The 71,404-nt window shown below is 48.0% G+C and overlaps 3 protein-coding genes across 4 annotated transcripts; 1 reads left to right on the forward strand and 2 right to left on the reverse strand.

Annotated features, from left to right (window-relative positions):
* Positions 1–33,192: 33,192 nt before the first annotated feature.
* Positions 33,193–38,947, forward strand: LOC125539008 (nuclear transport factor 2-like). 2 transcript variants are annotated; one of them, XM_048702365.1, is made up of 9 exons: positions 33,193–33,466; positions 33,583–33,723; positions 34,634–34,946; positions 35,322–35,614; positions 35,696–35,855; positions 37,189–37,307; positions 37,382–37,447; positions 37,947–38,028; positions 38,584–38,947. In XM_048702365.1, the coding sequence occupies exons 1-9, from the start codon at positions 33,410–33,412 to the stop codon at positions 38,697–38,699; spliced, it is 1,347 nt and encodes a 448-aa protein (XP_048558322.1). In that variant the 5' UTR covers positions 33,193–33,409; the 3' UTR covers positions 38,700–38,947. The 2 variants fall into 2 exon arrangements, with proteins under 2 accessions (XP_048558322.1, XP_048558321.1); XM_048702364.1 differs by having other exon boundaries at positions 33,194–33,466; positions 37,186–37,307.
* Positions 38,948–39,747: 800 nt separating this feature from the next.
* On the reverse strand, positions 39,748–41,526 carry LOC125539010. The gene is made up of 3 exons (XM_048702366.1): positions 40,947–41,526; positions 40,230–40,402; positions 39,748–40,137 (listed from the first exon to the last, which is right to left on the reverse strand). The coding sequence occupies exons 1-3, from the start codon at positions 41,439–41,441 to the stop codon at positions 39,993–39,995; spliced, it is 813 nt and encodes a 270-aa protein (XP_048558323.1). The 5' UTR covers positions 41,442–41,526; the 3' UTR covers positions 39,748–39,992.
* Positions 41,527–43,793: 2,267 nt separating this feature from the next.
* LOC125539011 lies at positions 43,794–46,839 on the reverse strand. The gene is made up of 4 exons (XM_048702367.1): positions 46,533–46,839; positions 45,442–45,670; positions 44,941–45,093; positions 43,794–44,550 (listed from the first exon to the last, which is right to left on the reverse strand). The coding sequence occupies exons 1-4, from the start codon at positions 46,773–46,775 to the stop codon at positions 43,877–43,879; spliced, it is 1,299 nt and encodes a 432-aa protein (XP_048558324.1). The 5' UTR covers positions 46,776–46,839; the 3' UTR covers positions 43,794–43,876.
* Between the last annotated feature and the right edge of the window lie 24,565 nt (positions 46,840–71,404).

Here is a 71,404-nt window from a genome sequence, read left to right on the forward strand (position 1 = left end):
GTCGTCAGAAACACCGGAATACGTGAGAGTGGAATCTCTCTCAAGGGAATGAGACTCTGGTTTCTGTCACCTGGGAGGTCGGGATTGAAGGAAATATGCTCTAGAGGCAATAATAAAGTTATTATTTATTTCCTTATTTCATGATGAAATGTTTATTATTCATGCTAGAATTGTATTAACCGGAAACATAATACATGTGTGAATACATAGACAACCAGAGTGTCACTAGTATGCCTCTACTTGACTAGCTCGTTAATCAAAGATGGTTATGTTTCCTAACCATGAACAAAGTGTTGTTATTTGATTAACGAGGTCACATCATTAGTTGAATGATCTGATTGACATGACCCATTCCATTAGCTTAGCACCCGATCGTTTAGTATGCTGCTATTGCTTTCTTCATGACTTATACATGTTCCTATGACTATGAGATTATGCAACTCCCGTTTGCCGGAGGAACACTTTGGGTGCTACCAAACGTCACAACGTAACTGGGTGATTATAAAGGAGCATTACAGGTGTCTCCAAAGGTAGATGTTGGGTTGGCGTATTTCGAGATTAGGATTTGTCACTCCAATTGTCGGAGAGGTATCTCTGGGCCCTCTCGGTAATACACATCACATAAGCCTTGCAAGCATTACAACTAATATGTTAGTTGTGAGATGATGTATTATGGAACGATTAAAGAGACTTGCCGGTAACAAGATTGAACTAGGTATTGGATACCGACGATCGAATCTCGGGCAAGTAATATACCGATGACAAAGGGAACAACGTATGTTGTTATGCGGTCTGACCGATAAAGATCTTCGTAGAATATGTAGGAGCCAATATGGGCATCCAGGTCCCGCTATTGGTTATTGACCGGAGACGTGTCTCGGTCATGTCTACATTGTTCTCGAACCCGTAGGGTCCGCACGCTTAAGGTTACGATGACAGTTATATTATGAGTTTATGCATTTTGATGTACCGAAGGTTGTTCGGAGTCCCGGATGTGATCACAGACATGACGAGGAGTCTCGAAATGGTCGATACGTAAAGATTGATATATTGGAAGCCTATGTTTGGATATCGGAAGTGTTCCGGGTGAAATCGGGATTTTACCGGGTTACCGGGAGGTTACCGGAACCCCCCGGGAGCCATATGGGCCTTCATGGGCCTTAGTGGAAAGGAGAAAGGGGCAGCCCAAGGTGGCTGCGCACCTCCCCCCTCCCCTAGTCCTATTAGGACTAGGAGAAGGTGGCCGGCCCCCCTCTCTCCCTTTCCCCCCTTGGGAATCCTAGTTGGAATAGGATTGGGGGGGGGGGAGTCCTACTCCCGGAAGGAGTAGGACTCCTCCCGCCCTCCTCCTGGCCGGCGCCCCCCTCCCCCTTGGCTCCTTTATATACTGAGGCAGAGGCACCCCAGAAACACACAAGTTGATCCACGTGATCTATTCCTTAGCCGTGTGCGGTGCCCCCTGCCACCATATTCCTCGATAATACTGTAGCGGAGTTTAGGCGAAGCCCTGCTGTTGTAGTACATCAAGATCGTCACCACCCGTCGTGCTGACGGAACTCTTCCCCGACACTTTGCTGGATCGGAGTCCGGGGATCGTCATCGAGCTGAACGTGTGCTCGAACTCGGAGGTGCCGTAGTTTCGGTGCTTGATCGGTTGGATCGTGAAGACGTACGACTACTTCCTCTATGTCGTGTCAGCGCTTCCGCAGTCGGTCTGCGTTGGGTACGTAGACAACACTCTCCCCTCTCGTTGCTATGCATCACATGATCTTGCGTGTGCGTAGGAAATTTTTTGAAATTACTACGAAACCCAACAGTGGCATCCGAGCCTAGGTTTTATGGTTTGATGTTATATGCACGAGTAGAACACAAGTGAGTTGTGGGCGATATAAGTCATACTGCCTACCAGCATGTCATACTTTGGTTCGGCGGTATTGTTGGACGAGACGACCCGTACCAACCTTACGCGTACGCTTACGCGAGACCGGTTCCCTCGACGTGCTTTGCACATAGATGGCTTACGGGCGACTGTCTCTCCAACTTTAGTTGAACCGAGTGTGGCTACGCCCGGTCCTTGCGAAGGTTAAAACGGAGTCTATTTGACAAACTATCGTTGTGTTTTTGATGCGTAGGTGAGATTGGTTCTTACTTAAGCCCGTAGCAGCCACGTAAAATTTGCAACAACAAAGTAGAGGACGTCTAACTTGTTTTTGCAGGGCATGTTGTGATGTGATATGGTCAAGGCATGATGCTGAATTTTATTGTATGAGATGATCATGTTTTGTAACCGAGTTATCGACAACTGGCAGGAGCCATATGGTTGTCGCTTTATTGTATGCAATGCAATCGCGATGTAATGCTTTACTTTATTACTAAACGGTAGTGATAGTCGTGGAAGCATAAGATTGGCGAGACGACAACGATGCTACGATGGAGATCAAGGTGTCGCGCCGGTGACGATGGTGATCATGACGGTGCTTCGGAGATGGAGATCACAAGCACAAGATGATGATGGCCATATCATATCACTTAAATTGATTGCATGTGATGTTTATCTTTTTATGCATCTTATCTTGCTTTGATTGACGGTAGCATTATAAGATGATCTCTCATTAAATTATCAAGAAGTGTTCTCCCTGAGTATGCACCGTTGCCAAAGTTCGTCGTGCCCAGACACCACGTGATGATCGGGTGTGATAAGCTCTACGTCCATCTACAACGGGTGCAAGCCAGTTTTGCACACGCGGAATACTCAGGTTAAACTTGACGAGCCTAGCATATGCAGATATGGCCTCGGAACACGGAGACCGAAAGGTCGAGCGTGAATCATATAGTAGATATGATCAACATAGTGATGTTCACCATTGAAAACTACTCCATCTCACGTGATGATCGGTTATGGTTTAGTTGATTTGGATCACGTGATCACTTAGAAGATTAGAGGGATGTCTATCTAAGTGGGAGTTCTTAAGTAATATGATTAATTGAACTTTAATTTATCATGAACTTAGTCTTGGTAGTATTAGCATATCTATGTTGTGGATCAATAGCTCGCATTGTTGCTTTCATATGTTTATTTTGATATGTTCCTAGAGAAAATTGTGTTGAAAGATGTTAGTAGCAATGATGCGGATTGGATCCGTGATCTGAGGTTTATCCTCATTGATGCACAGAAGAATTATGTCCTTGATGCACCGCTAGGTGACGGGCCTATTGCAGGAGCAGATGCAGACGTTATGAACGTTTGGCTAGCTCAATATGATGACTACTTGATATTTTAGTGCACCATGCTTAATGGCTTAGAATCGGGACTTCAAAGACGTTTTGAACGTCATGGACCATATGAGATGTTCCAGGAATTGAAGTTAATATTTCAAGCAAATACCCGAGTTGAGAGATATGAAGTCTCCAACAAGTTCTATAGCTAAAAGATGGAGGAGAATCGCTCAACTAGTGAGCATGTGCGCAGATTGTCTGAGTACTACAATCGCTTAAATCAAGTGGGAGTTAATCTTCCAGATAAGATAGTGATTGACATAATTCTCTAGTCACCATCACCAAGTTAGTAGAACTTCGTGATGAACTATGATATGCAAGGGATAACGGAAACGATTCCCAAGCTCTTCGTAATGCGGAAATTGACGAAGGTAGAAATCGAGAAAAACATCAAGTGTTGATGGTAGACAAGACCACTAGTTTCAAGAAAAGGGCAGAGGGAAGAAGGGGAACTTCAAGAAGAACAGCAAGCAAGTTGCTGCTCAAGTGAAGAAGCCCAAGTCTGGTCCTAAGCCTGAGACTAAGTGTTTCTACTGCAAAGGGACTGGTCACTGGAAGCGGAACTACCCCAAGTGATTGGCAGATAAGAAGGATGGCAAAGTGAACATAAGTATATTTGATATACATGTTATTGAAGTGTACTTTACTGGTGTTTATAGAAACCCTTCAGTATTTGATACTAGTTCAGTTGCTAAGATTAGTAACTCGAAATGGGAGTTGCAGAATAAACAGAGACTAGTTAAGGGTGAAGTGACGATGTGTGTTGGAAGTGGTTCCAAGATTGATATGATCATCATCGCACACTCCCTATACTTTCGGGATTAGTGTTGAACCTGAATAAGTGTTATTTGGTGTTTGCGTTGAGCATGAATATGATTTGATCATGTTTATTGTAATACGGTTATTCATTTAAGTAAGAGAATAAATTGTTGTTCTGTTTACATGAATAAAACCTTATATGGTTACACACCCAATGAAAATAGTTCGTTGGATCTCGATCGTGGTGATACACATAATCATAATATTGAAACCAAAAGATGCAAAGTTAATAATGATAGTGCAACTTATTTGTAGCACTGCCGTTTAGGTCATATTGGTGTAAAGCGCATGAAGAAACTCCATGCTGATGGGATTTTGAAATCACTTGATTATGAATCACTTGATGCTTGCGAACCATGCCTTTTGGGCAAGATGACTAAAATGCCGTTCTCCGGAACAATGAAGCAAGCAACAGATTTGTTGGAGATCATACATATTGATGTATGTGGTCCGATGAATATTAAGGCTTGCAGCAGGTATCATTATTTTCTGACTTTCACAGATGATTTGAGCAGATATGGGGATATCTACTTGATGAAACATAAGTCTGAAACATTTGAACAGTTCAAAGAATTTCAGAGTGAAGTGGAAAATCATCGTGACAAGAAAATAAAAGTTTCTACGATATGATCGCAGAGGTAAAATATTTGAGTTACGAGTTTGGTCTTCAATTAAAACAATGTGGAATAGTTTCACAAACTCATGCCACATGGAACACCATAGCATAATGGTGTGTCCGAACATCATAACCGTACTTTATTGGATATAGTGTGATCTATGATGTCTCTTACCGATCTACCACTATCGTTTTGGAGTTATGCATTAGAGACAGCTGCATTCATGTTAAATAGGGCACCATCTAAATCTGTTGAGACGACACCATATGAACTATGGTTTGGCAAGAAACCTAAGCTGTCGTTTCTTAAAGTTTGGGACTGCGATGCTTATGTGAAAAAGTTTCAACATGATAAGCTCGAACCCAAATCGGAGAAATATGTCTTCATAGGATACCCAAATGAGACTGTTGGGTACACCTTCTATCACAAATCCGAAGGCAAGACTTTTGTTGCTAAATTCGGAGTTTTTCTAGAGAAGGAGTTTCTCTCGAAAGAAGTGAGTGGGAAGAAAGTAGAACTTGACGAGGTAACTGTACCTGCTCCCTTACTGGAAAGTAGTACATCACAGAAAACTGTTTCAGTGACACCTACACCAGTTAGTGAGGAAGCTAATGATAATGATCATGAAACTTCAGATCAAGATACTACTGAATCTCGTAGATCAACCAGAGTAAGATCCGCACCAGAGTGGTACGGTAATCCTATTCTGGAAGTCATGCTACTAGATCATGATGAACCTACGAACTATGAAGAAGCGATGGCGAGCCCAAATTCCGCAAAGTGGCTTGAAGCCATGAAATCTGAGATGGGATCCATGTATGAAAACAAATATGGACTTTGGTTGACTTGCCCGATGATCAGCAAGCAATTGAGAATAAATGGATCTTCAAGAGGAAGATGGACGCTGATAGTGGTGTTACTATCTACAAAGCTAGAATTGTCGCAAAAGGTTTTCGACAAGTTCAAGGTTGACTACGATGAGAGTTTCTCACTCGTATCTATGCTTAAAGTCTGTCCGAATCATGTTAGCAATTGCCACGTTTTAAGAAATCTGGCAAATGGATAAACAAAACTGCATTCCTTAATGGATTTACTAAAGAAGAGTTGTATACGATGCAACCAGAAGGTTTTTGTCGATCCTAAAGGTGTTAACTAAATATGCAAGCTCCAGCGATCCATCTATGGACTGGTGCAAGAATCTCGGAGTTGGAATATACGCTTTGATAAGTTGATCAAAGCATATAGTTTTATACAGACTTGCGGTGAAGCCTGTATTTTACAAGAAAGTGAGTGGGAGCACTACAACATTTCTGATAAGTATATGTGAATGACATATTATTGATCGGAAATAATGTAGAATTATTCTGCAAAGCATAAAGGAGTGTTTGAAAGGAGTTTTTCAAAGAAAGACCTCGGTGAAGCTGCTTACATATTGAGTATCAAGATCTATAGAGATAGATCAAGACACTTGATAAGTTTTTTCAATGAGTACATACCTTGACAAGATTTTGAAGTAGTTCAAAATGGAACAGTCAAAGAAAAGGTTTCTTGCCTGTGTTACAAGGTGTGAAGTTGAGTAAGACTCAAAGCCCGACCACGGCAGAAGATAGAAAGAGAATGAAAGTTATTCCCTATGCCTCAGTCATAGGTTCTATAAAGTATGCCATGCTGTATACCAGATCTATTGTATGCCCTACCACTGAGTTTGGCAAGGGAGTACGATAGTGATCTAGGAGTAGATCACTGGACAACGGTCAAAATTATCCTTAGTGGAATAAGGATATGTTTCTTGATTATGGAAGTGAAAAAGGTTCGTCGTAAAGGGTTACGCCGATGCAAGTTTGACACTAATCTAGATGACTCTAAGTCTCGGTCTAGATACATATTGGAAGTGGGAGCAATTAGCTAGAGTAGCTCCATGCAGAGCATTGTTGACATAGAAATTTGCAAAATACATGCGGATCTGAATATGGCAGACCCGTTGACTAAGATAATCTCACAAGCAAAACATGATCACACCTTAGTACTCCTTGGGTGTTAATCACATAGCGATGTGAACTAGATTACTGAATCTAGTAAACCCTTTGGGTGTTGGTCACATGGCGATGTGAACTATGGGTGTTAATCACATGATGATGTGAACTATCGATGTTAATCACATGGTGATGTGATCTAGATTATTGACTCTAGTGCAAGTGGGAGACTGAAGGAAATATGCCCTAGAGGCAATAATAAAGTTATTATTTATTTCCTTATTTCATGATGAAATGTTTATTATTCATGCTAGAATTGTATTAACCGGAAACATAATACATGTGTGAATACATAGACAACCAGAGTGTCACTAGTATGCCTCTACTTGACTAGCTCGTTAATCAAAGATGGTTATGTTTCCTAACCATGAACAAAGTGTTGTTATTTGATTAACGAGGTCACATCATTAGTTGAATGATCTGATTGACATGACCCATTCCATTAGCTTAGCACCCGATCGTTTCGTATGTTGCTATTGCTTTCTTCATGACTTATACATGTTCCTATGACTATGAGATTATGCAACTCCCGTTTGCCGGAGGAACACTTTGGGTGCTACCAAACGTCACAACGTAACTGGGTGATTATAAAGGAGCATTACAGGTGTCTCCAAAGGTAGATGTTGGGTTGGCGTATTTCGAGATTAGGATTTGTCACTCCGATTGTCGGAGAGGTATCTCTGGGCCCTCTCGGTAATACACATCACATAAGCCTTGCAAGCATTACAACTAATATGTTAGTTGTGAGATGATGTATTACGGAACGAGTAAAGAGACTTGCCGGTAACATTTTTGAACTAGGTATTGGATACCGACGATCGAATCTCGGGCAAGTAACATACCGATGACAAAGGGAACAACGTATGTTGTTATGCGGTCTGACCGATAAAGATCTTCGTAGAATATGTAGGAGCCAATATGGGCATCCAGGTCCCGCTATTGGTTATTGACTGGAGACGTGTCTCGGTCATGTCTACATTGTTCTCGAACCCGTAGGGTCCGCATGCTTAAGGTTACGATGACAGTTATATTATGAGTTTATGCATTTTGATGTACCGAAGGTTGTTCGGAGTCCCGGATGTGATCACGGACATGACGAGGAGTCTCGAAATGGTCGAGACGTAAAGATTGATATATTGGAAGCCTATGTTTGGATATCAGAAGTGTTCCGGGTGAAATCGGGATTTTACCGGGCTACCGGGAGGTTACCGGAACCCCCCGGGAGCCATATGGGCCTTCATGGGCCTTAGTGGAAAGGAGAAAGGGGCAGCCCAAGGTGGCTGCGCACCTCCCCCCTCCCCTAGTCCTATTAGGACTAGGAGAAGGTGGCCGGCCCCCCTCTCTCCCTTTCCCCCCTTGGGAATCCTAGTTGGAATAGGATTGGGGGGGAGTCCTACTCCCGGAAGGAGTAGGACTCCTCCTGCGCCCTCCTCCTGGCCGGCGCCCCCCCTCCCCCTTGGCTCCTTTATATACTGATGCAGAGGCACCCCAGAAACACACAAGTTGATCCACGTGATCTATTCCTTAGCCGTGTGCGGTGCCCCTGCCACCATATTCCTCGATAATACTATAGCGGAGTTTAGGCGAAGCCCTGCTGCTGTAGTTCATCAAGATCGTCACCACGCCGTCGTGCTGACGGAACTCTTCCCCGACACTTTGCTGGATCGGAGTCCGGGGATCGTCATCGAGCTGAACGTGTGCTCGAACTCGGAGGTGCCGTAGTTTCGGTGCTTGATCGGTTGGATCGTGAAGACGTACGACTACTTCCTCTACGCCGTGTCAGCGCTTCCGCAGTCGGTTTGCATTGGGTACGTAGACAACACTCTCCCCTCTCGTTGCTATGCATCACATGATCTTGCGTGTGCGTAGGAAATTTTTTGAAATTACTACGAAACCCAACAGGGATTAACCCTGGGTAATCAGCCGTGATGGCTACCAAGGTATTGTCCTTGTTTAGCTGATGGAACACCCCGTCGATAAGCTCCACCGATATGTCCGGATCCTCTTCGTAGTCCGGATTGAGGGACCGTTCTGGGTCCTCGGGCTGTGGAGGGCAGTTGTTTATATCCTTTACCACCTGTCGCAGTTCCTGCATTGAAGTCGTTAGACTACATGTCTAACCGTGGGAGTATAAAACAAACGGGCAAGCGCAATTATTCACTTACCCAACTTGGAGGATCGTACATAGTAAATCCGGCCTGCGGATTGATGCGGAGGAATTCCTCCTTTTCTCCCTTGTACAAAGAGGATAATATCTTTACTAGGGCGGCAGCTGAGGCCGGCCCCTTACGACCGTAACGTGTGGCGTCATCCTCCCCGTTGAAATCCCACATGGGGTGGCCTCTATATTGAAGCGGCTGCACCCCTCGCATAATGCATGCGGCCATGACTCCAATCATGGTTAGTCCGGAATGAGCCAATAGTCTTATCCGGCCCATCAGGTAAAGGACGTCTCTGTCGCTTTCTCTCTGAGAGCTCCTCGGACGCCAGCTCAAGCGTTTCTTCAATGGAGCACTGTTGAACTCAGGGAGACCGACCCGGATAGGGTCCGGTAGCGGGACGTCATCTATATAAAACCATTCCGAAGGCCAGTCCTCGGACGCCTTCTTTGGGTTCCGGATAGGTATCCGGTCCCGGCGATGCGCCATACTTCGGCTCCGCCCACTTGGTATATAGACCCCTTTTGAGAACGGGGCACCAGGAAGAATAACCTCTTCCACAGCGCGAAATGAGCCTCAACGCCTAAAAATAGCTCGCAAAGGGCGACGAAACCCACAATATGCAATACGGAGGCGGGCGTGAGATTGTGCAACTGGAGGCCGTAGAACTCCAGAAGCCCACGGAGAAATGGATGAATTGGAAATCCCAGTCCCCTTATTAGATAGGGGACGAGGCACACCCGCTCTCCTTTAGAAGGATTGGGGGTGCTCTCCGCTTGTTTTCCGCCATTGTAGGTGGCGAGACCGGCTCGGACCGGGACCATGTATGCCCGAGGGAGAAATCCCTTGGCCTGAAGTGACGCTAACTCGCTATGCGGGATGGTGCAACTCTCCCAGTCCCCGGGTTTGAGACCGGAGGGGCGAGGGGAGGAGCTGCGGCGGCTGGTCATGTTGGAATGGACCTTAGCTGGAAGCGCTCTGATGATGACTCGCGGAAAGGAGAAGATGTGGTTTGGACCTAAATCCCCATCCCGTTAAATAGGCGGCTCGTTTATACGGCTAGGGGTGTGGATGAAAAAACACCCTGGCTTTTTGTATTCGTTTGAACACGTGGAAGACGGCCATTATTGGGCGTAGAAGCCGAGGAGCACTACATTACAAAAATCAGACATTATTCCTACAGGTACACAAGATTTGGAGAAGAACCCGCCTTGCAATGCCGAACAATCTGTGTGCCGGACTCATCGTCATTGAAGCCTGGTTCGGGGGCTACTGAGGGAGTCCTGGATTAGGGGGTGTTCGGATAGCCGGAGTATACCTTCAGCCGGACTCCTGGACTATGAAGATACAAGATTGAAGACTTCGTCCCGTGTCCGGATGGGACTTTCCTTGGCGTGGAAGGCAAGCTTGGCGATGCGGATATTCAAGATCTCTTACCATTGTAACCGACTTTATGTAACCCTAACCCTATCCGGTGTCTATATAAACCGGAGGGTTGTAGTCCGTAGGCAATCAACTCCATACACAACAATCATACCATAGGCTAGCTTCTAGGGTTTAGCCTCCTTGATCTCGTGGTAGATCTACTCTTGTACTACCCATATCATCAATATTAATCAAGCAGGAGTAGGGTATTACCTCCATCGAGAGGGCCCGAACCTGGGTAAAACAAAGTGTTCCCTGCTTCCTGTTACCATCCGGCCTAGACGCACAGTTCGGGACCCCCTACCCGAGATCCGCCGGTTTTGACACCGACAGACACCCCTCCCCCTCGTTCTTCAGAAGCCAATGCCGCCCTTCAGCAGCAGCTGGGCAAAGTCAACACCGCGCTGCGTGTCAAGGAGGAGGAGTGCGGCTGGCTGGCGGAGGAGCACGACCGGCTGGCTACGTAGCTGGCGGAGCAGAAGGAGCTGCTCCAAAGGGCCCAGAAGGAGGCGGAGGACAAGGAGACCGCCCTTCTCGCCGAATTTGCGTCCGAGCGCTCCTCCTGGACCGACAAGGAGGCGACGCTGGTCTCCGGCTTCCAAGCAATCGAAGATCTTGTCGATGGTGAGCTTCCCCTCGTTTCCTTTTCTGGGCTGCCGACTGCTAGTCGAGTCGGCCTTAAATTTTTAACCTTGTTTCTTCATTCTTCTTCCTTAGCAGACTTCTTCCCCGGCCATTCGGATGCCGCCAATCAAGCCATCGAGGCTCATCGTGAAGCACGGAGGGCGGACGGTGCACAGATCGCCGCCAACACCCCCGAACTCTTGGCGAGCAAATTCTTAGCATCGAGGCCCGCCTTCGGCCAGCCCACCGGATGTTGCGCCGGCTTCAACGTGTCGGCGCCCAGGCGATTGCCGCCCTATGGCCGGATATGCAGGCACCGCGCACCCCCAGTCGGACTGCCGACTGGCTGGAGGTCGCAGCCGGCCGTCTTGAGGCCTGGAAGGGTTCTTCGGCCCGGGCTGGAGCACGCCGGGCTTTAGAATTCGCCAAGGCGTGGTATCCTGGGCTGAGCTTAGCCCAGTTAGCCACGTTCCGGCTGGAGGCTCAGGCAGAGCTGGCAGCGGTGGAAGATGATCTTGTCAAGCGCGCCGCATCGATCACCGAGTACACCGACACCAGTGTCTTTGTCCCAGAGCGGGCTGAGAACGGCGAGGAGGCGCGCCGGAATGGTTCGGGCTGAACCCGGACGACGACGAGGACTCGGCGGAGGTGATCGACTCCAGTGGCGAAGAGGAAGGCGAGGAGGAGGAAGGAGACGAGGAGGAGGCGCCAGAGGTCGAGGCAGACGGCCAGCCCCAGCTCGACCGCGCCTCTAGCAACGAGCCGCGCCCAATTGAGCCAGCTATTGCCAGAGGTGATCAAGCGGAGACCAACCAGCCGGCCGCCCCGGCAACTGGCACCGCCGACCCCTCTGGTCCTCCGAGTCCGTCCACGGCTTCCTAGGCTGCCACTTTATCTTTATTTTACCTACTTAGCATTCTCAATGAACTTGTTATTTTGCACAACTCCACCCACTGGGAGTGGGTGTATCTTGAACTTCTGTTTGATGATTCAGCCAAGGGCCTTTCTATGTAAATATTTATCCACATTCTATCTCTTCTTGCTTATTGCTCTTTGACTTTTTCCTTTGCCGCCTTCCCTTGGTTGCCGTCTCGCCAGTCGGACAGCCGCTCTGCGGATTGCTGCTAGATCAAAAACTTGGCTTCTTTGGGAAGGCAAGTACTTAGCCTTTTAGAGTTTTTAGCAAGTTAATTTAGGAAACGGTAAGCTGGCTACTAAAGAGTCGGTTGTAAAAAGGCTGAAAACCGGCTTTAAACTATGAGCGAGCTTTGAGTCCTTAGCCATTTTTCATATGGACACACATTCTACCTTACTCCTGTTCGCCGGACAGTCGCTCTGCGATCTGCGGCTTCTAACAGGAGACGGCTTAAGTGCCACACATTACTTATCCGGCTGCAGGAAATCGTTTCATAGCTCAAGTCGGCAAGTCCCCGGGCCGACTAGTTGAACCCGGTGCCAAGTGGCATAACAAAGAATAACATATTCATAGGTCATAACTCTTTATCATATAGATAAAAGAAGGCAGTCCCCGAGCTCTTCTCGAGGGGCCCGAGGTCTTCGTACTTTAATACAAAAGGTAGCGTGATACATACTGCATTAACTGTAAAACCTTCAGAGGAGGTTTGCGTTCCATGGCCGCTCCGTCTCTTTGCCGGAGTCGTCCCTCTTGCATGCTCGGGGCTTCTGAGCATCGATCAGGTAGTACGAGTCATTGCCCAACACTTTGTTGATGATGAAAGGGCCTTCCCAAGGTGCTGAGAGCTTGTGCTGGCCGGCTGTTCGCTGAATCAGCCGGAGCACAAGGTCTCCTTCTTGGAAAGATCGTGGCTTGACCTTTCGGTTGTAGTATCGGCGTAGGCTCTGCTGGTAGATGTCGGACCGGCTGAGTGCCAACAACCGGCCCTCTTCCAGCAGATCGATGCCGTCTTGACGTGCTTCTTCTGCTTCCTCTTTGGTGTACATGGTGATTCGAGGGGAGTCGAACTCTATGTCCGTTGGGATGATGGCTTCAGCACCGTAGACGAGGAAGAAGGGCGTGAAGCCGGTTGACTTGTTTGGAGTCGTGCGTAGGCTCCAGAGGACGGCTGGCAGCTCATCAAGCCAGCAGCCTGCCGAGCGCTCCAGAGGTCGACCAGCTGAGGCTTGATGCCGGACAGGATTAGGCCGTTTGCTCGCTCTACCTGGTCGTTGGACTGCAGATGGGCAACGGACGCTAAGTCCAGTCGGATGCCCTGCGTCGCGCAGAAACGGGCCAAGGCACCTTTGGCAAAATTTGTGTCGTTGTCGGTGATGATGCTGTGTGGTATGCCGTACCGAGTTGTGATGTCGGAGATGAAGGTCACAGCGGTCGGACCATTTAAACTCTTGATTGGTTTTGCTTCTATCCACTTGGTGAACTTGTCCACTGCGAAAAGTAAGTGAGTCAAACCGCCTCGTGCCGTCTTGAATGGTCCGACCATGTCCAGGCCCCAAACAGCAAAGGGCCAGGCGATGGGAATAGTTTTAAGTGCCGAAGCCGGCTGATGAGGCTTAGAGCGGAACTTCTGGCACCCCTTGCATTTTTGGACCAAAGACTTGGCGTCTTCAAGAGCAGTCGTCCAGAAGAAGCCATGGTGGAAAGCTTCGGCGACGAGTGCTCTTGAAGCCGCATGGTGGCCACACTCGCCTTGATGGATGTCTTTGAGGATTGCTTGGCCTTGCTCTGGCTCCACACAGCGCTGGTAAACACCAGTGACACTGCGCCTTATGAGCTCTCTATTGACGATGGTGTATGCTGCTGCCCGGCGTTGTACTTGCCGAGCCGAGATCTCATCGGTTGGCAGCTTTTTGTTCACCATGAATTTGAGGATGGGCTGGGCCCATGAAGGTGCTGCAATTTCTGCAACAGCCAAGACTGCGACTTGGACGAGGGCGGCTGGGCCGGGAGGTGGCAGGTTGGAGTCGGCAGCCGCTTGTTGTGTCGATGAAGTCCCCGGGCGGATTGGCGCAGTCCCCGGGCCGGGCTCTGAAGTCTCCGGGCCGAGCTCTGAAGTCACCGGGCTGATTGCTGCGGTCCCCGAGCCGGGTGCGACTGCCACGATTCCCGTGCCGCCTGCCGGAATACTCGTGCCATCTGCGGGGGCTCGAGTCGGATCCGACTACTTCAGGAAGAGCCGGCACGAAGATGGAATCTGACTCTGGTGATGGCTTGACGGACGGCTTGAGGAGGCGCTGGAGAGCGACGCCGGACGGCATCGCCTGACCGGTGGAGCCGATTCGTGCCCGGGCGTCTGCTTGGTCGTTGCCGTTTCTTGGTACATGGAGAAACTCACACCCCTCAAAATATCCGCTGAGTTGCTGTACGAGGAAGCGGTAGCTTGCCATGTTTGCGTCCTTGGCGTCCCAATCTCCTGACGACTGCTGGACCACCAAGTCGGAGTCACCATAGCACAGGATCCGGCGAATGCCGAGCTCTTTGGCTAGCCGGAGCCCGTGAATGAGTGCCTCGTACTCGGCGACATTGTTGGAGGCAGCAAAATGGATTTGCAGCACATATTTGAGCTTGTCGCCCTTGGGAGAGGTGAGGACGATGATGGCTCCCAACCCGGTGCGTATCTTGGAACCGTCGAAATGCATTCGCCAATGGGTGGAGTCGGGCGCTGGCGGTAGATACTGGGTTTCAGCCCAGTCGACGAGGAAGTCAGCCAGCGCTTGTGACTTGATGGCAGTGCGAGGTTGGTAGTAGATGGTGTAGGGGGCCAAATCTATGGCCCACTTGGCCACTCGACCCGAAGCGTCTCGGCTGCCGATGATCTCGGCTAGAGGAGCCGTGCAGACCACAGTAATTGGATGTTTTTGGAAGTAAGGCTTCAATTTCTTGGCGGCAAAGTGCACACCATAGTACATCTTCTGGTAGTGGGGGTAGTTTTGCTTGGAGGTCGACAATACTTCACTCAAATAATATACCGGTCTCTGAACTGGTAGCGTTTTTCCTTCCTCCTTGCACTCTACCACAATGACTGTGCTGACCACTCGGCTGGTGGCAGCGATGTAGAGGAGCATGGGCTCCTTAGGAGTCGGAGCCGCCAGGACAGGTGGAGTAGTCAGCATCTTCTTTAGTTGGAAAAATGCTTCGTCCGCCTTGTGGTTCCACTCGAAAAAGTGGTCTTCTTCATGAGTTGGTACAGGGGAAGAGCCTTCTCACCCAGCCGATTGATGAATCGGCTGATGGACGCCAAACAGTCGGTGAACTTTTGTACGTCCAGCAGTCGGCTGGGTACCTCCATCCTTTCAATGGCCTTGATTTTCACAGGGTTGCATTCTATGCCGCGTTCGGAGACCAGGAAGCCAAGGAGCTGGCCGGCTGGTACTCCGAAGACGCACTTCTCCGGGTTGAGCTTGATCTGAAATCGGCACAAGCTCTCAAAGGTCTCCTTGAGGTCTTCCAGCAGTGTTCCACGCTTCTCCATTTTTACCACCACATCATCCACGTAAACATGAGCATTTCTGCCGAGCTGCTTGAGGAGGCACTTCTGCATGCATCGTTGGAAGGTGGCGCCGGCGTTCCTCAAGCCGAACGTCATGGTCAGGTAGCAGAAAGCTCCAAACGGCGTGATGAAGGCAGTCTTCAGCCTGTCGGCCGGGTTCAACTTGATCTGGTGATACCCTGAATATGCATCCAAGAAACTCAACAGCTCGCATCCGGCTGTGGAGTCTATCACTTGGTCGATCCTTGGCACATCGAACGGGTCCTTGAGGCATGCCTTGTTGAGGCTAGTGTAGTCAATACACATTCGCCATTGCTTGTTTTTCTTCAGTACCAGGACCGGGTTGGCCAGCCATTCTGGAAAGAATACTTCCATGATGAAGCCGGCCGCAAGCATCCGGGCTATTTCTTCTCCAACAACTCTCCTCTTCTCTTCTGACAAGCAGCGCAAAGGCTGCCTGACTGGCTTGGCATCAGATCGGACGTATAATTTATGCTCGGCGAATTCCGTCGGGACACCTGGCATGTCTTTGGGGGACCATGCGAAGATGTCTCGATTCTCACAGAGGAAATCGACGAGCTCGCCTTCCTATTTGCTGTCGAGGTTGGTGCCTACGACAGCGTACCTTTCTGGGTGCTCTGGGTCCAAAGGTATCTTCTTTGTTTCTTTGGCTGGCTTGAACGAGCCCTCAGCTTCCGACTCTCTGGGATCAGGCGACATCTCTGGCTGTTTGCTTGCCATCGCCACAACCCGATCTAGCAGTCGCTTCTCAGGTGCGATCACGAGGGACTCGGCCAGCCGACTGCTCTCTGATGCGCAGGCGGACGACTTCTTGTAGTCGCCATTTATGGCCAGGATCCCCTTGGAACTCGGCATCTTCATCTTGAGGTAGGCATAGTGGGGGACGACCATGAACTTGGCCAGGGCTGGCCGGCCAAGCAGCGCATGGTATGGGCTCTCCAGGTCCACCACCTCGAACCAAATTGACTCTCGGCGGAAATGATCTTTGTCTCCGCAGAGGACGTCGATCAAGATCTTGCCGATTGGAGAGCAGGAAAGGCCAGGAACTATGTCGTGGAACACCATCCGGCTGGACTGTAGTTGCGTCTGTCTGATCCCTAACTTCTCCATGGTGTCTTTGTACAGGATGTTGATGCTGCTGTCGCCGTCTATCAGGACTCTGGAGAAGCGAGCAGCTCGTTTGTCCGTGGCAAAGGTGGCGTCCAAAAGCAAGGCGTAGGAGCCGGGTTTGGGCATTACTTCTGGGTGGTCAGCTCTGCTCCAGCTGATGGGCTTCTCAGACCAGCGCATGAACTCTAAGGTGTCAGACGCTACTACATTCACCTCCTGCTGCTGCAGCCGCCTGCTGCATCGATCGTCGGCCACACTGGTGAACACGACATAAGCTCCCTGCTCTTCTGGTTACTCGTCTTGTACTGCACCGACTGGTCTGACCACCGGCTGCTGGGGCGGAGGAGGCGGCTGCCCCGCAGGTGGGGGAGGTAAAAGTCCGTCTCCCTTGGCTATCCTGGTGAGCCAGTGGCATTTCCGAGTGGTGTGGTTGGACGGTTTTGCGCCACTGTGGAACTTGCAGGGTCCATCCAAGGCCTGCTCATATGAGAAAGTCGGCTGCCAGTTGGGCTTGCCGCCCTTCTGGCGTTTGGGCGGGGGCTGCCCTTCCGGCTGCTGGTTTTCGACTGTCACCACCTGCCGACTGGTGGAAGTCGGTGGTGGGGCTTTGCGCTTGTGGTCGTTCTGCTGTTGACGCTGACTGGTGTCTCCGGCCGGAGTTCGAGGAGCCTAAGGAGCCACTTTGCCGGTCGCACTAACTTGAATCTCCGTCTTCATGGAGGAGTCGGCCGTGGCGTACTTGTCCGCTATGATCAACAGCTCGTCGAGGGTTTCCGGCTCGTCGCAGAGAAGCTTTGTGCTTGAGGAGGGTGCCCTGCGGTGAAGTACTCAATGGCCTGCACCTCCTGCACGCCTTCGTAGGAGTTGCGAAGCTCGGCCCAGCGCGTGAGGTAGTCGCGGGTTGACTCGCTGGGGCCCTGTAGACATAAGGAGAGTTGGCGAGGCTTGGGAGGCCGCTTGTACGTGTTGGTGAAGTTGCGGACGAAGGCATCAGTGAAGTCGACCCAACTGTTGATGCTGCGGGGCCTTAAGCTATTCAGACAAGTCCGGGCCGTGCCTTGGAGCATGAGCGGAACGTACTTCACAGCAACACGCTTGTTGCCGTTTGCTATGCTGACGTCCGTGGAGTAGTCGACCAACCAGTCTTCCGGCTTCATGGAGCCGGTGTATTTGGGTGTATCTCTGGGGAGCGTGAACCCTTTGGGGAAGGGCTCGTCTCGGATGCGGGGGCTGAAACACGATGGGCACAACTCATCTTCTTCTTCAAGCGCCAGGGATCGGTGGAGTCGGTCGATCCGGTGGCGGGCGTTATTCTCTCCGACTCCCTCTTGGCGGTGAATGCGGTCGCCGAGCATCGGGTGAACTGAAGGAAATATGCCCTAGAGGCAATAATAAGTTATTATTTATTTCCTTATAATCATGATAAATGTTTATTATTCATGCTAGAATTGTATTAACCGGAAACATAATACATGTGTGAATACATAGACAAACAAAGTGTCACTAGTATGCCTCTACTTGACTAGCTCGTTAATCAAAGATGGTTATGTTTCCTAACCATGAACAATGTGTTGTTATTTGATTAACGAGGTCACATCATTAGTTGAATGATCTGATTGACATGACCCATTCCATTAGCTTAGCACACGATCGTTTAGTATGTTGCTATTGCTTTCTTCATGACTTATACATGTTCCTATGACTATGAGATTATGCAACTCCCGTTTACCGGAGGAACACTTTGGGTGCTACCAAACGTCACAACGTAACTGGGTGATTATAAAGGAGCATTACAAGTGTCTCCAAAGGTAGATGTTGGGTTGGCGTATTTCGAGATTAGGATTTGTCACTCCGATTGTCGGAGAGGTATCTCTGGGCCCTCTCGGTAATGTACATCACATAAGCCTTGCAAGCATTACAACTAATATGTTAGTTGTGAGATGATGTATTACGGAACGAGTAAAGAGACTTGCCGATAACGAGATTGAACTAGGTATTGGATACCGACGATCGAATCTCGGGCAAGTAACATACCGATGACAAAGGGAACAACGTATGTTGTTATGCGGTATGACCGATAAAGATCTTCGTAGAATATGTAGGAGCCAATATGGGCATCCAGGTCCCGCTATTGGTTATTGACCGGAGACGTGTCTCGGTCATGTCTACATTGTTCTCGAACCCGTAGGGTCCGCACGCTTAAGGTTACGATGACAGTTATATTATGAGTTTATGCATTTTGATGTACCGAAGGTTGTTCGGAGTCACGGATGTGATCACGGACATGACGAGGAGTCTCGAAATGGTCGAGACATAAAGATTGATATATTGGAAGCCTATGTTTGGACATCGGAAGTGTTCCGGGTGAAATCGGGATTTTACCGAGTTACCGGGAGGTTACCGGAACCCCCCGGGAACCATATGGGCCTTCATGGGCCTTGGTGGAAAGGAGAAAGGGGCAGCCCAAGGGGGCTGCGCACCTCCCCCCTCCCCTAGTCCTATTAGGACTAGGAGAGGTGGCCGGCCACCCTTCTCCCTCTTTCCCCCTCGGGGAATCCTAATTAGAATAGGATTGGAGGGGAGTCCTACTCCCGGAAGGAGTAGGACTCCTCCTGCGCCTCCCTCCTTGGCCGGCCAGCCTCCCCCCTCTACTCCTTTATATACGGAGGCAGGGGGCACCTCTAGACACACAAGTTGATCCACGTGATCTATTCCTTAGCCGCGTGCGGTGCCCCCTGCCACCATATACCTCGATAATACTGTAGCGGAGTTTAGGCGAAGCCCTGCTGCTGTAGTACATCAAGATCGTCACCACGCCGTCGTGCTGACGGAACTCTTCCCCGACACTTTGCTGGATCGGAGTCCGGGGATCGTCATCGAGCTGAACGTGTGCTCGAACTCGGAGGTGCCGTAGTTTCGGTGCTTGATTGGTTGGATCGTGAAGACGTACGACTACTTCCTCTACGTCGTGTCATCGCTTCCGCAGTCGGTCTGCGTTGGGTACGTAGACAACACTCTCCCCCTCGTTGCTATGCATCACATGATCTTGCGTGTGCGTAGGAATTTTTTTGAAATTACTACGAAACCCAACATGATCAACAGGCGGCGGGGAGACTCGGCATTCCCTTCGAGGGGGAGGAGGCGGACAGTTGTCCCGTCGTTCCACTGTTCTCGGGCGGCCATCTCGGTCGTGCTCTATGGTGATGCGAGTCCGACTGTGGCTGGCAGCCGACTCCTTGTCTTTTCTTCCGCGGACGCCGCCAGTTGGCGTCCGGGACTCCGCGCCTTGGTCTTGGCACGGAAGCAGGTTGTCATTCTGTCGGCGCGGCGCATCAGTGTGGCAGCCAGCCTCGTTCTGCTCAGCAGCCGCGTCAAGGAGTCGCTGGACACGCTCCGTCATCAAGCGACGTTCTTTGCCCTCGAACTTATCCAGCTCGTCCGCCGCCGCCTGGGCGGCTCGAATGTTCTCCACAGGCGTGGCGTAGACGGGGCGATTCGCCCCGAACAGATCGGCGATAGCTGCGTCGCACTGCCGGACCGTGCCAAGGCGGCTGGGCCCAGCCGCAGCTGGCGAGCCACCCACAGCGCGGTCCATCTCGCGCTGGTAGGCTTCTGACAGGCGTCTCATGCTGGCCAGCTTTTTGGTGCCTTCGACTAACTGAAGGCGGTGTGCCTCCAGCGTCTCGGCGTCGGCGTCTTCGGGAATGGGTGCCGCCAGGTCTTGTAGCGCCGCGTTGAGCGGGTCATAATCACCCCGGCCAGAGTGCTCGTCATGATCAATGACAAGCACTTCCGTGACAGTACTTCCGCCGCTCTTCGCGCGAGGAAACGGTTCGTGTAGACCACCACGTTTATGGGGAACGTGTCGAGCGACACGGTGTAAGAGTCGACCAGCATCGGATCGGTGGAGCCTACGGACTCCAAGTCCCCAACTGGCTCACTGGCGACGTGGAGTTGATCGAGGAGGCCCGCAAGGAGGCTCTCGGGGCCGCCCGTGCCTGCGTCGGATGCAGGCTCGTCGGAGAGGCGGACCTCGCCGACAAGATCGGCAAGGCAACTGGCTGCGCATACGATTTCAGCGCCATGCAGCGCGTCGGCGCAGACTCCATCTGGCGTGCCGGGTTGGCTGCGCTCGCCAGGGAGAAAAAGGGTTCCCGTCCAGAACAGGTCTCCGGACGACGGTGCACCAGGCCCCACGGTGGGCGCCAAATGTCGGGGGTTGGGTGCGACATATGCCAATGGATGGCTTATCATGGTGGGGGCGAGTAGAACGTCGCCGGTGCCTGAAAACGGGATGAGGCATAGACACGAACGCCAGCGTACCTTACCCAGGTTTGGGGCTCTCCTAGGAGATAACACCCCTAGTCATGCTCTGCGGGGTCTCCGCATGATCACTAAGGCAAAGTGAGTACAAAGGCGCTCCTCGAGCTGTATCTGTGGATAGGAGAAGGCAGGGCTAGCTCTCTCCTTTCTCTAAGGTCTGGTCTAGTTCTAATGAATCGGAACCCTTTGCATGAGTGTCCTAGGGGGGTTATATAAGCCTACCCCCAGGGGTACAATGGTAAATTGTATGGACGCAGGGCCCAGTTGTCAGTCTCTTCGCCCGCGGGCCCTCCTGCCGACTGCTGGGGCCCGCCGACTGGTGGGCCCAGCCGACTGGTCTGGTACGAGGCCAATAGGCCGCACCCACCGCTGGCGGGTCCTGCCGGCTGCTGATTACTGTAGTCGTGCTTCTGATGACGCAGGCTTGGTCATGGGGTCGTGGCTACAGTCCTGCCGCTTGGCAGGCGATTACTGTATCCACTCCCCGTCTCGTCTGGTTAATGGCGCGTGGGACCTATGGGAGGGGCAGGCCGACTTCCGCGGGCCGGCTCCCTACGGGTCTGACTGGTGGCGCCCTTGCCGTCTTCCGGACTCTCACTGACTGGTAGGGCCTGTCATCCGTGGATCGTACCGTCAGTCCATCGTGGGTACAGGACTCCGCCCACCGTTGCTGACGTCAGTGATGGCATGGCAACAGTGCAGTGCCAGACGGAAATCTCCGCTGGTACAGTGCACTGTGCCCCGGCCATCTCCTGAAAAAGGGGAGGGAGTGGGCTTTACTGTCGCCACTCCCTGTCCCATCCCCCTTGATGAGGGCATGGACTTTGCTGGTGTCGTGGGCCGACTCCCCGTGGCCGGCTTCTCTGGAAGCCGCCAGTCGGAGTCGGCCGGTCTTGATCTCTTCTCTAGGACTCGGACGCATATGGGCTGCCGGCTGTTCCTCCAGCCGCTCTTCTGAAGTCGGCTCTCCATCTGTTGTCTTGAGGGGCGCAGTCAGCCCCGACATCTTGAAAGGTTATGGGCCTCGGGTTAGCCTACCCGTGGCCCATTACTCCGACAATAACCCCGCGTATTGATGTGGGAATGTGTATAAAAAAAGGTTCGAAAACTTGCAAAATGCGCCTCATTGTTACTACTTATACTGGTCCCTAGCACTCCATGTGAACAATCATCCTCATCAATGTGTAAGTTCTCTGTTATCAATATAACTAACCACCATGATTAGTTTGGAACTGCATTAACGACGGAATGATCATATTTATGTTTGCATCTACAAAACTAACTGAATCGTGTTTCATTTGTGAATCACGGGTGCACGACTTATCCAAAAACATCGAGCGGCTGCATTGAACATCTAATCTGCAGACAACACCTCCAACATATTAGCGAAAAGAATTCTCACCTCAGTTATCAGGTCTGTCAAAGACATAATGAATGGGTCACCTTTGCCACATCAGGTATGATTAACAATCGTGGCCATCAAATAATGTGAACTGGAAGTCAGCGCCTTTCAAAATATCCCTCTTCTTCATGGTTGCAAACTAATCTTACGTGTAGTTTGGAAACCAATGGTGGGTCAACATATTGTAAGATGTGAACATTAAACCACCATACAATATGATTGTTTAAAAAAACAAAGCACTGGCCTCAGTTTGTCAAGTTGGTTCTTCTTGGATAAGCAACAAAACTGCATATCTATTGACATATGTTGCCACATTCTGCTGGGAATAAATAAGTTTAAGAAAGAGTACCTCCAAACGGGCAAGATGCATGAGCCAAGAAAAAATTGTGTCGGCGATTGCAAAATCAAGACAGTAGTACAGCTACCAGTAATATGTTGAACCATATATAACAAACAACAAGGAATCACATATATGTATTGTGCCAAATTAATTTATATGCCCACCTTAGTGAAATCATTTCATGAATCACTAAATACGAAAAGAAAAATAGCAAGTAGTTTTTAACATATTTAAGATGCGCATATATCAAATGCTTCTATTTATATCACTCTTCAAATACATATCAATTGATGGATTAAATATTCAGCTGTATATAATGACGTATTGAGAAGAGCACTCTTACAATAACCTACTGGATGTAGCAACTGCAATCTTTTAACTAATACTTTCTCCGTCTGAAAATACTTGTCATCAAAATGGACAAAAAAGGATGTATCTAGAACTAAAATACATCTAGATACATCCCCGTTTATTCATTTTGATGACAAGTATTTCCGGACGGAGGGAGTATGTGTCAGAAACATCATAGTTCCAAATTCAGAGGAAAATAACTGCACCTGAGTGTGTAACTGAGTATAACACAGCATAACCCGCAACAAATATAGTAAAAAAAGCATTAATCGGGGTGGAACAAATTTAGCATAACACCAAAAGAAATTCGATCCAGGTGCTAGAAATTATTCTGGTGCAACATGACCTAAATTATGTTGCCTATCCAGGACTGCGATGTCGTGACTAGAAGTGGGATGCTCAAAGGCATAATCCAAAGATCGGCCAGTGCTACAAATCAACCGGCTGATGCCAGGAAGATTTAAGCCGCCTCCCTGACCGTTCGATCAGCCCCATCACACCCATCGGATCCTTTCTCTCAGCTGGTCTGCATGGTCAACGCACGCACGATCTCTTCCTCACATCGTACAATAGGCCCCTCTCTTGCTTCGAGCTCGCAGCACCAGCAGCCGCCGCCGAGCGCTGCATCGGAGCCCAGGTAGCCGCCGCGATGCTTCACTGCAACGACAACATCGGCGAGGCGGCGCTTCACCGCAGCACTTGCCGCCGCCGGCGATGTTCCATTGAAACACATGCCGCTTCGATGATGCTTCATCCCAGCCCCGACGGCTACAGGCGAAGCTCCATTGCAGCACTGCTGGCCCGCCGGCGAAGCTCCATTGAAGCACTGGACGGCCTCGATGGAGCTTCATCGCAACACCGGCTCCCCCGGCGAAGCTCCATCGACGGCGACGAGTGCTGCGATGCAGCATGGCGGCCATGGCGGAAGTTGCAGCGCAGCAGGCAGCGACGACGGCGGAAACTGAGATGCAGCGCTGGCGCCAATGGCAGAAGCTGCAACGGAGCAGGCAGCGACGATGGCGGAAATTGAGATGCAGCGTTGGCGGCCATGGTGGATGCTGCGATGCAGCGTTGCTCGGCGACGTATCAGGGCGGCCATGGTGGAAGTTTGCGACGCAGCGCGAGGCGACAACGGCGAAAGCTGCGATGCAGCGCCGGCGGCCATGGCGGATGCTGCGTTGCCGGCGACGGGTGCTGCGACGCAGCGCAGTGGCCATGGCAGAAAGTTGCGACTCCGATGATGGAAGATACGATGCAGAGCGGGGATACTGCGGTGCAGCGCCGTCGGCTACGGGAGTGCTGCGACGCGACAACGGATTATGACTGCGCAAGAGCTGTAGGCTACGGATGATTGCGGCGGCGCTAGCGGATGCTTCTAGCGGTGGAGGAGACTGAGATACAGGAAAGAGAGCGCCCGTGGTCGTGCGGCTGTGAAGAGATAAGGGCATGTACAATGGTGCTATCTTAGGAGTGCCACGTAGGATAAATGGTGAGGTGGAGGAGAGAGAACTCATAAGAAAAGGTTTGTCTTCTCTTATTTAAGATAAGACAAAAGATGATCTCTTAGCACAATTTGTCTCACCATATTTTAAGGAATAACTAGTTATTGAAGATAAGGCTAAGATATAACCCATTGTAGACATATTTTTTGTTATCTTTAAATTACATGCAAGACTTAAGATAAGACTGTCCTATCAACCATTGTACATGCCCTAAGGTGGGACGAGAGAGACGATATGTCGGTCCACACAGGGACACGTGGTTGGCGAGCGACGAGGTTTACGCGAGTGAAAAATCAGCCGGATGTTTTTAATCGTTTTCCTAATCCAAATGACCGGACAACAGAAAGGCATGTCTAACAATGGTATTCGGTGTCTCGCTGGTGAAAGTAACTGCAACTGTGTGCTCACCGATAAGCTGACGTGCCCGCCCGAAGTGGAGCACCTTGGGAAGTCGTCTTTGCTAGCCAAGGCGGACTCCTCAACGCTCCTCACAACCAACGACGGCAGTGGGGCAGAGCAATGATGCGCAGCCGATTCGGCGGTGCCGTCCTCGATGATCTGGAATCCTGGATAGTCGGTAATAGAACTGCAGCCTGCGGTCAGGCCGCGTAGAGAGGAGTCGGAGGGGACGGTCGCCGGACTCTATGAAAGGTTGATTTTTTTTGAGAGAGAGACAGGCTGGCCATTCACGGATGTCTTTGTAGGTAGGGGAAAACTAACTTTTTTATGTGGGAGATAGAGAGAGATTGTTCAACTATCAATGCTGGGAACGGAACCGCTAGCGGGGAATGATAGTGGGAACCCGTTCGTTTCTCTGAACCGACTTGCTTATGCGTTTCAGGGTAGTTGCTGACGTGCTATGTGTGTACGCTGGCCAACTTGTGCGATGGGTCCTTCATGTAAGCCGCTAAAAAAAGCTGATGTGGTGGGATTGCTGATGTGGATAGGCCGCATGTTAAAATAAATAATATTGTGGAGATGAACTATTTAGGTATTGTAGATAAAATGTTCCAATTTTCTTTTGAATAAGGTGTATATAGACATGTTTTAGTGTGTTTGTTCATTCATTCCAGTCTGTATGTAGTTCATAATAATGAATCTGAAAGTAATCTATCTCGAAGACGATGGGGCAGCATTAACCACGTAGATGTCTTTTTCCCCCTACGCCGCGGCTAGGGTTTTTTTTCCTCTTCGGTGATCGCATCGCCAGCGAGTCCTCCGCTTCGATTCAAGAGCCTCTCCCCTCGCGTGGGGTTCCCTAGTTCGCTACCCGTGCCCTAACCCCGGGGAGCGATGGAAGCTGCATCGGACGCCCAGTCAGGGACCAGCGGTGGTGGCGGCGCCGCCGGTAGGCCGGATCTCGGAGATTTCCTAGAGCAACTCAATCTGGACGACGCGGACTTTGATGATCTGGTAATTGAGGAGGACGATCCTGTGATCAACGAGAGCGTGAGATGGTTGGCCCTCATTAGGGTTCATACGAAGAAAAGCTTCAGCCAGGCATCCTTCTACAAGGACATGCGGGCGGCGTGGAATACGGCGCAGCAGGTCAGGTTTCGGCCGGTCGGGCCGAATCTGTTTGTGGTGCAAGCATCGTACCTAGGCGATTGGGAGCGCATAATCGAGCAAGGCCCATGGCTTTTCAGGAACTGGATTGTCTTGATGTGCCAATACGATGGGTTTACAAAGGCAGAGGAGGTGTCGATGGTGTATATGCCAATTTGGCTGCAGATCCATAAACTCCCAGATGGATTCTGCAAGAGAGGTATAGTAGAATCGTTACTCAAGAATTCTGGGGAGATCATGGAGATGAGATTGAACGGAAATACCCGTGGCGATTATGTCAGAATTAGGGTTCGTCATGATATCCGCGAGCCCCTCACAAAATACGTCAGTATTGTTAGAGGTCAAAAGCGACAGGTGTTTTTGGTGCGCTATGAGAAGCTGGCTCGATTCTGTAGCGTGTGTGGAATAGTTGGACATGACTTCAAGGAATGCGGCACTGGTGTGCATGAGGAGAAAGAAAAGAAATTTGGAGCTTGGCTCTATGCAGATGGTATAAACAAATCACGGTCGGAGGATGTGTTTGGTCGAGGTGGTGATCCTAAGTCTAATGAGTTTTCCCAGCAGAAACAAAGGACCGGGAAAGCAAGTGTGGATCCAGAAGTACAGGATACGGCATCCGGCCCATTGAAGAAAGGCCATGGGAATATGCAGGTGGATCCAAAAGGCTGGCTTTGGAGCTGGAAATTTCAGAGAAAGGCAATAAGAACAACCCAAACTCTGTGGGAGTGTTAGCTCTAACCCAAGGTTTGGGCAAGGAGGGAGACGAGGATAAGTCTCCTACAAGCAGCTCAAATAGTAAAAGGGCTCGTGTGGATTCTGAAGGTGTTTCTGGTGATAGATCGGCGGCCTCCCTCGAGGAGGACCACCGGACACAATGAGTCTGTTAATCTAGAACTGCCGGGGGGGGACCGCCGGACAGTTCATGAGGTTTTGGCCCTCTAAAAAGCCAATTCCCCGGGGCTGATTTTTCTGTCGGAAACATGCCAAGCCTCAAGTAAGATGGAGAGATTAAAGTGGAGATTGCAAATGAAGGGTTTTGTGGGTGTATCTAGTGATGGCCGCAGTGGGGGGCTTGCTCTCTACTGGGATGAGAAGCTTCAGGTGACAGTTTTGGAAGCGTGTACACGGTATATTGATGTGCAAATCGTAGATACTGCTAATGACAAATCTTGGAGGACCACCTTTGTATATGGAGAGCCACGGGTGGAGAACCGTCATCGTATGTGGACGTCTTTGACTACACTCCGGGCGGTTTCGGCTGAACCGTGGCTAGTGTGCGGGGACTTTAATGAAGCATTGTGGCAGCATGAACACTTCTCGCGTGCTCAACGATCGGAAAGTCAGATGATCTTGTTTAGGGACTGCCTGATGGCCTGCGAACTTATGGATCTGGGGTTCTCTGGAATTCCATTCACCTACGACAATGGTCAACATGGGGATGGTAATGTCAAGGTCAGGCTGGATAGAGCATGTGCCAATGAGGCTTGGAGGGATCTGTTCCCTTTCACGCAAGTGAGGCACCTCGCATCGTCATGCTCGGATCATGTCCCGATTGTGGTTCAGTTTGGACTCAGTGAGCCGGTGCGGACTAGAGCTTCGCCGAAGTATGAAATAATGTGGGAACGACACCCCGCTTTGGGTGCCGTGGTGGCTGAGAGTTGGGGGAAAAGCAAGCCGGCGGGCAACCTGGGGGCAGTCCACGATGCATTAAAGGAAATGATGAACAGGCTGCGGGCGTGGAGTAAGGAAAAACTTTGGGCATGTCACCTCTGAAGTGGAAAAGTTACGTCAGGAGCTTACAAACTTGCAACTGCAGGATGCGGATAAGGCTGTCACACGTACGTCATGCTGACGTCATTTTCCATTTCTGTTAATTTAAATAAATCCAGAAAATGGTTTAATCTTTGAAAATTCATAGAAAATAAACCGTAACTCGGATGAAAATGTTTTCTATATGAAAGTTGCTCAGAAAAATCCAACGAACCCGAATACGCGGTCCATTCATCTGTCACATGCCCCTAGCATGCTGAACATGAAACATTCCCCCTCCGGTCATCTGTCTAACACAGGTCCGGAACCGGGAATACATTCCCGATTGATTTCCCCCCTTCACCTATATCGTGTAGCCTTACGTTAGGTCACACCCGGCGCAGCATATTGCCATGTTATGCTTTGTAATGCTATGCTTGCGTTATATTTATTGTTTCTTCCCCCTCTTCTCTCCGGTAGACCCCGAGACCAATGCCGCCCCTGTGATCGACTACGTCACCGACGACCCCTCCTTGCCAGAGCAACCAGGCAAGCAAACCCCCCCTTGAGCATTCCGATATTGCCCATTTCTTTGCCTCTCATGCTTGCATTAGAACTGCTACTGCTTTCTGTATGATCCTACTCTGATGCATAGCCTGTTGTTGTTACTTGCTTTCATACCTTACCTGCTTATCCTAAACTACTTAGTATAGGATGGTTAGTGATCCATCAGTGACCCCACCTTGTCCCAGTTGCACCGCTTTATATTCGATGACTCGGTCAACGTGATCGACGTCCAGGCCCCGACACCGCACATCACCCCCCTAGTTGTACGACTCTGCAGAGTTAACATCGAGTGCCGAGGGTGGAACCTCTTACATCACTCCCGATGAGATATCCGTAGTGTAGCTATACGGTCGAGGTCATCGAGGGTGATTTCCTCCTTAACCACTTCCGTTACCACTGTGTCGTGCAACCCCTCAAGTGTGAACCTCAAAGGTGGATCCTCTTACGTTCACCTTGATGATAACATCGAGTGGGATTCACCGGGGGTGATTCCTCGGGTTTTCCCCTTGGTGTTAGACACACAGTTACTATGGTTACTATGACTTCACACTGAGCCATGTTACTAAAGACGGGTCGACCCTGAGGGGTACCCGCGCGAGCTTAATTAGCGAGTGATGTGGAGTCGGGTTGACCTGGAAGGTGCCCGCGAGATACTTACGAGGCGTGGCCGGGCATTCTTATCCCATGCCGCAAGTACTCGAGACGGGGCGACGGGGTCACATCGATCGTGAGTCTCTGCTCGTTACCGCGCGTTCCTAATCCACTACGATTTGGATATTTGATCCGAGGGGCCTCTGGCCTGATAGCACTAACCATGACGTGGGCATAGTATGGGCGTTCTGCGTCGTATACATCAGCCGAAGCTTAATAGACGTCAGCGACTGAGCGGCGCGCGCCGGGTTGGACTGGAAAGCACCTACCTTGTTGAAGGAGGTAGCTAGGTCTGCTCACCGGCCGCGTACGCAACGTGCAGGAGTTCCCGGGGAGATGGCCCATGACCCCTGGGGGCATAGGTTTAGACCGGCGTGCTGGCCTCTCTATTAAGCCTAGGTAGGGTTGCGGCGTATTGTTTGGCTGAGGCCGGGCATGACCCAGGAAAGTGTGTCCGGCCGGAGTTAATCGAGCGTGGTGGGTAAGTTGGTGCACCCCTGCAGGGAAGAAAACATCTATCGATAGCCTGTCCTACGGTAACGGACACTTGGAGTTGTATCTCGATCGATACAACTAGAACTGGATACTTGAGATGAGACATGGTGATGAGAATTGGATTGTGATGATAACTGGATAGTATGGCTCTGGGATTACTTTCTCGCAGGGAGTCGAGAAAGGATCTCTGGCCGAGCTTGATAACTTTACTACTACTTTACTTTTTGCTACTCTACTCCCTCGTGTTGCTGCAAGATGGTGGTTTCCAGAAGATGCTAGTCTTCGATAGGCTAGGCTTTCCCCTTCCCTTCTGGCATTCTGCAGTTTAGTCCACAGATACAACCCATTCCTTTGATACAGATGCATACTTAGTTTAGATCTGATGTAAGTCTTGCGAGTACTTTGGATGAGTACTCACGGTTGCTTTGCTACTTCTTTTTCCCCATACCCGATTGTTGTGACCAGATGACGGATCACAGGAGTCAGACGACGCCACTGATGAGTACTACTACCCGGAGGATGCCTACTACTACGTGAAGATTGCAGACGACTAGGAGTAGTTAGGAGGCTCCCAGGCAGGAGGCCTTGCCTTTTTGATCGTTGATGCTTTTGTGCTAGCCTTCTTAAGGAAAACTTGTCTAACTCATGTCTGTACTCAGATATTGTCGCTTCCGCTGACTCTTGTGTATTCGAGCTTATGTATTCGAGCCCTCGAGGCCCCTGACTTGTAATATAAAGCTTGTATTATTTTAATTTGTGTCTAGAGTTGTGTTGTGATATCTTCCCATGAGTCCTTGATCTGGATCGTACACAGTTGCGTGTATGATTAGTGTACAATTGAATCGAGGGCATCACATTCTCCATCCCTCTTTGAGCATTCTGATATCGCCCATTTCTTTGCCTCTCATGCTTGCATTAGAACTGCTACTGCTTTCTGTATGATCCTACTCTGATGCATAGCCTGTTGTTGTTACTTGCTTTCATACCTTACCTGCTTATCCTAAACTGCTTAGTATAGGATGGTTAGTGATCCATCAGTGACCCCACCTTGTCCCAGTTGCACCGCTTTATATCTGATGACTCGATCAACGTGATCAACGTCCAGGCCCCGACACCGCACATCACCCCCCTAGTTGTACGACTCTACAGAGTTAACATCGAGTGCCGAGGGTGGAACCTCTTACATCACTCCCGATGAGATATCCGTAGTGTAGCTATACGATCGAGGTCATCGAGGGTGATTTCCTCCTTAAGTGTGAACCTCGAGGGTGGATCCTCTTACGTTCACCTTGATGATAACATCGAGTGGGATTCACCGGGGGTGATTCCTCGGGTTTTCCCCTTGGTGTTAGACACACAGTTACTATGGTTACTATGACTTCACACTGAGCCATGTTACTAAAGACGGGTCGACCCTGAGGGGTACCCGCGCGAGCTTAATTAGCGAGTGATGTGGAGTCGGGTTGACCTGGAAGGTGCCCGCGAGATACTTACGAGGCATGGCCGGGCATTCTTATCCCATGCCGCAAGTACTCGAGACGGGGCGACGGGGTCACATCGATCGTGAGTCTCTGCTCGTTACCGCGCGTTCCTAATCCACTACGATTTGGATATTTGATCCGAGGGCCCTCTGGCCTGATAGCACTAACCATGACGTGGGCATAGTATGGGCGTTCTGCGTCGTATACATCAGCCGAAGCTTAATAGACGTCAGCGACTAAGCGGCGCGCGCCGGGTTGGACTGGAAAGCACCTACCTTGTTGAAGGAGGTAGCTAGGTCTGCTCACCGGCCGCGTACGCAACGTGCAGGAGTTCCCGGGGAGATGGCCCATGACCCCTAGGGGCATAGGTTTAGACCGGCGTGCTGGCCTCTCTATTAAGCCTAGGTAGGGTTGCGGCGTATTGTTTGGCTGAGGCCGGGCATGACCCAGGAAAGTGTGTCCGGCCGGAGTTAATCGAGCGTGGTGGGTAAGTTGGTGCACCCCTGCAGGGAAGAAAACATCTATCGATAGCCTGTCCTACGGTAACGGACACTTGGAGTTGTATCTCGATCGATACAACTAGAACTGGATACTTGAGATGAGACATGGTGATGAGAATTGGATTGTGATGATAACTGGATAGTATGGCTCTGGGATTACTTTCTCGCAGGGAGTCGAGAAAGGATCTCTGGCCGAGCTTGATAACTTTACTACTACTTTACTTTTTGCTACTCTACTCCCTCATGTTGCTGCAAGATGGTGGTTTCCAGAAGATGCTAGTCTTCGATAGGCTAGGCTTTCCCCTTCCCTTCTGGCATTCTGCAGTTTAGTCCACAGATACAACCCATTCCTTTGATACAGATGCATACTTAGTTTAGATCTGATGTAAGTCTTGCGAGTACTTTGGATGAGTACTCACGGTTGCTTTGCTACTTCTTTTTCCCCATACCCGATTGTTGCGACCAGATGACGGATCCCAGGAGTCAGACAACGCCACTGATGAGTACTACTACCCGGAGGATGCCTACTACTACGTGAAGATTGCAGACGACTAGGAGTAGTTAGGAGGCTCCCAGGCAGGAGGCCTTGCCTTTTTGATCGTTGATGCTTTTGTGCTAACCTTCTTAAGGCAAACTTGTCTAACTCATGTCTGTACTCAGATATTGTCGCTTCCGCTGACTCTTGTGTATTCGAGCTTATGTATTCGAGCCTTCGAGGCCCCTGACTTGTAATATAAAGCCTGTATTATTTTAATTTGTGTCTAGAGTTGTGTTGTGATATCTTCACGTGAGTCCTTGATCTTGATCGTATACAGTTGCATGTATAATTAGTGTACAATTAAATCGAGGGCGTCACATTCCCCCCCCCCCCCCAAAGTATGTAGTTCATAATAAGTACCCAGAATATCTTACATTTGTGAACGGAAAACATATTTTTTTCTATCCAATTTGAATTTGATGTTTATTTGCTATTCCTTTAAGCGTAACATCACACCGAAAATAAACATGTTAATAGTAAATCCAAGAAAAAAATACTATACATAAGAAACCAGAAATATATGAAATTTCAGGGCATCAACCTTGCTCGGCCATTATACTCATGTATGAAGTTCCGTGAAGGAATGACACTCGGGGTATTTCGTAGAAGAAAATACAGTTCATTCTTACTATTCCTTCGAACAATGTTTTTGAATATAACTTTTTTTTTCATTTTTGCCCCGAATACCATGAACGTCATTTCTTCATGAAACTCCATGCGTGAGTATACCGGTCGATCATGTGTACAATTAAAAAAACATTTTTTTTGTATTTTCCTTAATATTGTTTCTTTCCAAATTTACTATTCCATTCCAAGGGGTTCTCGTGGAACTATGTTCCACAAACCCGCGTCCAATATCACACCCAAATTTTTGTGAGTGAACCCAATTATTTGTTTTCCCAAAAAAAAAACAATGTTCGTGTGCTATAGCACGGTGGGGTCCCCACAGGCTCAGCCCCGCCTGCCGAGCCACTTTTCCCGGGACCCACCCGCAATGGGCACCGCCGGACCCTGGAGACCGGACCGCAACCACCGGCGTCTCGCGCGACTTGACCAACGGAATCAGAGACGACCGGGACGGCTCCCGGAAAGGAAACGGGATAGCGAAAGGAGGAAGGCAGTAAACAGGCCAGCGAGGCAGCCAGGCGGCGACCAGTGAGCCCATTTTAAAACCTTCCCTTCCCTTCCCCTCCCTCCCCGTTTCGATCCCCCGTCTCCGACCCCCCATTCGCCTCCGTTCCCCGCACCCACAAGCCGACGCGACGCGACGAGCCCCGGACCCCCGCAAACCCTAGCCGTCGCCGCGCCCCGCCCGTCCCCTCGCCGCGCGCGCCTCGCGAGAGGGCGCGCCGTCCCCTAGCCGAGGCCCGCCCCCGCTAGGGTTTTCGCCGGCCATGGACGAACTGCGGCGGGAGCAGCACCGCATCGCCGGCCACCCCTACGCCTTCGAGGTGAGCGCCGAAACACGCCGAGTGGAGACCGCGCGCGGTGTTTTGGTTGGGGGAGGAGGAGCCTGGGGTTTTTGCCTGACGCGTAGGGTTTTTTGGTTGTGGTTGGTTGCCCGCAGGTGGGGTCCTACTTCCTCGCCGGCTACTACAGCGTCCTGGCCAGCACCCCGGAGCTGGCGCGGCAGTTCTACACCAACGGCAGCACCGTGGTGAGGGTCGACTGCCAGACCATGGAGTCCCAGTTCGGGGAGACGGCCGAGGTATGAACCCAATCTGGTCATGTTTCTGCAATTCTGCTGTATTTACTCCCTTTGTCGCCGATGCTCGTCGCCATGCTGTGTTGTGTCAAGTACAAGTGGGTCGTGTGTAATGCATGTTGATGCCAGGCCTGTTTGGTGGAATTTTGGTGATTATATGCATCCGACTGAATATGCCTTATGTCTTAGTACTTTTGGACGCCTTGGTTTATGTTGACATCTTCTGCTGGACCTTTTGGAACGCGTAGGCAGCAGTTGCAAAGTTCCGTAAGACGATCTATTAGGAGAAATGCTGATACCAAATTGAGAAGTTTTTATGATTCAGGATCTGGTGCTCCAATTGGTTCCTAATGGTGTTGGTATTTGTATCAGTTAACGTAGAACCTCTTGTGTTGTCTATTTGGTTTTAATGCATTTCCCAGTTTTGTTATGCAATTCCTAGAAGTAAACATATTAGTGTTCGAGGGTATACAGAGCAAAATATGTGGATTTTGGTTTGATCTTGTATGTTAAGTTTCTTTCTCATTTTGTGCAATTTAAATGCAGAAACATCATTTTATAACCTCATTTTTTTACCAGGCGATCTTTGTATTTTATTAGTCACGTTTTATGATGAATTAGCAATCACAGTTTATAAGGTTTCTTTGGATTACTGGTTATCTTTGTATTTTATAGTTATGTTTTAGTAACCACAGTTCATAAGGTCTCTGGTTAATGTTGATTCCCTGAGGATTATAATTCTTTGGTCTTGTTGTGCTTTCGGATGTTTCATAATTCAGTTTCCTGAAAATTGGGCATTGAAGTAATGGGATCTATAATTTATATTTTATATATCGTCTTGTGTCAATGGTTTCAGCTTGCAAACTGAAGGTTTCTGATTTCTCTCACCTTTTGTTCTTTCGAAAATATGCAGGAAATCAATGACATATTGATGTCCATGAATGTTCAAAAGGTCGAGATTAAAACGGCTAATTTCTTGGAATCATGGGCTGGAGCCATCACTCTGTTGGTTACTGGCCTAGTGCAATTGAAAGGCTACCCTTTACGCAAGAGATTCTCCCAGAGTATCATTCTTGCTCCTCAGGTCAAACCAGATGGATTTTTTGTAGACAGCGACATCTTTCAGCTCATCTGTGATGAGTATGATGATCATTACCAAGTTGCTGATTATGGTTATGCTAACCAATTTCCCCAGATGGTTGCTCATAATACCATGACCGAAACAGGTATTGCCTCCTGACACCTCTATAATTTGAGTTACATGATAACTGTTCTATGATATATTGTCAGTAAATCAACTTCATTTCGGTTCTTCTCTCTCTATCTAAAGTTCTTTCGGTGCTGGTTCTCTTTGACAAATATGTTTATTTTGGTCTGTTTTCCATTTACCTCCTCCTTTTCACTTAAGTGCTATTACTTTGGTCGTAATTTTGGTGGTAACCCTTTTTACATGGGCAGTACTCCTCCCTACATAATCCTACTTTATTCATTTATTTCCAGTTCATTGATGTATTCTTCTGCATTATTTATTGAGAAAAAGTTTGTTCCAACTGTAGCCATGGTCAAAATGATAACCATTTTTTTGTTGGTTGATTCCTCAGCATCTGATTATGTGGCTGAAGAACTTGAATTGAAGGGGTTTGCAGCTCCTGCTGATACCGACGAAAGGGCTAATGGTATTATATATGAGAATCATGAAATGCAGCAGCAAGATCCTTTGGAATTTGAGTCTGCAGTCAACGGAGAAACTCATTTTGAAGATCCTGCTCCCTCCCTCCCTAGTTCGACAGACGTTAAACAGGATGCATCTCTTGCTCCTCCCCACCCTCCTTCCCCACCTACACCTGAAGAAGAGCCTGTAGGAGAACCGCCTAAGCAAACATATGCTTCAGTGGTAAGCTAACATATGTTGTAACTTTATTCATTCTCAATCCTTAGTTTTAACTTGATGCCTAATCGGTTGCAAATTTGTCAGCTGCGAGCAAATGCTAGTCAGGTTATCCACTCCACTCCAGTTAACAGGGCTATGACAGGGACCGCAGAATCACAGCTGGTTGGACAAACTCAGCCTGTGCCAGTGCAAGAAAAATCGAACTTGGGCACTCGTCGGGATGTCAATGTTCCTGAGGATGAAGGTTTCTTTCTACTCTAACTTTTTTTACTCTCATGACTCCTTTGTTGGGACCTTCCCTATGTTTTTTTTGTTATTACTAAGTACTAACATTTGGCAAACCTTATCTACCCACTAACGATTAGCTGTTCTCTGTTGATACCCTCTGCCCTTTACCACTGGGAATGGGTTTCAACTTGTTTGTTATTCAAACTTTCCTGTCTTGGATTTAAACACAACTTCTTTGTTAGGTAGTTTGAAGCATAGTTAAAAAAGTGCTAGGCGTTAATTGTGCGTTTTGGCACCGCTTTGCGCTTTTCTGACCAAAGCGCACATTTATGCGCTAGGCATTTTGCTATCGCCTAGAGCCTAGGCGCACTTAAGTTCCTGCCTAGGCTGTTTGGCTGGGCTTATTCTTAGCTTTTGCACTCTTGCTTAAAAGCCTAAAAAACAAATATTTATGGGCCTTTTGCTTTGGCTTTTGTCTTATTCCATCATGTAACAATATTGAGTCATAAGCCAAAAGCCGAAACGAAAAGCCCATAAACAGTTGCCTTTTTGGCTTTTAAGCCTAGGTGCAAAAGCCAAGAATAAGCCCAACCATATACATATTGCATGAAAATTCTGGAACATTGCCAAAGCAGGCCCTTAATGCCCATTTTTTATCGAGCAGTTAGGTGAAATCCTAAGTGGGGAAGCTCTTGTTTGAATATGTTTACATGCTTTGTCTTCTGTTTGTTTTTCAATTCGTGTCACATTTTGTTTTGTGTGTGTGTTTTGTATAGCAGTAACTTATTTGTTATTGATATTTGAGAGTGGCTGTATAATCATGAATTATGGGGGTTAACGGTAGCGGCATCATATTGCTCGTTTGATGATTTTCCCCTCCACAATCATTGTTTACTCATGCTAGCTGTCCATCTGCTGCTGGTTAACTATATGTTTAAGAATTGGAAACCATGTAATGCTGTATTTTTCTTGCTGGAAGAGCTTATTGGAAACTTAAATCTGGCATGTTCTTTTAGATTCATTAATATGCTAATGATTTCTGTATGTGACCTTTTTCTTCACATGTGGGTTTTCTGACCTGGTAGTTAAGTGAAGTTTTTTTGGGCGTATGTAAAGCGCAGGAAACCGAGCAATATACCTTTGAACTTGCATGGCATTATGCATACTTTTGGTCTCTTGTCCAGAGCCATTCGAACCTGTTTTGTTATATAACTTTTATATTCCTTGCAAAAGAAAAACACCAATTTTCATCTGCAATGTCTGGTATTAGTGTCTGTCTGATAATTCCTGTGGACATAATCTTTTTGGTTGTGTATTGACTGATGATTGTTTTTCTTTTCTATCAGAAGAGTTCCTATCAGTATATGTCGGTAATCTTTCTCCAGCTACTTCAGTCTTCGATCTTGAGAAGGTCTTTCAGGCTTTTGGAAGAATTAAACCTGATGGAGTTGCTATACGTAGTCGCAAGGTATCTTGCCTTCTATCTAGGCTCTTCCTCTAATTCCTTCTGTTGGGTTTCCTAATTCGTGTACTAATATGCAGGAGGCTGGAGTTTTCTTTGGATTTGTTGAGTATGAAAACATGAGTGGCATCCAGAATGCGTTGGATGTGAGTTTCTCAGTTTCTCATGCTTCTGCATTATTATAGCACAACTTGTGCAGATGACCCTGGATTGAAAAAAAGGGAGGGTTATAAAGACCATGCCTTGAATCACTTCGTACAACTACATTGTGAATTAGTTTCTTGCAACCTGTCCTGAGTTTAGTGGCTGAAATGCCCAAGTGCCTAACATTTATGTTTTCACATTCTACATTAAGAAACATAACAAAAAATATATTTTGCTGAAAGGTCAAAATTACATAGAATAGCCATGGACTTCATTTGTTGCATAAGCAAAGCAACATAGTCAAGATCTTTTATCCTCCACTTCACCAGACAAGTTGCATGATTAGATCAAGAATCTTCATTATTTGTATTCTAGTTTGAGCCAGTGTTTGATGTCCATAAAATGTGTGAAACAGAGTGGTCTGTGAATGGCTGAATGCCATCTATATGATGTCATATTATACCTGAACATATCTTGTTATGGTGATCTTTTATACATCAGGCATCTCCAATAGAGTTGAATGGGCGTCTAGTACATGTTGAGGAGAGGAGGCCTGGCAGTGGAGTCTTTCGCGGCGGCGGAAGTAAGTATAAATTTTGATTTCCTCATGACCGTGGTTTGGCAGATATATTTTACCAACGATCTTTGTGCCAACTGCTGCTGTTCGTAGGGCATGTCTTGTTCTGTACTAACCTATGCTCGACACATTGAATGAGGTTTCTGTAACCTCATTATTTGGGGACAGTACTATGGTCTTTGATGTTATCCAGTGCAATTTAATTTCTCCATTGTCAAGTACCCTAAGAACATGACTACTCCCTCCGTTCCTAAATATTTGTCTTTTTAGAGATTTCAAATGGACTACACATACGGATGTATATAGACATATTTTAGACAGTATTATGGTCTTTCATGTTATACAGTGCAATTTAATTTCTCCACTGTCAAGTACCCTAAGAACATGACTACATGATAAAAATGCATCATAATCCTTAAACTGCCAAAACGTCTTACATTTGTTTACAGAGGGAGTACTTTCAAAGAAACGCGAAAACTACCTCTGTATTGTACAGTATTTGATCAAAATCGAGTTTAATAAACAAGCCTTGTTTATTTTTGTAACTTGCTCACTTTGCAGGGCGAGGGCGGGGAAGGGGTCAATATGGTGGGCGCTACGACGGGGATTACGCTGCACGGTCAAAGGGAAATGGTTACCAAAGGAGGGGCGGGCACCAATACGACGGCTACGACTAATCTCACATTTGATCTGCTGGCGAATGGTCGCATCCCATTTGGTGCTCTCGATCTGGTGCGGCCTGGCCATATTTTTGTCACAACAAAGCGCGATTACCTGGAGAACTTGCGTTTTGTGTAGCTGCTAACGAGCATGACTCGTTTCTAGATGGGACTCTTTTAGTGTTTTTGCTACATGATCGTGTCGCCTATCTGGTATGAACTAAAACATGGGGAAAAATGGATCAGTGTTAGTTGATCCTTGGCCATTTGAGAACACTGTCAAGAGTATTCCGATTGTCAGTCATCAGGTTTAATAATTTCCCAGCGTGTTGCCATGAGTCAGCAGTGGCGCCTAACATATATCTGGGATGGGACCGAACCATGCAGGGTTACTTGGATTGCTTTAGCTCAGCTGCATCATCCGGCAAAAGCTGTGGCTGGTGGCTGGTGTTGCTGTTCCTGGTCTACCATTAGCACGCCAGACTTCAGAACTTTTAATTTGTGGATATTGCTGTAGCTTACAAAAACCTGTAGTTTCTGTGAAGCACGATGCTGTAGGTGAAGGCTGGTTCACACAGGTCATCATGGCTTTGTACCGCATTGTGCGTTGCTGTTGAGCTCTGGCGCTGGGTTGCGACGGGTGGTAGACATACACACGGCTCAGATGGATGCGTGCGGGCGCCTTCACTTGAGGTAGAGTTTGCTAGTCTTTTAGTGCCAGCTTTGGTTAACAGCTGGGTGCTTAGCGCGTTTATGCAGAAAGTTGCGTTTTAGTGTCTGCTCGGCGACAGTCAGATCCGCCTCCTTGCCTCTCCACCGTCGGATCTTATGTTTCAATTGGCTTCCATTTTTTTTAAGGCACTAGTTTTAGGGCATTGCTGTTACAGCAAAAACTTTGTTCATGCCCAAAATACTTCTCTCCCCTAGTGTAAAATCCAATTTTAGGGCATGGTGGGAGTGGTGACGCAGCTAGCTATTGCAGTTGCAGCCTCCAAAGACCTGTGCCAGCCCATCAAGGCGCCACTCTCCAGCGTTATAAAATCCAGCATGGGACTCCACAAGCAGGTAAATACAGAGCCTGCAGGATCTTGCAATTAGCCAATAAACATAGTATAGCAACTTTGCATCGGCAGACGGAATCACCAATGTTTACAGGTACAGCCTTCCATCGCCTCAACAGTTACGTTCTTTATTCCGTAGCAGCACCTCGATCGTCCAAACATTTTGCAGATTATACAGAAACATCATACAAGCATGGTCATCACTCATCAGCACGCACATCGTTAAGCCCATCTTGGCCACCCCTGGTAGTCAAACGGCCGTGGAAGCCAGCTGCCTCGGCTGCGCAGCACGCCCGGGTGATCCCTGCTCGCCTCCCCCAACACCGCCGTCGTCATTGTCGTCCTCATCCTCGTTCTGCTCCCACAGGAAGCTGGCGTACGCCGCGAGGACGTGGCTGCCATGCACGTCGCCACAGCACCACCACGTCAGCCATACCGGCCAGCTCGAAGGAGCCTAGATTTATTACAGTATTTGTGTGGTGCGTACCTGTCCCGCGGGGCCGCCTGCACCGACTTCTGGAAGTAGGTGAGGGACCTCTCGTGGTCGCGGTGCACCGCCCACACCAGCTTGGCGTACTGCGACATGATCTCGCCGTCGGTCGGGTCCGCCAGCATCGCGCGCGAGTAGTACTCCTCCGCCCTTCTCGAGTCGCACTTCACCTGATTCATTCATCAGTTCGGTACAGGGCATCAAGTCAAGAGCAGTACTGGGCTACTGGTTAAATTTTGCACAGTGCTTTTGCTTTCTGCAGATTGGTATCAAAGCTTGAACTGCACTGCATCAGTTCAGAATCAGTTGTGCAACCTGAGCTCGATTTAAAAGTGCGAAACTTGGAGTACATTTTTGTTAAAGCCTAAAGTTGCACAAATGTTTTTCTACTGAAATTAAAGTTGCACAAATGCCTCCACTACGCTGCACCTTTCTTTCCGACGAGGTGGACGCACTTTCTTTGAGCACCCTTTCATGGAGAAAGAAAAAAGAGCCTAGCCGACATCTTTGAAACCCACTAACATGATTCAAAACTCACTTGCGTTGACTGTGATTACGGATGCCACCAACGTACTGAACTTTAGTTACATGCATTATGAACGCCAAGAACATCAATGAGGAGATATTACAACTCTTCAAGAAGGTGACATAGCTATGAGTGGCAAACTAACAGTAACTAACGGGAAGATAGTAGAGCCGCTGGATCGTACGTACCTCGTGCAGGAACTGCGCGTAGTTGCGCAGGAACAGGGCGTTGCCGGGCTGCTCGTCCACCATCTCCTTGTACTGGGCGTCCAGCGCCAGCACGGCCTTCTGGTCCACCCCGCTGGCCATCCTAGCCAGGGCAGCCTCGGAGCCCATGCCGGCGGTGAAGAGGCCGGAGGCGAGGCGGTCGATCCCCATGCCCCTCGCCAGGAACAGCGGCAGCTCCGGCTGCGCCGCCTGCTGCTCCTGCTCCTCCTCCATCTCCTGCTCCTGGTGGGGCTCCAGCTTGGCCTTGCTGAAGGTGTTGTAGATGGAGAAGGAGAGCTCGGTGTAGAGGCCGGTGGTCTTGCTGTCGTCGTCGCCGGAGGAGGAGGGGTTGAGCGAAGGGAGGTGGCCGTCGGAGAAGGCTCGCCGGAGCTGGAGGGAGGAGGGGGGCGTAGGGGAGGAGGAGGTGGTGGAGAGGAAGGCGTGCAGGAATGGCGTGGAGGAGCTCCTCAGCAGCATCCTCTCCTCTCCTCTGGGCGTCTTCTTGTGAGAGTTCCCAAGTCGAGATCTCACCTCTCGTCTCGTCGTGGCTGATCGATTTTATTAATAGCACAGGAACCGCGTTGCTTGGACTTGTATGGCGGTCGGCGCATGCACGTGAACCATTAATCGATCTTACAAGAAACAAGTTCTAGACCGAAAACACGTCTCTGCTCGATATATCGATCCAGGAAGAAAAAGGAAACGCTTCAACCGGGCCGATCTGCACGCATCTCGTGACTTCTGACCGCCGGCGACGACGGCTCATGCTTTAATTCCAAGCTTGTGCTTGTGGAATGCTACAATTCTACATGCGTGTAGTGTGTACATTTTTTTTAGAAACATAGTATAACGTAGAGGCTCAAAAAAAAAAAACGCACGCACATTTCCCTGTGAAAATGAACAAATCTGGCCTATATCTGAAACTTCAACACAAAATGATCCCAATCTAAAAATATTTCATGAAATGACCCTTTTTTGCATGACGCTCGGGGCTAAAGCGTCATGCTAGAGAGCATGACGCCCCGGGCTAGGATGCCATGGTAGCGACATGTAGCATGGCGCCTCGGCCTAAGGCACCATGCCAAATAGCATGACGCCCTAGCCTGAGGCGTCATGCTACCTAGCATGATGCCCTAGCCCCGGGCGTCATGTAAAAGGTGCCATTTCGTGAATTTTTTTCAGATTGAGGCTATTTTGTGTTGAAGTTTCAGATAAGGGTCAGTTTTGTCTATTTTCGCCATTTCCCTGCCCTAGCCGCCGTCACAACCAGACGACTAGGGAGCCGGATCTTCTTCCACCTATCTCCACCGCCAGTACGTTGCCCCCCTCTCCCTCCGGCTGCTGCTCTGGCAGCAGGAGGGAGGGGGGACCCCGTTTCTCTGCTTTGTAGTTAGGCTTTGGATTTGTAGGTCGTGGTGCGTCGTTGGGGTGGTGGGAGCGGTGCCCGGACGAATAAATCAGCCTCAACTTCACTCCCACATTGACGGTGCTCATCATGACGGTGTCTCGGTGTTGATGGCATCGTGTGTTTGTCGATCCTTCAGATCGGCGGCGTTAGGGTTCATGGATGGTGTCGGCGAGGCGGCGGCGGTGACTCCATCAGGTGTGTCTCTTTTTCTGCTCTGTCCCCGTTGCTACGGCGTTATATCCGACGTTATGGTGGAGCAGGGAGGTTTTGTCGTCCAGGAGTACGCGCAGATGGTTGTCTACGCATGTGACCACTGAAAGATGGTGCATCTTGTGCTGGGTTTATGGTTGAAGGCTGACAGTTCTGGTTTCCTCCTTCGGCGTCATAGTCGTGCGGGGGTATCAGTTCTGGAGTTCGATGGTGTGTCCGGGGACATGTTGCCCCGGTCTAATTCTTTCAACGGTAATGGTTTTGCTTCAAGCAAACTACTTTTGAGATCCGTAAAGCTGTTGATCAGCGATGAAGCCACGTCGAGCTCATGTGAAGAGATGATTTTTCTTCTTTTCCTTAGTGAAGAGGGACATGCGCTAGTTTTTTGCATATGATTATCCTATCTTTTCAGTCATGTAATGTCGATGTTTACATGGCTTGTAACCGAATTTTTCTTTATTTTATTAACGAGACACATATCATCATGCAAAAAAAAACAAAAAAACGCACACACATCCGTCCTATGAACGCATGTAAATACTCTATATCCCTATGAGCACCTTCGAGAGAGATTGAACCGGCATATCTTAAACGCCTCATAATTGACACACACATCATATGGTTGAAAGAATAGCGTCGGAGAAACGAAAATAAATTCAGAAAATATACGAGCATCCATGTCAAGTTTACAAATATGCGAACGGAACCCTCCAAGCTATGCTTAGTTCGCTATATACATTTGTTTTCAACTGCAAATGCAAGCCAAGAATAACTGAAAGTTCCAGTTCACCCTTTCACGGCAAGAGGATACTAGACTAAGCCATTTGTCAACCGGGCTTTGCTTGGAGATGATCGCGGGTCAATTTGCAAGCGCAGGAACCTCGTGGGCACGCATCCACCTGCCTGGCTAAAACTAAGCCATCGGCGTCCGGTTTGATGAATCTCACGTGCCCGCCCCAGACTTTGTGGCCAAACCTCCTCACAAGTCAAATCACACGCCGTGTAACCTGGACCGCCCGACCGTGTTGCTTAGGGCTACTGTTCGGGAACATATTTCAGTTTCGACAGCTAAAACTGAAGATGAATCTCGAAAAGAGAAGCAGCACACAACACATTCATCAACTTGATGTGCACTGCTCACCGGCAGGTCACAATAAAAACCCCGCACGAAGCTCAGGATTCAGGAACACCCAGCAATGTGGGAGAGCAAATGGTGAGCACAACAAGAGAGGGTTGTGCATAAAACATCAGATTATTCTCACGCCTTCCGTCCAAAACCAAACGAACACACACATTATTCAACCAGCGTGAAGCCATTCTTGACATACTGCAGACAGGGGAACGGCAGGTCCAGCGCCTGCTCGACCATGCTCGACCTCGACAGAAGCTTGCTGAGAACAAAATCCCTATGGCTACGCCCTACCGGCACGCCCTTCAGTATCGCCTTGTCGCGGCAGGCGACCAGCGTGATGTTGCAGAGCCAGGGGGAGGCCACCGTGAAGGCCAGCCCGAAGTGCCGCTTGTAGGCCCGGCAGACGTGGGAGACGTACCTGCCCATGGGGAGCACGTTCTCGAAGGGGGCCTCGTCGTCGACGTCGGGGGACGACGGCCTCGAGTCGGAGTGCAGGTTCACCACCACGGTGCCGTGGACCGGGTGGACCTTCTCCTCCAGGTTCCTCAGGAACGCCCCGTCGGCGTCCCAGAGCTTGCGGGGGAATATGTCGTTCCCGTCATACGCGTCGATGAAGACCAGGTCGTAGACATTGCTGTCGCCGGCGATGAAGTCTTCCGCGTCCTCTACGTGGAGGGAGATGCGGTCGTGGACGCCGTTCCATAGCAGCTCGTCGCCGTCGGCGGGCTGCATGGTGTGGGCTGATAACCCTTTCGCACATGATGCCGGGAAGCCCATGGATTCGACCGAGGCTGAGACGACAACTGGATCGATCTCCACAATGTGGACATCAGCACCTGAAACAGATGAAATATGTTAGTGTTTCTATGAGGTGGACAGCTGCAGAATCAAGGATCTACAACTAGAACTACAATAGGAATAGTATGTATGTTAGACCAAATGTTCCATCAAATGAGCTGACTCCCAACTATTTAGAGCTGGGAATGCATTTGCACATCTAAAATATATTGTGTATTCACGTGCAAGTTATTACTTATTAGTACTGCACTCTTTTTGCAGTTAAACAAGCCAAGCCAGGTAAAGTTTCTAACTGACCAACAAAGACCAGAAGATAATAACTTCATTTCAAGTTCACTGTACAGGAAACAAAGTATCAGCAAAACAAAAAAAATCCAGTATCAATCTATGCAGTAATAATCATTAGTAAAACCTGTGGTACTACATACCTCTGAATTTACTAGCCAAAAACAATGGTATGCTGCCGCCACCATGACCGATGCAAAGAATTTTCATAGTGTTCGGCTCAGAAACTGCTTGAGGGAGATCATAAGAACAACTAGGGAGTGCTGTCAACCCTGCTGATACCATGCTCTTGACATCTGCAAACAATGACTGTCAGATGATAGTATCAAGGCAAAAGACAAAACTTAAGTGCCAACAAAATTGATTTAGTTTTGCAAATAACAGTTCCGTGCACATCTACCAGAAATTCTTCTTGTGATCTCGATGGCATAAAAAACTTGCAGCTAAGAAATAATCAAGGAATCATGTTTACTGATGTCTTTTGACCTGTAAGTGTGTGTATACTTGATTTGTATGTAAGAAGCCGTCTTTCTAAGTTATGCTTACAGAATAACAAATGCAAAATGAATCCAAAAAAATAAACACCAGCATGGAGAAATTATCATCAATCAGCATAGGTGTGAACACAGTACAGATGAACTCACAAGGAACAGCTAAACAATTGGGTTGCTGCATTGAGTATAATGCTCTATCACCCCCAGACCGGTAACACGCCATTACTTTTGCAGTACTTTGCCGTGTATGGTCGTTAAAGCGCATTACTCGCCATTGGTAGCCTAGTATCTTAAATTGGTCAGCACCACTTGATTCTGGGTATATTGCCAAATTTCTTTCTTGAAGCCATCTCTCCATCACTGGCCACTGATCGCTGGCCTGTCACAGCAAAACAATTTGTATTTCCGTATGAGTCCAAAATAGGTTGAGCTAAAATCTTCAAAAATCCATTATTGTTTACAGTGCGATAAATCACAAGACTCGCGAATGATCATGGTGGCACAGAATGAAGGTGCTTATCATGGTAAGAAGCATACAAACATTTAAATTAGACATAATGCAGAGCAGTAGCATTTTGCCCCACGTGGCCATGTTCTAAACCACAAGAGGTGAAATTGCATCAAAATTAACCCCTTTTGCCAGGAACCAGCATGGATCTAAACGAAAAAAAATGTTCTAGTGGCCACATGATGTCTAAGTCTCTAGTATTTGGATGATACAACTACTGTGTGCCTTGGTCTTGTGCCTGAGCTGGGTCATGTTAATCTCGTCTTGGTCGTGTGCCTTGGTCTTGATCTGTGGTCATGCTGCTCCTGTGTGAGCGCTCTCATTCTGCTCCTGCGTGAGCTCTTTTGCTGTATCAAAACCTCGCTGGATGATATCGTTTAGGGCTAGTTCTGTGTTTGGGTGTCCTTGGGTTTTCGCCCCACGGTAAGCTGCTCGAGGACGAGTGCTTGCAGTGGGTTTCCCAAGGATGCGTTGAACTCGCTTTCCCCTTTCTCGCCTCCTTAGTAACTGCAATGGTGAAAACTTTGTATTTCCGTTATGTCAAAGTAATGGAAAGGGGTTATGCCCGGTTCAAACAAATTTGGATGATACAACTTCTAGTGGCTCCAATCGGCAAACAATCTCCCCTCGTTAGCTTTGTAAAATTGGCAGGAGACGACGAGCTGTTCATCTCCATTTCTTCAAGCAAGAAGTAGACCAAGAGGGAAGTAGGGAGAAGGTAAGGGGAAGCTACCGGTATGGAGGCTGGGTAGGCGACGACGGAGACGACGCCATTGCCATGCTCGGAGTGGCGGCGGAAGACGGTGTGAGCTCCGTCGCCGGGGCCGTCGTCCTCGCCCCACCACTCCTTGTAGTAGGACCAGTCCCCCTCGTCCAGGGGAGGCTTCCTCCGCACGCCTGCCGCTGCTGGGTACGAAGCCACCGACAGCCGCCGGATGGCGCCGCCGGCGCACCTTGCCGCCGCCGCCCGCAACATGGTTCCCCTGTTCCCGCAGAGTCCGCGGGTGTGTTTTGTGGGCTGTGGCTGGCGGCCTACTGGGAAAAGGGCAGAAGCCCGCTTAAGCCCAGAACACAACACCCTAGCTATTCACACGGAGCCAGGGAGTCGGCTTGGTTTCTAAAAAAAAAGAAAAAAAGAAAAGGAGTCTTTTTTGAACGTCAAAGAAAAGGAGTCGGCTATTATCCAGCCGTAATAAACCATCACGTTTTCTTCGAGACAATGATGAGAACTAGTACTCCTCCTAGTAGTACTTAAGTTATCACCTGTTCCGTATCCCTCACCAAAAAAAAGACAGAGATGGTTTAGTTTCGCCATAACCGAGTCGAGGACGCCTCGGAAAGAAACTTCCCTAGCGAGATAACTAGGGTCAGCCTGTGATAAATTCCCCTGGCGGCGACGTCTAGGGTTCGCTATATCCCCTAGCGGTGACGTTTTAGGGTTCAAATTGTTTTGTGCTCCAGAGCCCATCTTTGAAGATTTGTTCATTGCGACGAGGCTTGTTCCTGAGGGGCTAGCGATGGCGGGGTCTCAGTCCTCGGCGAACAGCGCGAAGGTGGCGGGGAGACCTGCGGGTGTGGATGAATTGTTAGGCAAACTGAATCTCCAGGAGCGGGAGGAAGACGACCTGAACTTCGAGGAGGAATTCCTGGACGAGGCGGATAGGGAGGAATTCATGGTAATTGCGAGGGTGCACACTGATAGACCCTTCAACCGTGGTGCTTTCTATGATCAGATGCGTATAGCATGGAGCTTGGCACAGGGTGCGACGTTTACTGCGGTTGGCGAGAATCTATTCACTATCACGGTGAATTGTCTGGGGGACTGGAAACGAGTTACAGAGGAGGGCCCTTGGCTCTTCCGTGATCATGGTGTTCTAATTGAAAGCTATGATGGTTTTACCAATTTTGATGAAGTCGTCCTTAATAGGCTCTCAGTCTGGATCCAAATAGTTGATCTCCCTCCACTGTACAGGAAGGATGCGATCATTAGATCCCTGGCAAAGAAGGTAGGGAAGGTTACTAGCGTGATGTTAAACCCTAGATGGGGCAATGGCAGAATTGTTCGGGTACGAGTTCAGTTGGATGTTGATCAGCCTATTTTGCGTTTTGTTTCCATCACCAAAAATCAGAAGAAGGTTTACTACTCGGTTCTTTATGAGAAAATACGAGTGTTTTGTTATGTATGTGGATGCATGGGTCACACACACTTAGAGCACGGCAACGGAAAGCATGAACCTGAGAGTATGGAGTGGGGTGAGTGGATGCTGGCGCCAAGGCCTGGTATGCAAGTTCAACGCGATCATGGGAGCGACAAAGGACTGAAAGAAGTTGATATGAATAGAAACCTGAAAAAACATGAAGGATGGATTGGTCGAGCTGCCTTCTAGCAGGAAAAGATTGAACAATGATATAGTTGTTTCAGATCCAATGTCAAACCAATTGGGCATGATGCAAGCTGCTACAGGTACAGAGGGAGGTGCAACAGCGATGGAAATTCAGAATCATGCACTGGTAGGTACTGAGGTGGAAGATGATGATACTTCTGCACATGATTTGAAGAGGTCAAAGAAGGACAACACGACTGTGATGGATGCCAGCCACCAGATATCGGCGAGCTCCGAGAAGGAGCTCGACCGGACGCAATGAAAATTTTATGTTGGAACTGCCGCGGGATGAGGAAGCCCGCGGCAATTTGTGCGCTCTTGGGGATCCAAGGGCGAGTCAGACCGGATGTGCTTTTTTTGTCTGAAGCTCATTTGAATAAAGCTAAGGAAGAAAAGTTGAGAAGTAGGCTTGGTTTTGATGTCATGGAAGTTTCAGAAAGAGATGGGAGAAGCGGAGGTTTGGTCATGTTCTGGTCTAGTTGTCTTGGTGTCACATCAATTGATGTGCAACCAAACTATATTGACATCTGAATTAATGAAAATATTACTGGAGGGTGGCGCTTTACAGGGTTCTATGGAGAACCGAGCGCTGACAGGAAGCACTTGTCTTGGGATTATCTAAGGCAGTTGCATGCGATGAATAACCTGCCATGGCTCGTGGCTGGTGATTTCAATGAGATTTTACATGCTGATGAGAAAGACGGTGGCGCTGCACGTCCTCGGCGCTGTATGCAAGTTTTTAACGACGCCTTAAGTGATTGCGGCTTGGATGATCTCGGGTACACGGGCGACAAATTTTCTTGGCGCCGTGGGCAGATAAGAGAACGGCTGGATCGAGCAATTGGAAATTTGCAGTGGGCTAATCTTTCCCCTGGTTTTAGTGTAAGTAATGAGGAGTTCGATAAATCATACCATAGGCCAATTCTTATTACTACAGATCATTTGTTAGACTTGCAGCGAGGGGGCCATCTGGACCTCGGAAGTTTGAAGCACGATGGTTAGCAGAAGAGAGTATAGAGATGATTGTTCAAACGGCATGGGATACTCGAAAATCTTTTGGTACAGCAGCAGTAGCTGAGCTCATGGCTGATGTGCATCATGCATTACACTGTTGGGATAGAGAGGTTCTTAAGGGACCACGTACTAGACTCAGGGAGTTACATAAGAAGTTAAACGAGGTTCTCTCGGGTCCCTTAACAGATGATGCGATGGTTAGACAACATGAACTACACTTGGAAATTGAGAAGCTACTAGAGCAGGACGAGCTTTACTGGATGCAACGGGGCCGAGCGGTCTGGCTCACTTGCGGGGATCGAAACTCTGAATTTTTTCACAAAGCAGCAAATGGACGGCGCAAGAAAAATTTCATTAAGCGCTTACAGGAAGATAATGGCTCATGGATCGAGGACCAGGAGGCAATTAGAACACATGTTGCAACGTACTTCTCTAACTTATTCACGGGGTGTGTGCTTGCTCCAGACATGAATGTTGTTGAGAAGGTGAAGCCGAGAGTGACTAACGCAATGAATGACGAGCTGAATAAGCCCTATACAAGAGAGGAAGTTAAAAAAAGCTTTATTTAATATCGGTGATTTAAAAGCTCCTGGTCCGGATGGGTTACATGCTATTTTTTACAAACGATTTTGGCATATCATTGGTGAGGATTTGGTTGATGAAGTACTGATGGCTATTAATCCAAGATTCCAGAAGGGTGGAATGATACCACTGTCGTGATCATACCGAAGGTTGATGATCCATCAGTCATAACTCAGTTTTGGCCAATCAGTTTATGCAACATGGTGTATAAGGTGATCTCAAAATTACTAGCTAATCGTCTAAAACATATTTTGTGTGAGATTATATCTCCCAATCAAAGTGCGTTCGTTCCGGGACATCTTATCATGGATAATTTTTTGGTAGCTTTTGAGTCATATCATGCAATCAAAAAGAAGACTACAGGCAAATATGGGACATGTGCGGTTAAGCTTGACATGCACAAGGCATATGACATGGTCGAGTGGACTTTTTTGGAGACCATACTGTTGCGTCTAGGGTTCACACCAAACTGGGTGGCAATGATCATGGAATGTGTACGTACAATGAAATATCAGGTACGAGTAAACAATGTGTTAACTGATTTTTTTGTCCCTTCCAGGGGACTCTGACAGGGAGACCCTTTATCACCATACTTGTTTTTGCTCTGTGCTGAGGGCCTGACAAGCTTGATCACATATGAGGAGGAGGCTGGTAATATTATGGGAGTGAAGGTGTGTCGTGATGCTCCTTCGGTATCTCATCTTTTTTTTGTGGATGACTCTCTTATCCTTATGCGAGCAGACGCCACTAATGCTATCAGCCTCTGGCGGGCACTTGATGATTATTGTGCAGCTTCTGGACAAATGGTGAGCGAGGCCAAGTCCAGTATTTCCTTTAGTCCTTGCACCCCTATTGATACTAGAGTGGAGGTTTGCACTGCACTAAATATCATGGTGGAAGCCATCACGGATAAATATTTGAGATTGCCTCCAATTGTAGGTGTGGACAGAACAGATTGTTTTCAACACCTCATTGACAGAGTTTTGAGTAGAATAAGAGGTTGGAAGGAGCAATTGTTATCCTATGGAGGTAGGGAAGTGCTACTTAAGGCTGTCATACAAGCTATTCCTTCTTACGCTATGCCAGTTTTTAAACTACCCAAACATGTTTGCAATAGTATCACCACAACTATGTCTAAATATTTGTGGGGAGATGATGATATGCAAAAACACATTCACTGGTTTGCTTGGTGGAAAATGTGTGTCCCAAAGGAAAAGGGTGGAATGGGTTTTAGGGACTTGCATTGTTTTAATTTGGCTCTTCTCGCAAAGCAGTGTTGGAGGTTGTTATGTGAACCAAATTCTTTATGTGCTAGAGTTTTGAGAGACAAATATTTTCCTGATGGAGACCTTCTTAACTGCGGCCTTAAGAAGGGTAGTTCTTATACATGGCAGAGTCTATGGAGTGGAATTCAGTCTTTTAAATGAGGGCATATTTGGAGAGTTGGAGATGGGTCACAAATTAACATCTGGGAAGACCCTTGGATACCAAGTAGTCCTACTCGAAAGGTAATGACGCTAAGAGGTAACATTGTGATCACAAAAGTTTAAGAACTCATTGATACAGAAAATAGAGTGTGGGATGAACAGTTGATACCGGAGTTGTTTTGGCCTATTGATGTGCAACGCATATTAAACATCCCACTGGCTTTGGGGATGATGGATGATTTTGTGTCATGGCACCATAATAGAAGTGGAATATTTTCGGTTAGATCGACATACCATGAAGAGTGGGAGCATCAACACGGACGAAAGTTGAGGATGACTAACTCTATACAAGCCTCAAGTACTAGTCCAGTTTGGCGTACCATTTGGAAATTGCGTGTGCCGGCAAAAATCAAAATTCATGTATGGAAAACTTTGCTTGGCGCCATCCCTTGTAATGGAGTCCTTGCTAACAAGCATATGATCACAAGCTCTCAACGTCCTCTCCGCACTTCGGATTGTGAGAGTATTAGACATGCCATATTCTTGTGCCCTAGAGTTCAAGAAATCTGGAGGATATTGGGACTGCAAGATGTGGTTCAGGAGGTGTGTGCGCTGGAGAGGGATGGCGAATCGGTGCTGGTGATACGTCTCCAACGTATCTATAATTTTTGATTGTTCCATGCTATTATATTATCTATTTTGGATGTTTATGGGCTTTATTATACACTTTTATATTACTTTTGGGACTAACCTATTAACTGGAGGCCCAGCCCAAATTGTTGTTTTCTTGCCTATTTCAGTGTTTCGAAGAAAAGGAATATCAAATGGAGTCCAAACGGAATGAAACCTTTGGGGGAGTTATTTTTGGAACGGAAGCAATCCAGGAGACTTGGAGTAGACGTCAGGGAGGCTTAGAGGTGGCCACGAGGCAGGGAGGCGCGCCCCGACCCTCGTGGGCCCCTCGTCGCTCCCCTGACCGACTTCTTTCGCCTATATATATATATATCCATATACCCTAAAAACATCAGAGAGTAGAATAGGTCGTGAGTTCCGCCGCCAGAAGCCTCCGTAGCCACCGAAAACCAATCTAGACCCGTTCCGGCACCCTGCCGGAGGGGGGAATCCCTCTTCGGTGGCCATCTTCATCATCCCGGCGCTCTCCATGACGAGGAGGGAGTAGTTCACCCTCGGGGATGAGGGTATGTACCAGTAGCTATGTGTTTGATCTCTCTCTCTCTCTCGTGTTCTTGAGTCGGCACGATCTTGATGTATCACGAGCTTTGCTATTATAGTTGGATCTTATGATGTTTCTCCCCCCTCTACTCTCTTGTGATGAATTGAGTTTTCCCTTTGAAGTTATCTTATTGGATTGAGTCTTTAAGGATTTGAGAACACTTGATGTATGTCTTGCATGTGCTTATCTGTGGTGACAATGGGATATCACGTGATCCACTTGATGTATGTTTTGGTGATCAACTTGCGGGTTCCGTGACCTTGGGAATCTATGCATAGGGGTTGGCACACGTTTTCGTCTTGACTCTCCGGTAGAAACTTTGGGGCACTCTTTGAAGTACTTTGTGTTGGTTTGAATAGATGAATCTGAGATTGTGTGATGCATATCGTATAATCATACCCACGGATACTTGAGGTGACATTGGAGTATCTAGGTGACATTAGGGTTTTGGTTGATTTGTGTCTTAAGGTGTTATTCTAGTACGAACTCTAGGATAGATTGAACGGAAAGAATATCTTCGTGTTATTTTACTACAGACTCTTGAATAGATCGATCAGAAAGGATAACTTTGAGGTGGTTTCGTACCCTACAATAATCTCTTCGTTTGTTCTCCGCTATTAGTGACTTTGGAGTGACTCTTTGTTGCATGTTGAGAGATAGTTATATGATCCAATTATGTTATTATTGTTGAGAGAACTTGCACTAGTAAAAGTATGAACCCTAGGCCTTGTTTCCTAGCATTGCAATACCATTTTCGCTCACTTTTATCATTAGTTACCTTGCTGTTTTTATATTTTCAGATTACAAAAACCTATATCTACCATCCATATTCCACTTGTATCACCATCTCTTCGCTGAACTAGTGCACCTATACAATTTACCACTGTATTGGGTTTGTTGGGGACACAAGAGACTCTTTGTTATTGGTTGCAGGGTTGTTTGAGAGAGACCATCTTCATCCTATGCCTCCCATGGATTGATAAACCTTAGGTCATCCACTTGAGGGAAATTTGCTACTGTCCTACAAACCTCTGCACTTGGAGGCCCAACAACATCTACAAGTGGAAGGTTGTGTAGTAGACATCAAGCTCTTTTCTGGCGCCGTTGCCGGGGAGGTTAGCGCTTGAAGTTATATCTTTAGATCTTGCAATCGAATCTTTTTGTTTCTTGTTTTATCACTAGTTTAGTATATAAAAGAAAACTACAAAAATATGGAATTGAGGGTGCCTCATATGCTTCATCTTTTTAATATCTTTCATGAAAATAAGGATTACGAAAATTGTGCCAGAGTGTTAGAAGAAGAATGTATTAGAATGTTTGGCACTATTTGAATGATGATCATGATTGCAATGTTGTTAGTATGAATTCCTTGAATATCCATGATACTAATGATATGCAAAGCCACAAGCTTGGGGAAGCTATGTTTGATGAAGATGATATTTTTTGTCCCCCATGTTTTGATGAGCAAATTTATTTTGATGATAGCATGCCTCCTATTTATGATGATTATATTGATGAAAGTGGGTTTGGAAGAGTGTCAACTTTAGGAAGTAATGATCCCACTATTTTGGAGGGTGTTGAATCTTATTGTGATCATTATGAAAGTGGGTTTGGAGAGGTCATGCACTACAAAAAAAAGACACATCCGTGACATTTTGGGCCGAATGAATTTTTTTTCTGTCATACATATGACACTTCTATGACGATAATTGTGACAAAACCCGGTATCATCATAGATGTGGTGGGCTCCTACTTCTATGACAAAAAATCATGACAGAAAATGGGCTTTTCGTCCTGGGCGGGCCGGAGACGCAGCTGCATGACATTCTTTGGGCCGTCCATGAAGGAAAAAAACCATGGTAGAAGTGAGGGGGAGGAAAATTTGGGGAGTTCCCGGTTACGGTGGGAGGTCGGGGGCCGAGCGATGCGCGTTTCTCTCGTACACGTACGCGCGTGTGTGCGAGGCATTGGCTCTAACTGAACCCGAGCGAGGCGTTGGGCTCTAACTGAACCCAAGCGATTGCACTGCAGGCTACGCGTTACTGAACCCGAGCGATCGATCGATGGCTGTTAAGTGAACCCGATCGAGAGATTTCCTTCGCTACTGCTACTAACCGAAGCCGATCGATTGGATGAACAATGCAGGGGGGGTTGGATGAACAGTGAGCGGTGGCGTTGCCTCTGGATGAACATGACCCCGTGGTGTGGATGGCTGGATGAACAGTAGACGGTGGAGGGGTGCCCGTCGAGGGGTGGTTGAACAGGACCCCGTGGTGTGAAGGGCTGGATGAACAGTAGACGGTGGAGGGTGCCCGTGGAGGGGTGGTTGAACAGTAGCCGGTGGAGTAGCGCGCGGTGGAGGCTGGATGAACAGGAGCCTGTGGAGGCTGGAGGAGGTCGACGGTAGCCCGTGGAGGCTGGAGGAGGTCGACGGTGGAGATGAACAGTATCCCGTGGAGTCCCGTTTTGCGGTACGCCACACCCCTCCCGATGAACAGGACCCCCGTTTCGACCGTAGCGCTCCAACACAAGTTCGTTCGTCCGTTTTACGGTACGCCACACCCCTCCCGATCAACAGGACCCCCGTTTCAACTGTAGGAGGTCCGTTTCGTCCGTTTTGCGGTATGCCACACCCCTCCTGATCAACAGGACCCCGTTTCGATCGTAGGAGGTCCGTTTCCTCCGTTTTGCGGTACGCCACACCCCTCCTGATCAACAGGACCCCATTCCAAACGTAGGAGGTCCGTTTCCTCCGTTTTACGGTACACCAGGCCTAGTTTCCATCGCCTGTTCCGTCCAAGCCCTCCCGATGAACACGACCACGCATTCCGTTCCGACCCAGCCGGTTGGCTCCCATGCGTTTCGTTGCCTCCCGATGAACACGAGCATTCCGTTGCCTCCCCATGAACACGACGCATTCTGTTGCCTCCCCATGAACACGACGACGACGTTGTTTCTCCGTTCCAACCCAGCCATGTACACGAGCCCTGGCCGTACGTATGTGCGAGTAGGTGTTCGAGACCCCGCCCATATGTACACATACATGGCCGTATTTTCTTTCTTGCACCCTGGTCGCTGTACGTACGTGTACATGCTACGTGCGCGCCTCTACTACGACACGTGCGCGCCTCTACATCCACCAGTATATATGTACGTACACATTCGCGACCAGAATGACAACACTATGTACGCTTCGGCCAGGTGGGTCTCGACTGTCAGGCACTTCCTTGCATGCGAAGATGTAGCTGGTGGGTCCCAGCAGTCAGGGGGGGAAACGTTTTTTTCGCAAAATACGGTGGGCCGTCCGGTGGGTCCCCGCTGTCAGGTGGAGGAATAATTATTTTGCACGTAATAAGGAGGCACTTCCTTGCTGCGGCCGTGGACCTAGCTGCCAGCCTCTCCACGTACAGTCCACGTCCGATGGAAGCCGTTCCTTGACCATGTTGACCACGCCGCGCCGAGAGCACCAGGGCGGTGGACGACGGCGAGGCCTAGGAAGGGGACGATGCGGAGCCGGGGAAGACGCGGTAGTGGATGCCCACGCATAGAGGAGTACGAGGGTTCACGGGTTCGCTGTAGTGTGAGGCTGCCGTCGCCGCAGAATAACAGGGGGTGTGGGTGAGTAGAGGGATGGCCTGGCCAGCGGTGGGAGTAGTAGGGGGCGGTGAGGCCTCCACCGCATCGCAGCCGGCCACGGGAGGTAAGAGCACGAGGCACGACCGACGCTAGTTTGGGCGGCTGGAGCAAGAAGACCAGAGGTTGAAGAAGCACTACGGCCGTTGGATGGACATCGTACGGTCACTGGAGCTAGAATCGTGCATATTGACTAAGTTGACAAAGCCCTCCGTCCCCGTCAACTTAGTAGGCCCACAAGTCAGCCTGCCACTATACTGGGTCCCAGCTAACAGGGGGAGTATTCATTTTTTTGTGCGTAATAAGGAGACACTTCCTTGCGTGCGAAGATATAGCTGGTGGGTCTGAGCTGTCAGCGGCGGTAACGTTTTTTCGCAAAATACAGAGGCCCTTTCAGTGGGTCCCTGATGTCAGGTGGACGAATCATTATTTTGCGCGTAATAAGGAGGCATTTCCTTGCGTGCGGCCGTGGACCCAGCTGTCGGCCTCTCCACGTATAGTCCACTTCAGATGCATGTCGGTCGTTGACCACGTTGACCAGGCCGCGCCGAGAGCACCAGGGCGGTGGACAACGGCGAGGCCTAGGAAGGGAACGGCACGGAGGCAGGGAAGACTCGATAGTTGTTTCCTACGCGGAGGGGAGTATGACTGTACGAGGGTTTACTGGTTCGTCTGCCGTCGTCAGAGAATAACAGCAGGTGTGAGTGAGTAGAGGGATGGCTAGGCCAGCGATGGGAGTACGGTGGGGCGGTGAGGCCTGCGCGGAGCCAGCCGCGGGGAGGAGGGAGCAGGCAGTCCCGCCGGCGCTTGTTTGAGTGGCTGGAGCAGGAAGAGCAGAGATCGAAGAAGCACGACGGTCGTTAGATGGCCATCCAACAGTCACTGCTTGTGCGTCAACCTTTTTTTAGGAAAGCCTCAAATCCGTGGAAAACATCATACAACCCATCTGCCATTATTTATAATAATTTACAGTCCATTTGCTAATTATTAAGGTTTTTTGTAGCCCATATTCTTTTTGTTAGCATTATAGCCCATATTGTGGCCACGGTTAAAAAATTATACAAACATTTGCATATTTCAATGCGGTCCGAACTGTTTTTAATCCCGAAATTTCGACTCACATTCAAACTAATTTTAAAAATAAATGTATATCAATATAAAATCCAACAAATTCTCCATGCATAAAAATTAATGTAATTTAAAATCTCGAAATGAAAAAAAAGATATTTGAAACTAATTGTCGGTTTGATGTGTTTTAAAAATGTACAACCCATTTCTCATTACCGATGGGCCATTTTCTCGGCCAGCCGAATGAAAGCTCTGCTCGTCTTCAAAGATTTGCAGCCCAACAGGCCTGACAAAGCGACTTACTTCGCAAATCACAAAAAAACTGGGCTGTGACTAAAGGAAATATGCCCTAGAGGCAATAATAAAGTTAATATTTATTTCCTTATATCATGATAAATGTTTATTATTCATGCTAGAATTGTATTAACCGGAAACATAATACATGTGTGAATACATAGACAAACGGAGTGTCACTAGTATGCCTCTACTTGACTAGCTCGTTGATCAAAGATGGTTATGTTTCCTAACCATAGACATGAGTTGTCATTTGATTAACGGGATCACATCATTAGGAGAATGATGTGATTGACTTGACCCATTCCGTTAGCATAGCACTTGATCGTTTAGTTTGTTGCTATTGCTTTCTTCATGACTTATACATGTTCCTATGACTATGAGATTATGCAACTCCCGTTTACCGGAGGAACACTTTGTGTGCCAGCAAATGTCACAACGTAACTGGGTGATTATAAAGGTGCTCTACAGGTGTCTCCGAAGGTACTTGTTGGGTTGGCGTATTTCAAGATTAGGATTTGTCACTCCGATTGTCGGAGAGGTATCTCTGGGCCCTCTCGGTAATGCACATCACTTAAGCCTTGCAAGCATTGCAACTAATAAGTTAGTTGAGTTAGTTGCGGGATGATGTATTACGGAACGAGTAAAGAGACTTGCCGGTAACGAGATTGAACTAGGTATTGAGATACCGACGATCGAATCTCGGGCAAGTAACATACCGATGACAAAGGGAACAACGTATGTTGTTATGCGGTCTGACCGATAAAGATCTTCGTAGAATATGTAGGAGCCAATATGAGCATCCAGGTTCCGCTATTGGTTATTGACCGGAGACGTGTCTCGGTCATGTCTACATTGTTCTCGAACCCGTAGGGTCCGCACGCTTAAGGTTTCGATGACAGTTATATTATGAGTTTATGAGTTTTGATGTACCGAAGGAGTTCGGAGTCCCGGATGAGATCGGGGACATGACGAGGAGTCTCGAAATGGTCGAGACATAAAGATCGATATATTGGACGACTATATTCGGACATCGGAAAGGTTCCGAGTGATTCGGGTATTTTTCGGAGTACCGGAGAGTTACGGGAATTCGCCGGGGAGTATATGGGCCTTATTGGGCCATACGGGAATAGAGGAGAGAGGCCAAAAGGAAGGAGGCGCGCGCCCCCATGGGGAGTCCGAATTGGACTAGGGGAGGGGGGGCGCGGCCCCTCTTTCCCTCTCCCTCTCCCTCTCTTTCCTTCCCCCTTCCCTCTTCCTAGTTGGAATAGGAAAGGGGAGTCCTACTCCTACTAGGAGGAGGACTCCCCCTCCTTGGCGCGCCTCAAGGGCCGGCCAGCCTCCCCCCTTGCTCCTTTATATACAGGGGTAGGGGGGGCACCTCTAGACACACAAGTTGATCTTCGTGATCGCTCTCTTAGCCGTGTGCGGTGCCCCCCTCCACCATAATCCTCGATAATATTGTAGCGGTGCTTAGGCGAAGCCCTGCGACGGTAGAACATCAAGATCTTCACCACACCGTCGTGCTGACGGAACTCTTCCCCGACACTTTGCTGGATCGGAGTCCGGGGATCGTCATCGAGCTGAACGTGTGCTAGAACTCGGAGGTACCGTAGTTTCGGTGCTTGATCGGTCGGGCCGTGAAGACATACAACTACATCAACCGTGTTGTGCTAATGCTTCCGCTTCCGGTCTACGAGGGTATGTAGACAACACTCTCCCCTCTCGTTGCTATGCATCACATGATCTTGTGTGTGCGTAGGAAATTTTTTGAAATTACTACGTTCCCCAACAGTGGTATCAGAGCCTAGGTTTTATGCGTTGATATTATGCACGAGTAGAACACAAGTGAGTTGTGGGCAATATAAGTCATACTGCTTACCAGCATGTCATACTTTGGTTCGGCGGTATTGTTGGATGAAGCGGCCCGGACCAACATTACGCGTACGCTTACGCGAGACTGGTTCTACCGACGTGCTTTGCACACAGGTGGCTGGCGGGTGTCAGTTTCTCCAACTTTAGTTGAACCAAGTGTGGCTACGCCCGGTCCTTGCGAAGGTTAAAACAACACCAACTTGACAAACTATCGTTGTGGTTTTGATGCATAGGTAAGAACGGTTCTTGCTAAGCCCGTAGCAGCCACGTAAAACTTGCAACAACAAAGTAGAGGACGTCTAACTTGTTTTTGCAGGGCATGTTGTGATGTGATATGGTCAAGACATGATGCTAAATTTTATTGTATGAGATGATCATGTTTTGTAACCGAGTTATCGGCAACTGGCAGAAGCCATATGGTTGTCGCTTTATTGTATGCAATGCAATCGCGCTGTAATGCTTTACTTTATCACTAAGCGGTAGCGATAGTCGTGGAAGCATAAGATTGGCGAGACGACAACGATGCTACGATGTAGATCAAGGTGTCACGCCGGTGATGATGGTGATCATGATGGTACTTTGGAGATGGAGATCACAATTACAAGATGATGATGGCCATATCATATCACTTATATTGACTGCATGTGATGTTTATCTTTTATGCATCTTATCTTGCTTTGATTGACGGTAGCATTATAAGATGATCCCTCACTAAATTATCAAAGTATAAGTGTTCTCCCTGAGTATGCACCGTTGCGAAAGTTCTTCGTGCTGAGACACCACGTGATGATCGGGTGTGATAGGTTCTACGTTCAAATACAACGGGTGCAAAATAGTTGCACACGTGGAATACTCAGGTTAAACTTGACGAGCCTATCATATAACAGATATGGCCTCAGAACATGGAGACCGAAAGGTCGAGCGTGAATCATATAGTAGATATGATCAACATAGTGATGTTCACCATTGAAACTACTCCATCTCACATGTTGATCGGACATGGTTTAGTTGATTTGGATCACGTGATCACTTAGAGGATTAGAGGGATGTCTATCTAAGTGGAAGTTCTTAAGTAATATGATTAATTGAACTTTAATTTATCATGAACTTAGTCCTGGTAGTATTAGCATATCTATGTTGTAGATCAATAGCTCGCGTTTAGCTCCCCTGTTTTATTTTTGATATGTTCCTAGAGAAAACTAAGTTGAAAGATGTTAGTATTAATGATGCGGATTGGATTCATGATCTGAGGTTTATCCTCATTGCTGCACAGAAGAATTATGTCTTTGATGCACCGCTAGGTGACAGACCTATTGCAGGAGCAGATGCAGATGTTATGAACATTTGGCTAGCTCAATATGATGACTACTTGATAGTTTAGTGCACCATGCTTAAACGGCTTAGAATCGGGACTTCAAAGACGTTTTGAATGTCATGGACCATATGAGATGTTCCAGGAGTTGAAGTTAATATTTCAAGCAAATACCCGAGTTGAGAGATATGAAGTCTCCAACAAGTTCTATAGCTAAAAGATGGAGGAGAATAGCTCAAGCAGTAAGCATGTGCTCAGATTGTATGGGTACTACAATCGCTTGAATCAAGTGGGAGTTAATCTTCCAGATAAAATAGTGATTGACAGAATTCTCTAGTCACCATCAGCAAGTTAGTAGAACTTCGTGATGAACTATGATATGCAAGGGATAGCGGAAATGATTCCCAAGCTCTTCGTAATGCTGAAATCGACGAAGGTAGAAGTCAAGAAAAATATCAAGTGTTGATGGTAGACAAGACCACTAGTTCCAAGAAAAGGGCAAAGGGAAGAAAGGGAACTTCAAGAAGAACGACAAGCAAGTTGCTGCTCAAGTGAAGAAGCCCAAGTCTAGTCCTAAGCCTGAGACTAAGTGCTTTTACTGCAAAGGGATTGTTCACTGGAAGCGGAACTGCCCCAAGTATTTGGCGGATAAGAAGGATGGCAAAGTGAACAAAGGTATATTTGATATACAAATTATTGATGTGTATTTTACTAGTGTTCGTAGCAACCCCTCGGTATTTGATACTGGTTCAGTTGCTAAGAGTAGTAACTCAAAACGGGAGTTGCAGAATGAACATAGACTAGTTAAGGGTGAAGTGACGATGTGTGTTGGAAGTGGTTCCAAGATTGATATGATCATCATCGCACAGTCCCTATACTTTCAGGATTAGTGTTGAACCTAAATAAGTGTTATTTGGTGTTTGCATTGAGCATGAATATGATTTGATCATGTTTATTGGAATACGGTTATTCATTTAAGTAAGAGAATACATTGTTGTTCTGTTTACATGAATAAAACCTTATATGGTTACACACCCAATGAAAATGGTTTGTTGGATCTCGATCGTAGTGATACACATATTAATAATATTGAAACCAAAAGATGCAAAGTTAATAAAGATGGTGCAATTTATTTGTGGCACTGCCGTTTAGGTCATATTGGTGTAAAGCGCATGAAGAAAATCCATGCCGATGGGCTTTTGGAATCACTTGATTATGAATCAGTTGATGCTTGCGAACCATGCCTCATGGGCAAGATGACTAAGACCCTGTTCTCCGGAACAATGGAGCGAGCAATAGATTTGTTGGAAATCATACATACTGATGTATGTGGTCCGATGAATGTTGAGGCTCGTGGCAGGTATCATTATTTTCTGATCTTCACAGATGATTTGAGCAGATATGAGTATATCTACTTGATGAAACACAAGTCTGAAACATTTGAAAAGTTCAAAGAATTTTAGAGTGAAGTGGAGAATCATCGTAACAAAAATAAAAGTTTCTACGATATGATCGCAGAAGTAAAATATTTGAGTTACGAGTTTGGCCTTCAGTTAAAAACAATGCGAAATAGTTTCACTACTCACGCCACCTGGAACACCACAACATAATGGTGTGTCCGAACATCATTACCGTACTTTATTAGATATGGTGTGATCTATGATGTCTCTTATTGATCTACCACTATCGTTTTGGGGTTATGCATTAGAGACAACTGCATTCACGTTAAATAGGGCACCATCTAAATCCGTTGAGACGACACCGGATGAACTATGGTTTGGCAAGAAACCTAAGCTCTCGTTTCTTAAAGTTTGAGGTTGCAATGCTTATGTGAAAAAGTTTCAACCTGATAAGCTCTAACCCAAATCGGAGAAGTGCGTCTTCATTGGATACCCAAAAGAAAATGTTGGGTACACCTTCTATCACAGATCCGAAGGCAATATATTCGTTGCTTTGAATGGATCCTTTCTAGAAAAGGAGTTTCTCTCGAAAGAAGTGAGTGGGAGGAAAGTAGAACTTGATGAGGTAACTGTACCTGCTCCCTTATTGGAAAGTAGTTCATCATAGAAATCTGTTCCTGTGACTACTACACCGATTAGTGAGGAAGCTAATGATGATGATCATGTAACTTCAGATCAAGTTACTACCAAACCTCGTAGGTAAACCAGAGTGAGATCCGCACCAGAGTGGTACGGTAATCTTGTTCTGGAGGTCATGTTACTTGACCATGACGAGCCTACGAACTATGAGGAAGCGATGATGAGCCCAGATTCCGCGAAATGGCTTGAGCCCATGAAATCTGAGATGAGATCCACGTATGAGAACAAAGTATGGACTTTGATTGACTTGCCCAATGATCAGCGAGCCATTGAGATTAAATGGATCTTCAAGAGGAAGACGGACGCTCATAGTAGTGTTACTATCTACAAAGCTAGAATTGTCGCAAAAAGGTTTTTGACAAGTTCAAGGTGTTGACTACGATGAGAGTTTCTCACTCGTATCTATGCTTAAGTCTGTCCGAATCATGTTAGCAATTGCCGCATTTTATGAAATCTGGCAAATGGACAAACAAAACTGCATTCCTTAATGGATTTATTAAAGAAGAGTTGTATGTGATGCAACCAGAAGGTTTTGTCAATCCTAAAGGTACTAACAAAATATGCAAGCTCCAGCGATCCATCTATGGACTGGTGCAAGCATCTCGGAGTTGGAATATACGCTTTGATAAGTTGATCAAAGCATATAGTTTTTTACAGACTTGCGGTGAAGCCTGTATTTACAAGAAAGTGAGTGGGAGCACTACAACATTTCTGATAAGTATATGTGAAAGACATATTGTTGGTCGGAGATAATGTAGAATTATTCTGCGAAGCATAAAGGAATGTTTGAAAGGAGTTTTTCAAAGAAAGACCTCGGTGAAGCTGCTTACATATTGATCATCAAGATCTATAGAGATAGATCAATACGCTTGATAAGTTTTTTCAATGAGTACATACCTTGACAAGATTTTGAAGTAGTTCAAAATGGAACAGTCAAAAAGGAGTTCTTGCCTGTGTTACAAGGTGTGAAGTTGAGTAAGACTCAAAACCCGACCACGACAGAAGATAGAGAGAGAATGAAAGTCATTCCCTATGCCTCAGCCATAGGTTCTATAAAGTATGCCATGCTGTGTACCAGACCTATTGTATACCCTGCCCTGAGTTTGGCAAAGGAGTACAATAATGATCTAGGAGTAGATCACTGGACATTGGTCAAAATTATCCTTAGTGGAATAAGGATATGTTTCTCGATTATGGAGGTGACAAAAGGTTCATCGTAAAGGGTTACGTCGATGCAAGTTTTGACACTGATCCAGATGACTCTAAGTCTCAATCTGGATACATATTGAAAGTGGGAGCAATTAGCTAGAGTAGCTCCATGCAGAGCATTGTTGACATAGAAATTTGCAAAATACTTACGGATCTGAATGTGGCAGACCCGTTGACTAAACTTCTCTCACAAGCAAAACATGATCACACCTCAGTACTCTTTGGGTGTTAATCACATAGCGATGTGAACTAGATTATTGACTCTAGTAAACCCTTTGGGTGTTGGTCACATGTCGATATGAACTATGGGTGTAAATCACATGGTGATGTGAACTATTGATGTTAAATCATATGGCAATGTGAACTAGATTATTGACTCTAGTGCAAGTGGGAGACTGAAGGAAATATGCCCTAGAGGCAATAATAAAGTTATTATTTATTTCCTTATATCATGATAAATGTTTATTATTCATGCTAGAATTGTATTAACCGGAAAAATAATACATGTGTGAATACATAGACAAACAGAGTGTCACTAGTATGCCTCTACTTGACTAGCTCGTTGATCAAATATGGTTATGTTTCCTAACCATAGACATGAGTTGTCATTTGATTAACGGGATCACATCATTAGGAGAATGATGTGATTGACTTGACCCATTCCGTTAGCATAGCACTTGATCGTTTAGTTTGTTGCTATTGCTTTCTTCATGACTTATACATGTTCCTATGACTATGAGATTATGCAACTCCCGTTTACCGGAGGAACACTTTGTGTGCCAGCAAACAACACAACGTAACTGGGTGATTATAAAGGTGCTCTACAGGTGTCTCCGAAGGTACTTGTTGGGTTGGCGTATTTCGAGATTAGGATTTGTCACTCCGATTGTCGGAGAGGTATCTCTGGGCCCTCTCGGTAATGCACATCACTTAGGCCTTGCAAACATTGCAACTAATAAGTTAGTTGCGGGATGATGTATTACGGAACGAGTAAAGAGACTTGCCGGTAACGAGATTGAACTAGGTATTGAGATACCGATGATCAAATCTCGGGCAAATAACATACCGATGACAAAGGGAAAAACGTATGTTGTTATGCGGTCTGACCGATAAAAGATCTTCGTGGAATATGTGGGAGCCAATATGAGCATCCAGGTTCCGCTATTGGTTATTGACCGGAGACGTGTCTCGGTCATGTCTACATTGTTCTCGAACCCGTAGGGTCCGCACGCTTAATGTTACGATGACAGTTTCATTATGAGTTTATATATTTTGATGTATCGAAGGTTGTTCGGAGTCCCGGATATGATCACGGACATGACGAGGAGTCTTGAAATGGTCGAGACATAAATATCGATATATTGGACGACTATATTTGGACACCGGAAGTGTTTCGGGTGATTTCGGAGAAAACTGGAGTGCCGGAAGGGTTACCAGAACCCCCGGGGAAGTATTGGGCCTTAGTGGGCCTGAGGGGAGAGAGAGGGAAGCAGCCCAGGAGGTGGCGGGCCCCCTCCCATGGGGAGTCCTAATTGGAATAGGGGAGGGGGGCGCGGCCCCTCTTTCCCTCTCCCTCTCCCTCTCTTTCCTTCCCCCTTCCCTCTTCCTAGTTGGACTAGGAAAGGGGAGTCCTACTCCTACTAGGAGGAGGACTCCCCCCTCCTTGGCGCGCCTCAAGGGCCGCCCGGCCTCCCCCCTTGCTCCTTTATATACAGGGGCAGGGGGGCACCTCTAGACACACAAGTTGATCTTCGTGATCGCTCTCTTAGCCGTGTGCGGTGCCCCCCTCCACCATAATCCTCGATAATATTGTAGCGGTGCTTAGGCGAAGCCCTTCGATGGTAGAACATCAAGATCGTCACCACGCCGTCATGCTGACGGAACTCTTCCCCGACACTTTGCTAGATCGGAGTCCAGGGGTCGTCATCGAGCTGAACGTGTGCTAGAACTCGGAGGTACCGTAGTTTCGGTGCTTGATCGGTCGGGCCGTGAAGACGTACGACTACATCAACCGCGTTGTGCTAACGCTTCCGCTTCCGGTCTACGAGGGTACGTAGACAACACTCTCCCCTCTCGTTGCTATGCATCACCATGATCTTGTGTGTGCGTAGGATTTTTTTTTGAAATTACTACGTTCCCCAATAGTGGCCGTGGACCCAGCTGCCAGCCTCTCCACGTACAGTACTCTTCCGATGGAATGTTGTTGACCACGATGACCACGCCGCGCCGAGAGCACCAAGGCGGTGGACGACGACGAGGCCTAGGAAGGGGACGGCGCGGAGCCGGGGAAGACGCGGCAGTGGATGCCCATGCGGAGAGGAGTACGAGGGTTCACTGGTTCGGCTGCGGTGTGAGGCTGCCGTCGCCGCAGGGCCTGGCTAGCGGTGGGAGTAGTAGGGGGCGATGAGGTCACAACGGCAGCACAGCCAGCCACAGGAGGCAGGAGCAGGCGGTCTCCCCGGCGCTGGTTTGGGCGGCTGGTGCAAGAAGAGCAGCGATTGAAGAAGCAGCAGGACCGTTCGATTCAAATCCAACGGTTACTGCTGCTAGAATCGTTTGTTGACTAAGTTGACAAGCCCTGCTGTAATGCCTCGAGACCGATGTGCCAGGTGTCTTCCAGTTTTTCGCTGACGTCGTCATGTCATTTGCTTGTGTGTTGCATCTTATCATGTCATCATGTGCATTGCATCATCATGTCTTAAAACTTGCATTCGTCCGGGTTCTCCGAGTTCTCTCCGTTGTCCGTTCTGAGTCCAACCACACTTGCACGCGCCCGCGGCATGTCCGAAATAGTATTTTATAAGTGGTCGTAAAATGTTCTCGGAATGGGTTGAAAGTTGGTGTGTGGCTTATTATAGTGTAGACAGACCGCCTGTCAAGTTTCATCGCATTCGGAGTTTGTTTGATAGACCAACCGTTAAACTATAGCGGCATTATAGCCGGGCACACGTCGAAAGTTTTCGGTCTCCGAAAACCTTGCCGGGCTGCATTTCCGTCTCTCTCTTCTCAGCCTAAGACCTCTCCTACACAACCTAGGCCCAGCCTACCCCTCTTTGCACAGTGCATCGACCCCTCGCGCGTGTCCGAAACTGTCTCGGACCCGACCCAAGAAGTCGTCACCGTTGGGTCCAGAACATCCCCAAACATCTACAAAACATCTCCGTTTTGTTAATTGGACTTCCTAGCATATATTTTCTCGATCGTCCGATTACGATCGGAGGGATCCGTTAGCCCCTATCCTAATCCACCCGCGTATATACGGAGGCAACCCTAGTTTTTAGGCCACTTGTCCCATCCATCCTGCTGCCCGCCGCCGCCGCACTCTCCACCAAATCCCACTCGGGATCCTCCCAGATTCGACCCCCACCAACCAGAGCCCTCCCATGGCTCCCTTCGAATCCTCCCTTTCTGGCCGAGGAACCAGCACAGTCGCGCTCGAGTGCTCCCGAGGCCAAGCTCCTCCGACCTCACGACCCCAAAGCCCCGGCGATGACCAGCACCCGACGCCGGCAAGCAGCAGTAGCAACTACCGCATCCCCGATTCCCGAGCGACCTCGCTCCCCTCCCGTCTTTGGAACCGCGCCATTGAGCCGCCCGAGCTCCTTCTTGCCCGCCTCCCTCCAACCAGAGCTCGCTGCTGGTGAGAGAGCCCTCTGACGCCGTTCATTTCCTCTGGATCATACTTCTTCTCGCTCCTAACCTCCTTTTCCCCTCTCTGCTCGCAACCCGGAGGAGGAACGCCATGGACGCCACACCATGAAGTCACATCGGCCCGGATCAGACCGGGAACCAGACGAGCCCGCGCCTCCCCCGCCTCGGATCCAGTCGTCCCCACGCCAAGTCCGCTGCTTTGCCTCCAGCCCTCATGCACGCGACTCCGCTGCTTCGCCATCGCCCCGTCGTGGTCTTGTGGCATGTCCTGCAGCTTGGCGACCCGATCCATGCCTCTCCCAGCCGGATCTGGCCTCAGGCGACTCCCCAGGCTCCATCCCGTCCCCGCGTCCCCGCGGACCCTGCCGGAATCCGTGTAGCGCCACCCTTGTCTTCGTCTGCCTGAACCACCGGCGAGCTGTTGCTCTGTCTTTGTCGAGCGGGAGGGACAACGCTCGTGCTACTCCTGTCGTGCGCCCGGTGGGCCACCCACCGGCCTTGCCAGGCCCAACATCCTGTTGGCCTAATGTGAGCTTCCACCCAGCCCTTGGTCCGTGCAGTGTTGGGCCAACCTACAGATTCGGCCTGATGTATTTTTTCCCTTGTCTGCGATTTTAGCAATTAAACCTGAGACCGCAGTTTTGCAGGAAAACCCTTGCACTTCATGCATATAATAACTTCACAACCGTGCATCGGTTTAAAACAAACCTTATATGAAAGTTGCTTAGAATTTTGTCTAGTTTAATAATATGCCACTTTCATCCATGTTTAAAATGTTTAAAATGCTGTTTGAGTAAATTTGCTTAAATGCCATGCTAAAATGCTTTATTTCATAACTAAATAACCGTAGCTCCAAACCTAACAAACTTTATATGTAAATGGGGTAGAAAAATGCCTAGTTTAACATGGTGGCATCACTTTGCATGTTTAACAACTCTACAATTGTGTTTAGGGCAGAACAGTACCATAACCAAAATATGCACATGAGGAGTTACCGGAATTGTTGTTCGTTGCTTCCGGCCTCATTTAAACTTGACTAGTTAGGTAGTTTTATTATGCTTCACCCTCTTGCCATGTTAATCAACATTTAATCTTGTTGGGTACATAAACGAGAGAGAACTAAATAAGTCATGTGGTGTTTTCTTCAATATGCAACTCCGTTGCATATTGACCCCACTTAAGTTGTAGTGTTGTTTGTTGCACTTTGCCATGCCATGCCATGTATCATTAAACCGGACAGTGCATCATACTTGGTTGTGCATCATGCCATGTCCATGTGTTGTTTGTTTACTATGTTGTGTGCTTCTTTCCGGTGTTCTTCTTCGGGGTTGGTTCCGATAACGTCGCGTTTGTGAGGACCCATTTGACTACGCCCGTTTGTCTTCTTCATGGACTCGTTATTCTTCCTTGCGGGATTTCAGGCAAGATGACCATACCCTCGAAATCACTTCTATCTTTGCTTGCTAGTTGCTCGCTCTTTTGCTATGCCTATGCTACGATACCTACCACTTTCTTATCATGCCTCCCATATTGTTAAGCCAAGCCTCTAACCCACCTTGTCCTAGCAAACCGTTGTTTGGCTATGTTACCGCTTTGCTCAGCCCCTCTTATAGCGTTGTTAGTTGCAGGTGAAGATTGGAGTTTGTTCCTTGTTGGAACATGGTTATTTTGTTGGGATATTACACTATCTCTTATTTAATTAATGCATCTATATACTTGGTAAAGGGTGGAAGGCTTGGCCTTATGCCTGGTGTTTTGTTCCACTCTTGCCGCCCTAGTTTCCGTCATATCGGTGTTATGTTCCTGGATTTTGCGTTCCTTACGCGGTTGGGTTATAATGGGAACCCCTTGACAATTCGCCTTGAATAAAACTCCTCCAGCAATGCCCAACATTGGTTTTACCATTCGCCACCTAGCCTCTTTTTCCCTTGGGTTTCGCAGACTCAAGGGTCATCTTTATTTTAACCCCCCGGGCCAGTGCTCCTCTGAGTGTTGGTTCGAACTAAGCAGCCTGCGGGGCCACCTCGGGGAAACTTGAGGGTTGGTTTTACTCGTAGCTAGTCTCATCTGAGTGTGCCCTGAGAACGAGATATGTGCATCTCCTATCGGGATTTGTCGGCACATTCGGGCGGTGTTGCTGGACTTGTTTTACCATTGTCGAGATGTCTTGTAACCGGGATTCCGAGTCTGATCGGGCCTTCCCGCTAGAAGGAATATCCTTCGTTGACCGTGAGAGCTTGTGATGGGCTAAGTTGGGACACCCCTGCAGGGATTTGAACTTTCGAAAAACATGCCCGTGGTTATGGGCAGATGGGAATTTGTTAATGTCCGGTTGTAGAAAACCTGAAGTTGACCTTAATTAAAATACATCAACCGCGTGTGTTACCGTGATGGTCTCTTCTCGGCGGAGTCCAGGAAGTGAACACGGTGTTGGAGTTATGTTTGACGTAGGTTGTTCTAGGATCACTTCTTGATCATAGTTGTTCGACCGTGCTTTTGCCTTCTCTTCTCGCTCTCATTTGCGTATGTTAGCCACCATATATGCTAGTCGCTTGCTGCAGCTCCACATCATACCTTTACCTTACCCATAAGCTTAAATAGTCTTGATCGCGAGGGTGCGAGATTGCTGAGTCCCCGTGACTCACAGATACTTCCAAAACCAGTTTGTAGGTGCCGATGATACCGTGCAGGTGACGCAACCAAGCTCAAGGAGGAGCTCAACGAAGATCTTGTCCTTTGTGTTGTTTCGTTCTAGTTGATCAGTAGTGGAGCCCAGTTGGGGTCGATCGGGGATCTGTGTAGCATTTGGGGTAGTCTTCTTTTATTTTGGTTCCGTAGTCGGACCTTGATTGTATCTGGATGATGTAATGCTTTATTCATGTAATTGTGTGAAGTGGCGATTGTAAGCCAACTATGTATCTCTTTCCCTTTATGTATTACATGGGTTGTGTGAAGATTACCTCACTTGCGATATTGCTTTCAATGCGGTTATGCCTCTAAGTCGTGCTTCGACACATGGGAGATATAGCCGCATCGAGGGCGTTTCAAGTTGGTATCAGAGCCTTCGCCGACTTAGGAGCCCCCTGCTTGATCGAACCATTGGCGTTGTTGAGTCTAGAAAAATGTTTTGAGTCATTTAGGATTGTATATATCGGATAGTTAGGAATTCTTTTTACTCCTCAGTCCCTTCGTCGCTCTAGTGAGACATCCTGACGTAGAGTTTTGACTCTTCTCTTCTCAAATTTTCACTAAATGTTTTTAGGATCACGCGGGTATCTTGGAATCGTTCCGATGGTTTTGTGACGAGAACATTGTTCTTGGTGCCTCCTCACATTTAGGGGTTGTGGCAGTGTCCTGGGGAGTTGAGCTCCGAGGTGTTGTTGTCACAATTTTATCGTTGCAGTTCTAGAATACCTAAGCTCGCCGACATCGAAAATCTCTTTTATGCAGTTGTTGGTGAGATAACCTCGACGCCACCCAGTACTGGGGAGGGAGTTCGGGAGTATTGCCATAACTCGTATAACAGATGCTTTTCGAAGGTTGAGGTAAATGATTTCCGAAGGTTTCTTGGTTATGTGTTGAAGGATGGATACAGCTGGATGTAGGATTTGCTAGTTTGGGTGAGATATTATGCTTCCCCTGTATCCCCAACACCTGATTGCATAACCGGAAAGTTTCGGGAGTTTATAAGTGGGAATTCAAGTAGCTCTTAGGATATCTTTCCGTCAGATGTATGATATGAAATTGGGGTTCGACGTCTAGTGGTCCGCCTATCCACGGTTGGTTTTACAGTGGTCTCGTTGTGTCTTAAAGAGTCCTTGGC

Source organism: Triticum urartu, chromosome 2 (assembly GCF_003073215.2).
Source record: "Triticum urartu cultivar G1812 chromosome 2, Tu2.1, whole genome shotgun sequence".
Lineage (NCBI taxonomy): Eukaryota > Viridiplantae > Streptophyta > Magnoliopsida > Poales > Poaceae > Triticum > Triticum urartu.

Coding starts and splice junctions, on each gene's coding strand:
- LOC125539008 (XM_048702364.1), top strand. CDS start 33,410: ATGGACGAACTGCGGCGGGAGCAGCACCGCATCGCCGGCCACCCCTAC. Junction 34,947..35,321: donor TAATACCATGACCGAAACAG/GTATTGCCTCCT, acceptor TTGATTCCTCAG/CATCTGATTATGTGGCTGAA. Junction 35,856..37,185: donor CAATGTTCCTGAGGATGAAG/GTTTCTTTCTAC, acceptor CTTTTCTATCAG/AAGAGTTCCTATCAGTATAT.
- LOC125539011 (XM_048702367.1), bottom strand. CDS start 46,775: ATGTTGCGGGCGGCGGCGGCAAGGTGCGCCGGCGGCGCCATCCGGCGG. Junction 45,671..46,532: donor CCTACCCAGCCTCCATACCG/GTAGCTTCCCCT, acceptor TTGCTGTGACAG/GCCAGCGATCAGTGGCCAGT. Junction 44,551..44,940: donor TTTGGCTAGTAAATTCAGAG/GTATGTAGTACC, acceptor CATCTGTTTCAG/GTGCTGATGTCCACATTGTG.
- LOC125539010 (XM_048702366.1), bottom strand. CDS start 41,441: ATGCTGCTGAGGAGCTCCTCCACGCCATTCCTGCACGCCTTCCTCTCC. Junction 40,403..40,946: donor ACGCGCAGTTCCTGCACGAG/GTACGTACGATC, acceptor TGAATGAATCAG/GTGAAGTGCGACTCGAGAAG. Junction 40,138..40,229: donor CAGGCGGCCCCGCGGGACAG/GTACGCACCACA, acceptor CGTGCATGGCAG/CCACGTCCTCGCGGCGTACG.